Raw genomic sequence first — 72,089 nt, 5'->3', positions numbered from 1 at the left:
GCGCGTCTGGCGTATAAAATTATAATCCTGGTACTTTTGATAACTATTTTATTCATTATTATTATTATTACAAATAAAAAATCAATATAAAGAATGAATAATACACCAAACTGAGTGTATTGTTATTTGTATTTGTTGCAAAATGGAAGTTTTATTTCACAGAAGACATTGTCTATATAGTGTAAGATACATTAAGGCGTTCTACTTTTAAAGTTCACCTCACCAGAGGTTTCAAAGATTGCATAAAGTAGGCGAGACACTCTCGTGTATAACAATATGCTCGACATAGGTATGCTTTTCCGGCAGCGGCAAATGTTCAATGGTGATCAAACTATTCATGTACTTATTATTTAAACACAAATGATATGGTAAATTTAAAGCATTTCTTTTACATAATTTATATGTTATGTACACTCTTTAGTCTTAATATTTGTTAATTTAAGAGACATATATTGTTTCATATACAATTTTTATTTGTTTAATGAAGACAATTAAAAATTAATGATTAATGTATATATTTGTGTTTGACATTATTTAACGGGAGATAAATTGAAAATTTAGCGGTTTCCTATCGAAGTTTATGATCGTTTTATCAGAATACCGATTATAACAAAATTCATTTAAAAGTACAGGTTGTTTTTTTTTCGCTATTGTTTTTTATTACTGGTTCTACTTAGAAAATGGCGCAACAATGTCCGTTAACGAGGAAGTAGAAATCTCTAAATAATTGTCAATGTATACTAGCTTTTGATTTTTTAAATTTAGATCGTTCAGTGCTGTTTATTTGGTATTTTTAGTGACGTTATCGTTCTTGTACCATCATAACTGTTGTTACCGTTAAAGCTTTGGAAGTGGGCTAGTTCATATTGCACTTTACAAAATATTCTGCAACCAAATGCTGTTTTTTGAGGAATGAAAAGCAGTTATTTATAAGGGGAAATTTTAAAGATCTATAGATATAAGAAGATGGTGCATGAGTTCGAATGCAACAACTTTCCATCAAAGTAATAATTTGTTTCAAGTAAACCATTATAGATCAAAGTAGTTATAGGGCCTTAAATTAAACACGAAGCCTTGGCTCACAACGAACACCACGCTATATAGTAACCAAAAAATTACTAGTGTTAAACCATTCAAACAGGAAAACTAACGGTTTAATTTGTATAAAAAAGAAAATTCAAAAGTACAGGTCAGATTTTGTCGAATCAATCTGAACGAGGACAGTACGATTCATCTTTGTCACAAGTTAGTTTCATTATTATCAATAAAGAGTCTTCCATGTGTGCGTTGCGAGCATATCAGATATATATTATTTCGGTGCGTTCATTATAAAATTTGTTAAATGTTATATATGTGAACAATAATTTTGATACTTAGCTATTTGATTACGACATTGTTTATTAAACCCCATCGGTACAGATATTTTCAAATTTTGAAAATGGTGGATTGAACTGGTTTTATAAATTTCGAAGCGCTATATTATACGCATGAACAAAAATACATTTGATAGTTTTCGGTGGAAAGACCACTTAAAAGAACAGTGTTAATTTTGATAGTGGGTTACTCAGCCGAATATTTTTGTGTCAAATGCAAGCAATCAAAAGATGGTATACATTGACCATTATTTTGAGATTTCTGCTACCTCGTTAACGGATATTGTTGCGCCATTTTCAAACTAGAACCAGTAAAAAAAAAATAGCGAAAGAACCAACCTGTACTTAAATGAATTTTGTTATAATCGGTATTCTTATAAAGCGATCATAAACTGCGATAGGAAACCGCTAAATTTTCAATTTATCTCCCGTTAAATAATGCCAAACACAAATATATAAATTAATCATTAATTTTTAGTTGTCTTCATTAAACAAATACAAATTGTATATGAAACAATATATGTCTCTTAAATTAACAAATATTAAGACTAAAAAGTGTACATAACATATAAATTATGTAAAAGAAATGCTTTAAATTTACCATATCATTTGTGTTTAAATAATAAGTACATGAATAGTTTGATCACCATTGAACATTTGCCGCTGCCGGAAAAGCATACCTATGTCGAGCATATTGTTATACACGAGAGTGTCTCGCCTACTTTATGCAATCTTTGAAACCTCTGGTGAGGTGAACTAAACTTGAAAAGTAGAACGCCTTTATGCATCTTCACTATATAAACAATGTCTTCTGTGAAATATGACTAACTTCCATTTTGCAACAAATAGAAATAACAATACACGCAGTTTGATGTATTTATTTATTCTTTATATTGATTCTGTATTTGTAATAATAATAATAATAATAATAATAATAATAATAATAATAATAATAATAATAATAATAATAATAAGTCTTTTTTTGTATAGATGCTACCACTACATCGAGTGTGATACGCCTTTTACGATATTATCCACTCGAGACAGTGAAATTTTCAAAAATAAAACGCAAGGCTCGCCGAGCGTTTTAAATAGTTAAAATGTTACTGTCAAGAGTGGATAAATATCGAATTCGCGAGTGTGGTGGTGGAATCTGTTTCTCTAATGATTTTAAAACAATACGCAGGCAAACGTATTGCTTCCTTGCGACTGCTCTGCAAAAAGATGTGTTTTTTCTACGTGACGTCATCAGGCATGGTCGCCTTTTTTCATGCCGTCACAATAGGAACTGTTGAGGAAAACAAGAATATTCGACCTCAAAATCGGACTTTAACCAACGAAGAACTGAGATCAAACACGTTGATTATTTTTTTATACAATGGGTGCAGAAAAGGATAAATTGAAGAATTAGAGAAAGAGTGTTACACAAATATTCCGGCATAATTTTATGAAATGCATTGAAATATAACAAACAAATGCAAAGAGAAGAAAAATCAAATTAAAAACTTTTGAAATATACAATTTTTCAAAAGTGGTAGAAATTATGAATTGATATAATATTGACAGCATTCAAATTACTTCAAAATTATTCAAAATTTAACTCAGTGTGTGAACAATTATTATGCAATGTTTGCAAGACGTATTACCATCAAACAATATTGTAAATTTGATTAGACAGATGATAAAACCATGATATATTACAGAATGCATTTTGCTTTAATTAATTGCATATTTATTAAGAAATAAATAAATTCGGTGTTTTTACTGTCTTCTGATTGGTTAAAATTATTAGTTTTATTTTCAATGTTGTCAATTTTGATGGTGACACGCCCACTCTGACGTTGTGTATTCATACGCCAACATGTGTGTGCGTTGTTATTATTAATATAAATAATATAAAAAGTTCTCTGAGCCTTATTTTTGATAGATATTTATTTATAATGAATGGCAATAATTTATTTTGATTTTATTGAACCATAAAACTATTTTTTGACTCTTCACATTTTACATAATCCGCTTCGCGGATTATTCAATGTGAAAATCAAAAATTAGTTTTATGGTTCAATAAATTCAAAATAGATAATAGCCATTCATTAAATAAAAGCACAATACAAAGTGTTCGTGTGTATTGTCTAAAAGTTAGATATAGATTCCACAACTGCAACAAGTGTAATTACGATATTTCTCCACTCGAGACAGTCAAATTTTAATATCCAAAGCGCGAGGCTGACCGAGCTTTTTAAATAATTAAAATTCAGCCGTTGAGAGTGGAAAATTATCGTAATACACGAGTTATAATCGTGAAATCTGTGTCTCTAATGCTTTTATCCTTCCTTTCCAAAGATTTGAAGAAAGTTGTGTACTTTTTTTGTGACGTCATCAGGCATGATCGCCTTTTTCCAGGACGTCACAATAGCAAAATTCAAAAGAAACCAAGAAAATTTAACGTCACAATTAACTTCGAACAATCACTTACCGAGAACAGATTTTTCACTAATGAGGTGAAATATTTTTCTAACACTGATCAAGAAATGTGAAAATTGCACAAAAATTAGAGAAATGACGTTACAGGTGTTTTACAATATAGTCAGGAAATATAGCAGTCAGCACTTCTGTGTTGAAATGAATTATTATTGATATGGTCATAATCATAAAATTATCTGTGTAAAAAAACTTTGAAAAATTATAATACTACCTCATTAATAGATTACCTTAGCTGTAATTGTCAAAACTTTTAGGATTTTTTGGATCTCAATGCTCTTCAACTTCGTACTTTATTAGACCTTTTTGTCGTTTTTTATTCAAGCATCACTGATTATTCTTTGATAGACGAAACTTGTTTCTGATGTCAATATAATTTTTCTTCAATAGTGGCATCTGCAATGTGTCTTTTGTAACAAATGCCAAAAAAAATAAATTAAGGGACTGTTCATAATTCATTTCCAAAAGAACCGGCATAAAAATCTGTCTCAAATTTAAGCCGTTTTTTTCTGCCAATGAAACAAGATGTCTATAAGAAAAATATAAGGATAAAATACAATAAGTATTGTCATATATTGTTCGTATATTGATTTGACTGTTCTTATGTTTTGCACCTTCGATAACGTAGCTTCTATAGAGTTTTCATGTGTCTTTGTATTCAAAGGTTTTGGTTTTTAATGCTCTTTAACTTGGTATTTGATTAGCATTCGAACAGTTTTGCTTCAATGTCACTGGTCAGGATTATGTAGACACACGTCTGGTGTACAAAATAATATACGTCTGATATCTTTGATAAATGTTTTATAAATATTCACCTTGACAGTTCCTGATGGAAGAACGCCAGTTTGACGGAAACAGTCTATAATGTGCTATTTTCATTTTTGAAAATGAATTTTTATATTAATATTTCTTCAAATACAATTGAGAATTGAAATAAGGAATGTTTCAAAGAGACAACAACCCGATCAATGAACAGAAAAGAGCTGAAGGCAAATAATGTGTCCGTTCTATGAACAAAAAATTAGTGAGTAAACCCAAATTTCTAATTCGCCTTTTCTGTATGCTGTGACTAAACTATGCTATGTCCTAAAAAATGGACAATCGCACAGCACAATTGTGTTGGAAAAGATTGAAAAGCATAAAAAGTAAACAGACATGGGAAAATGATATAAGAAGACGAAGAACATTTTATTTTAGACTGTAAACTATATAGGGAGCTTAGAAACATTTTCTTTTGACAATTTGAAGTTTTTATACTGAATCCATCAACACCATCACAGGTAAAAAAAATCGGGTCCTACATCAAAAATCATTAGAACTGAGGACAGGGGACACTGAAATGGTTGTGCTGGTGGTTTGTACCACATGGTTGTGTATGTTTCTTTATCATCGCTGGCTAGCCTGCATTGGAAGGTAAAGAAATAGCCGAGTGTGTAAGTCTTTTTGCCAGTACTTAGCCTCTGCACTTTTCACGACTTCTACTGTGCCTCCTCAAGACGGCATATGGTAACTAGGGTCTAGCATCCTAGGCAAAATTGTAGCAGCAAGGGCTCTGGAGATGCAGTGTGTAGGACTATCGAAGTGTGGGCATGCCTTTGCACCCTACAACCTAGCCCAAGCTATGGTTAAATAGTTGGTCAGATGAAGATCATAGTTCTGTTAAAACAGTTCATCTATGACATATTTTTAACAATGAGCGTATTGGGTTCTTAATACGAACCTCTTGTTTTTCATAAAGTCAGTCTCATATGTATATATAAAGTTGAAATTGAAGACAACATTGTATAATCACAAAAGACATGGTATACTGCAATCCTTCTCCTATAATGAGCGAATACCATATTTTCATTGAATTCAATTTAATGTTCTCTTCTCTGTCATTCACTAAATAAGAACAAATTAATTATAAAAAAATGATCAAACAAAACAGCTTTGCCATTTGCTTGTTTCTGAAACTCTCATACTTGTATTTAACATTTTCCAGCAATGAGCATTGAGGACCCAAACTTCAAAAAAGTTGTGCCAAATATGGCTTATGTAATAAATGCCTGGGATAAGAAAATCCTTAGTACTTCCAAATTCATACTTTTGGAAACAGTTAATTTATAAAAATTACCATATGATTGATATTCATTTCAACACCGACGTGCTGATTACTGGGCTGGTGATGTCATGATATACATAATGTATACTGACCTATAATGGTTTACTGTCATAAATTGTGACTTGGATAGATAGTTGTCTCATTGGCACTCATACCACATCTACCTATATATACATAATATTAACCATGGGCGATGAAACATGGTTTAAACAGGGTTATCTCTCGTTTATCAAGAAAGTTTTATTTAAAACTATTACATACTAGTATATCGTTCATTACGTATATTTCTGATATTTATCATACAAACCTAATGTCTACGTTTACACCACTGGGTCGATGCCACTGCTGGTGGACGTTTCGTCCCCGAGGGTATCACCAGCCCAGTAGTGAACACTTCGGTGTTGACATGAGTATCAATAATGTGGTCATTTTTTTTTTTTATAAATTTCCTGTTAGGGAGCTACCATTTGATTTTTATGGGGGGGGGGGGGGGGGGGGGCTAGGATGAAATTTGAAAAAAATAGGCAGGATGAGACACTTGCAAAAAAAAAAAGTCAGGATGACAATTTAGGTAAAAAACAAGTCAGGATAAACTAAAAAAAAAAAAAAAAAAAAAAAGGCAGGACAGAATAGAGTGAAAAAGAAAAAGGCAGGACAGAGATTGCAACTAAAAAAAAATGCAGGACAAAATTTTTCATCCTAGCCCCCCATAAAAATCAAATGGTAGCTCCCTTAACAAAAGTTTAATTTTTTCGAAAAACTAAGGATTTTCTTATTCCAGGCATAGATTTTCTTAGCCGTATTTGGCACAACTTTTTGGAATTTTGGATCCTCAATGCTCTTCAACTTTGTTATTGTTTGGCTTTATAAATATTTTGATATGAGCGTCACTGATGATCGAGTCTTATGTAGACGAAACGCGCGTCTGGCGTACTAAATTATAATCCTGGTACCTTTGATAACTATTATCGATTGTCTGTAAGTTTCTATGACCCCCTTCTATGAAGGAAAAGGTCTTTTACAACATTATATACTAACATTGTTTGCATAAATGATAATAGCTCCAGACGCAAAAATATCAGATAATGCCTTTATTCAAAACATTAACAAAATTGTGTTTACTTAAAATAGAATATAATAAAATAAAAATATTTGGTACGATTGCCAATCAAACAACCATCCACTACTTAAAAGTCGCAATGTCAACAACTTATTGATTTACGGATTGTCGTCGAGTCCTTCTAATATTGTGACCTACATCAGGTGGTTTTTGGTATAGAGTAGGTATTTGAAATTAAACCCTTAGGCTATCTTCTTATTTTTATATCGGAACAGTACTAAGCAAAAATCAGCTAACATGGAAGATACAAAAGTGCCATTCAAACTCATATTAAGTGAAAAATAAACCGAATAAACGCCATGAGAAGGTAAACAGTATATACACAAAACACAACATAAAAAACTAAGGCCTGAGCAACACAAATCCCACGAGAATGATCGCAGGTACTCCAGAAGGGTAGCAGATCTTGTTTTACATGTGGCACCCGTATAATACTCAGATAAAAGTATCTCCAAGATGCAGGACCAATAGTTCGATAATTCAATGTCTGCAGTTTAATTGGCCAATATTTGATTATTCAACTTTAGTGAAAGAGATATTGCGGTTCTTCCTTTGCCACTGCAGAAGGAGCTAACAATTTTATTTGATTTCAAGAAAATATGTTTGCAATCAAATTTGTAGCAAAATCATTTTATCAGACACGAAAAATTTCTCTGTTTGATATGATTTTGCAGTAGCAAATTGTACATGTGTCAAATCATTACTGTTTACAGAATTAAAATGAGATTAAAACTACGAATGTTACTTCAAAAAATGTACAAATGTTTCTTCAATGATGCTCGAGACAACAACATTTGAAATTAGAAATTAAATGCTAGTTCTTTAAAATATAATTCATTTTGTTATTTTTTTATGCTTAGTTAGAAGTCAACAAGTAAAAGGGATAACACAACTGCATTTGAAGAAAACACCTGCTGGAAGTCGACATGAAAAGAACGACTTCAAGTATAGACAAAACAAAGTATGACTCTAATAATTCTGTTAAGGCCTGAAGCTAATGATAGCAGGTGATTTTTTAATTCTTCATAAAGCGTTCAGACTTCAATATAAAACAAAATGTTCCTGCATCTGAGTTTTTGTGTTTTATATACGTCTTACCTCTACCACACTGTAGGCTGCTTTCTTGGTAATTCAGCATTCGTCTCAACTCGGCCGATTCCGTAAAGAAGGAGAGTTGCGGATTCTACCGAGGATTGCCAAATGGGTAATTCAGGGTATGACGTTAAATACTAATCATAGGATTATTGGCGACCTTTTGCTAATGTTAAACCTATGGGAGAGGATACCAATGAGGATACCCAGTGAAGATACCCTCTGACGTCATTATTAAGTATTATGACATTAATTAATTAATTTCTTTAGATAAGGTCGTTATAAAGTGTTACTAATTCCGTTTTGTTTTTATTGGATAATTTACAGATGTGTATGTGTGTGTATTCGTATGTGAGTTTTAAAGTTACACCGGATCAATTAAATCCAAATCATGCACTGCTGGTGAACTTTGATAAAAAATGTCAATTTCCTACAATGACAAAAGAAATACATTGTGTACATTCCGTCTCTATACATGTTGTCTGTTCAACGTCGCCACCTAAAAAGGAATAAAAATGTGTATGTGTATGTGTGTGTGTGCATATGTGTGTGTGTGTTTGTATGTATAGATTCAAAGTTTTGCTTATGTAAATATGAGCAGGGAATTATCTTATTTCATTCTCCTTTTGTGTGATTGTATTCCTTTTTTTTTAACTTTGGTGTTTTGGTACCACACTTGTAATAATGATAACAATAATATGTACAATATTTAATATCCCCGTGAATTCAGACAAACATGGGTCAAAGAGCCATCCACATGGTGCCTTTACAAATTAACAAAGTTATATATAACTATTTTATACATCGAGATAAAAGGATTAAAGAATCGTCTACCACCCAACAGTATCTCTAACCTCACAAAAGGACCAACAGTACGCCATCTATCGTGCAGGGGTATAAACTGTCGAGACTTGAAGTTAGTCTTTCCGGGATAGTTAACTCTCTCAAATATGAGATAAATCGCGAGCTTTAATCCAAGAGTTGAATTTCTTTGGCCAGTGTAACCATTTCACATAATATTGTTTGTTGGGTCCTTTGTCTTTCGTTTCGAGGATGTTTTCAACTTTCCACATATCGTCTTCCCGAACATCCACTTTCTGCACTTCTGATTGATAGAATGTACTGAATTTTCTTCGTCGTGAAAATCAAGAAGTCGATAAATTGGAAGCCCACCACGTAAAATTCTTTGAGATATTTTAAATATCTCTCCGCTCCATTTCTCATCGTATTCCCTGGTAAAAGGATTTCTTATGTATGTAATCCGAAATTTATCACCGATTTTGAAACGGAAAGGTTTTCGTGCGTTCTCTGTTTTAGGTTGTAATCTTTTCGGCCAATACATTTTCCACCACAAGTTGGTCTCTTTAGATATGTTGACTTTATCTGGTGCCACGCCAATCGTTCTATGGTAGGGTTATTGTAGCTGTTAGCAAAATTCTGTAAGTTATCCACATAGTAATATGACTGCTTACTGGTGCTAAATCTCATGATTTTTGATTAAATAGTTTTGATAACTCTTTCAACGTAATTAGCTTTGATTTTTGTGCAAATAAATGTTGGATATTTTTCTGTTTTAAAAGAGATTCTACTAATCTTGATCTGAACTTTTGTCCTTTATCTGTTCTTATTCTGTTTGGTGATCTTCCTTCTGATAAAACGTGTTCCAAAGCATTCGCCACAGATTCGCCTTTCTAATTCTTTAGAGGTCTTAGCCATACATATTTGAAGAATATGTCAGGCACCACCAATATGAAATTATATCCACTGTTCAATTTCGAAAATTTAGACATGTCCATCAAATCGACATCCCATTGGTCGTCTATTAAAATAACGACAACTCTGTTCCGCTTAAACAACCTTTTTAATTGTCTTTGTAAACTGTATGGTTCCTGTCGTTGTAGCCAGTTCCGTATTTTATATTTACTGAGAACGAATTTTCCATCTGTTCGAACAAATCTGTAAAGTTTATCAGGCCCTGCATAACTCGCTGGATTAGCTGGATTGTGATACATATTTCTCAAGTAGTTTTCCCAAAGGCAATCTTTACACATGGAATGATGAATATAGAATGATATAAAGAGTACAAAGTTCTCATATTCATATAGTCGAGCTTTCATCCTCTTCCTCCTCCTCCTCCTCCTCCTCCTCCTCCTCCTCCTCCTCCTCATCGTCATCAATGCTATTTTCACTTTCAGAACCATCAATATTTTTTTCGTTATCAATAGCTTCATCTAGAAAACTTTCCAACATAGGTTTATATTTCCTGATGGCTGCTTTAATGGCTTTCAATTATTTTTTTTGCCATCTCTTTCGCCAAAACAATATATTTTTCGCCACTTTATTATTTTTTTCGCCAAGTAACAAAAATATATATTTTCCTTTAAAATTTACCCTTTTTTCTACCCCCCCCCCCCTTTTCCCTTAAATAAGACGATTTTGCCCCATTGTGTCTATGATTATTCTCTCAAACTTATTTTAAAGTCTACATTGTACTAAGAAGTGGTTTTTACAACTAAACAAAAGCTTTTATCACATGAAATTGATCCCTCATGTCATGTGTAGTCATTACATTGAAGGGCTACTCTCATTCGAGGGGCTGTTCCCAAATTTTTTTATATATTTCTGTTCAACGACAGTTTTCTTTTCTTGACCATCGTAAATGAAAAAGTTGAGATGTTAAAAGAGGGACGAAAGATACCAAAGGGACAGTCAAACTCATAAATCTAAAACAAACTGACAACGCCATGGCTAAAAATAAAAAAGACAAACAGAAAAACAATAGTACACACGACACAACATAGAAAACTAAAGAATAAACAACACGAACCCCACCAAAAACTAGGGGTGATCTCAGGTGCTCCGGAAGGGTAAGCAGATCCTGCTCCACATGTGGCACCCGTCGTGTTGCTTGAAACACGTTTGTCACTCAAATGACTTAAAAGTAGTCTCCCTAATCAATTACCTGTATTAAAGTCAAAGGATGATTAAAGTTTTAAATCGGAGATTTTTCGTGCGTTTGAACATTTGTCGTCACATCAACAACTTTCTTTTCTAAATTATCTTTAAAGGGAGAAGAGACGTCAAAAGTTTGCTTCAAACATGGGCGTCGCAAAGTGGTAAATAAATTCTTTATGTGACATTTAGCGGAAGCCATTTAACCATATCATTTTGTCAAACAATTCAATCAACACCTTTATTAATTAGTCCTTTGTTGTCGATAGCTATAAAATGCTATCAGCTGAATATGGATTTTCTGTCCAAATCTTAATGAGGTCAAGGTGAATTCCGAGTATTGTCCGAAAAGTTAAATACATTTCTTTCGCCAAATTCTTTCGCAAATGACGAATTTTTTATCGCCACAATTATTTTTTTTTCGCAAATTGCGAAAATGGTGACCGCCAGCGGAAACCCTGCTCGTGGTCCATGCAATCGTTAACTAATTCCGTAATCATTTTCATTACTTTGCCATGCAGTTTACCATTTTGTAACTGTAGTAAATACTCAATTAAACTACTATATCTGGACATCAACTGATCCATATCCTCGTCTTTTAGTTTGCGATTAGCCTTACTCCTGGCGTGGTCTTTTTTCATGTCACCATCCATGTATTTATTGACTTTTTCTTTCCATATATCTGCATTTGCCTCTCTGGCAAGTTCAGCTAAATTTATAAAAGCCATATCTTCTCCACCTTCTATGTCAATTTTGTTTACACGAGGTTTCTTTGAGGGTATGTCTTCATCCTCAAATTCCCTTTTTCTTTTTAAATCATTATTTTCCGGGCACCACTTATTCATATGTCTAGCTAAATCAGGAACGATTTCAAAGACTACACCGTAATCATCACATGAAGGCATGATTTCTTTTTCGTCCGGTAAATGCGTCTGTTCAATTTGAAATGATTCTTCAAACTGAGGTGGTTCTAGTTTTTTTCTACTAATATACTCTTCAGAAACACCTCCACCAATCATATTCTTGTTTTCAAATATGTTAATTTTTAGTCTGTCGTCTTCCAGTGTATTTTGTTTTAAATCTATGAATAAACTCCCGTAAGGTCTTGTGGTAGCCTCTGTATACTTGAGCATGAACCTATTTAGGTTACTGGGACACATCTGTCTAGCAAATATGGCTGGTCCAACTTGATCACGTGGGTTTTTGAATAGGACTATATAGTGGATATTAATGCTCATGGTTCTACTCTCCTTTCCCTTCGAGAATGCATTTTGCAAGATGCATGCAATGCTGATGTGTTTGGGATGGCTACCCTCCAAACAAAGAGTTCAAAAACATCCTTACTATTGGTTACATCTCTCATTAAATCGTCTAGGATGATTAATCTTGGATATCTAGAGTCAATGAATGAGTCATCATTCAAATTTTCAGGTAAACCTTGAACAAATAAAATGTTTTTAATGATGTGTTGCAGTTCATTAAATAATGACTGCCGCCGTTTATAACACCAGATAATCCTCTCAGGTGATGGTTTTATCATAGTCCGTGCTCGCTTCAATAATGTTTTCATCCAAAACGTCTTACCTGAACCAGTAGGTCCAGTCAACATCATAGTGAATGGATGATGTAATACCACATTCTTTGGCGGCGGCGGAGGGGGTGGTGGCGGAGGCGGTGGCGGAGGCGTAGGCGGCGGCGGATATGCATCATTGGTCTTCGGATATGGTTGACTGATTCTGTGTTTGTTTCTTTGGTGTCGCAACATGACGTCTTGCTACAACATCAACAATGATGATATATATCAAGTTATGATGGAGGACAAACACTTAAATAAATAAGTGTTAGGAAAGATGAAGGACGAAACTCATGGTATTCCCATACAAGAAATTAAACATAAAATTTGACACATCTAGTACATTTGTACTTTTAAATTGTTAAAACTAAGATTAATATACAGCAAACTTCTTGGTTGATATGCTAATGATCCAGGATCGATGTGGCTTATTTTATTTTTTGATAAATCAACATGTCGCAGAAATGGTAAAGTAGAAAACGAACTATTAGTTATCATTTCCATACTATTTCCTTTCAATATCAAAGTATCAAGTAAGAATAAACAATGAATACCTATTAGTAAGTCGATTTCCTTTTCAGATAAATCATCTTTGACAATGTCTTGAAACTCACAGATATTGTCGGGAAATTTTGTGAGATATCCTTTTTTTATGGATAACACCATAAAGCGTTCCTCTTGTTCCAAGAAGAAGATCTGATTTTCCAAATCCAGACGTATATTCTATGTGCAAGTTCATTATCAACTCTGATTGTGAATCCCCTAGGCTGTTGTTCTCCAAATGCAACAAGGATTACAAAGAAGAAAATGATTTGCAATTGACTTGTCTGTAAAATTGAATCATCTAGCACAGTCTCCTCTGTTTAAAGCTATGAACAGAAACATATAGTTGGCAAACATCTCTAAACACCTACTAAGATAGAAAACATTGCTTAGAATAGTAAATAGCTAGATATACGTGTGTTTTGTGGTTTATAGGCGAATTCGTATTTTTAATGTTCAATGAATAAGATATTATAAATTGGCTTGAATGCATTTTTTTAAAACCACTTATTATAATTAAATATCCACGTTAAACAACTTTTCCTGAATCCATAAAAAATGCTTGTAAAGAAGAATTTACAGTATATATATGATTTGACAAATTTTGATTTATGATAATTTCTCTTGTTGAATTTCATTTTGTGTATATCACATTTTCCAATAGAAAGTAGAAACAATCATGGTTATATAATGCCTGTACCAAGTCAGGAATATGACAGTTCTTGTCCATTCGTTTTTGATGTGTTTTGTCATTTGATTTTGCCATGTGATTATGGACTTTCCGATTAGATTTTCCTCTGAGTACAGTATTTTTGTACTTTTACTTTTTATTGGATTATCTCATTCGATGTATAAAATTGATGTATTTCGATAGTTTCAAAATCCCATGGAATACTCGTCTTGACCTCAATAGAATATAGTAGGAAAATATACATTTTATCTATCATTGCTTACGTATATAATAATGTCAAACAATACTTTTGAAATTCATCTAGTTGGATGATTCCCTCGATCCGTTAAAGGTGAAGTCCCTCAATCTGTTAAGCTTTGGACTGTTCTGGATACAAGAATAAATGTTAGAAAAAGTAAACGGTGTATACTAAAGCACTACGATTGTGTACTCGTATATTTATTTGCAATGTTTGAGTATCCACATACGATATAAGAGTAAAAATATGAATATGTAAGGTAAACTCAAACTTACTACTCCCCGAGCTTTATTTTGATAAGAATTTCTGTGCTTATCTAGTAATCTTTGTTCATCAACTAACTGGAGCTGGTTGGTTTATTTTTTTTTCAGCACTCTCTTCATATAAACAAACTTTCACTTAAGCAATCTGCTAAAATATTTTACCAGTTAATCAGTTAGTTGGAGAAGAAATCTCACTGCAATTTGGTAAACTGTTTAGCCATTGTTGCTATGATACCACAAAGGTTTCTGTATAAGCACTGTAAAAAGATTTGGAAACTATCTTATTTCAATTTTGTTTCCAACAAAACGTATGTTCTCAATCTGTCAAACTGACATTCAGGTGACCAGAGCTCTGATTGAGGTTTATATTTAAACCACTTACCACATTTACTATAACGTATAAGGTGATTAAATTTAATGGTTGTTCAATATTTATTCAAAAAGTGATATAGTTTACACACTTATTTCCAGTATTATGAAGTGTTCGCCAAAGTGCACTTTTAAAATAACAAACACAATCAGGTAACAACAATGTATTTTTGGACCATATTTATATTTAAAGTGTAAATTGAAGAAATTTATTATTTCATGCAGGTTATCAAAATAGTTCAAGTTCGATTGAGAAGTTTTATTTCCTTTTTACAATCTAAAAATCTTGTATCTTCTATACGCAGTTTTATTTGAATTAACGAAAAGATAAACGATCCGAAATGTGTATGTTGTCAAGAAAGGCATGACAGGTGCTGCATTTTGATACGCCCGTTAACGGGACGTATTAGGGTATACCGTTGTCCGTCTATCCGTCCGTCGTCAACACATCGGACATTTACTCAAAAATGCTTTATCCCATTTGCATGAAACTCTAGTTTTAATGTCTATTGACGTGAGCTCCCTTTCGTTTTTTATTATAAATTTCACATTTTACGTTTCCGATTTAGGGGTTTTATTCTTTAAAAAAGTTTTTTCTAGTTTTCAGATAAGTACTCAAAAACTCTTTCAGCAGTTCTTATTTTGGCGATTGTTTATATTTTTTGACATAAGCCCCCTTTCGACTTTTATAAATTTTAGATTTTACATTGTCAAGTTATGAATTTGTATTCATAAAAAAGGGGTGATTTTCCAGTTTTCAGACAATACCTTTTAAGTGCTTTGAGTAATTTTCATTATATTTGGATTACTAGTTTATAACTATCAAAATAACCTCCCTTTGTTTTTTAACAAATTTAAGGGAAATAATAATTCTTATATATGTTTCTATCCCTTTTGTTTCTACAGATATATGTATAAAACACGATGTAGGTTTATGTTCATTAAATAGCAATAGAACTACACACAAATCAGACGCAAGAAAAGCGCTTCAAATGCATTAAATTAAGAAGACCGCCATTTGAAATTGTGGTGGGGACCAGGATGATTTGTTTTGGATCGGTTATTTGTGTTTGTGATAATCTAAATTTTGCACTGTTGAAGAATGATTTTTTTCATTTTCATTAAAACAAGGAACTGATTATTTATTTTTCACATTATACTTGATAATATTTGAAAACTCACAATTAATTTGAAACTATTTTTTTTTTATTCCAAAATAGATATAACGTGTATAGTCTTCTAAATTCCAAATTACATTTATTGCATACGTACAAGGTATAAATAAAGTGGGGCTATAACTAGTATATTATATATGTAGTTATTTTCAAACAACCACAGAACAAATCATTTTTGTTATTATCAACGCTGAGTTATTCATTTTCAAAATCTTCCTGCCACCACCACCCCTCCAGAACATCAAATGGTCGTCCCGTTATGCGTTGTTTCATTTTTTCTTTATATAATTGATTTTATATGTGACGTTTATAAAAATATATATTTGAAAATGATATGTGTCTGGTGGAAAGTAGACTTTCGCAAGCTGTAACCTTTTTTTGTCAAAGTGGTTGGTGTGAAGCATATTATAGTCTTCAGCATAAATAAGATGTTGTCTTCCAATAACACAACTCTCTTCTAAAGACTCAATGGTTTAGTACGTTTACATTTAATATCTTTCAATAACACCTTTATAAACAACTAACATGTACAAAGAGAGATAACTGAAATGCTATACATGTTCAACACGGCTTTTTGTTATTGGTAACATTGAAATAAAATGCTTAGAGTAAGGTAGCACACAGTACAGTATGTTGCTCGCTTTTCAATTGATTATTGTGAAAGCATGTTAAATATTTTCATTGCTTCTATTTAATTTATATACAGGTGAACTTTGTGGACTAGAAAGGCGCACATTTTTGAGCCAAAAACAAGAAAAGAGACAGGTCTGTACAACAAGGTACATAACAGAAGGTACACATGATTGAAACAAACGCAAAATAAAGTTCAAGGGTGTAGGTCTCTTTTCAGTTCCAAGCAAAAAGTCTTTTTGAGTAGAAACATGCAAGTATTGAAACATCCTATCATTATAAAAAGTACCCTCACATCTTCCTTAATGAGTTTTTATGCCCCGCATACAATAGTAGAGGGGCATTATGTTTACTGGTCTGTGCGTCCGTCTGTTCGTTCGTCCGTCCGTCCGTCTGTCCCGCTTCAGGTTAAAGTTTTTGGTCAAGGTAGTTTTTGATAGAGTTGAAGTCCAATCAACTTGAAACTTAGTACACATGTTCCCAATGATATGATCTTTATAATTATAATGCCAAATTAAAGTTATGACCCTAATTTCACGGTCCACTGAACATAGAAAATGATAGTGTGAAGTTCAGGTTAAAGTTTTGGTAAAAGTTTTTGGTCAAGGTAGTTTTTGATGAAGTTGAAGTCACATCAACTTGAAACTTAGTACACATGTTCCCAATGATATGATCTTTCTAATTTTAATTCCAAATTAAAGTTTTGACCCCATTTTCTTGGTCCACTGAACATGGAAAATGATAGTATGAGTGGGGCATCTGTGTACTATGGACACATTCTTGTTATTTTTCTAAGGACCTTCAGTATTTATATTTATGATTATTTGAGCTTTTGTATGCATTTTGTTTCATTTAAATGGTAAATTGATGTTATAAAATCGCAAGTCGTATGTACTCATTCCCTGTATGAAAAAAGTTATAAATGTTAGTAAAATAAGCGATTGTTGATTATCTCAGAAAATAAAAACAAATGAAATCTCTGTTTTAAATGTACAATGTATGTGTATAGCCATTATTGCAGTTTCCAGTTACATGTTGAAGTTTTTTTTATATTGCTTGAACTATGACCTCCTGATAATTCAGGCGGGAGTGGTAAAAGAATAATGCATATATAGATCACGCTTAATGCTAGTGTAGATTACTGTTAATGTATTATTGGTATATTTTGTGGGCATTGACCCCTGATAAAGTTTCATAGTAACAATATGAATCAAACTTATGACATGTCTTGACCAATATTTTGAACTCATTATTTTTTCGATATAAATAATTTTTTCTGAGAAGTAGCAATAACATTAAAAGTAAATTAATTGATGGAATCAGCTTGACCGGCAAACTTGACATTATTTTCTTTTAAAGGACCATTAACCATTACCATATGTCCTTTAATGAGCTATATCAACATACCAATTAGATGTCGAGCACAGAAAAGGAAATATTATCAGATTATTACATGGCTTTTTTCATATCGCATGTATTATCAGCCCTAGGTTCAATATCAGCCCAAGAGCCGCATGGCTCGAGGGCTGATATTGACCGAGGGCTGATAATACATGCGATATGAAACAAGACATGTTATGATCTTTTTATCATATGCTTCAACAGAGGAGAAAAAAAACCAGATTCATATATTGATCCTTTAACGTGGTTCCCAAATAGGAGTTCAAAGAGTGAAATTTCACGGACGTCGGACCCCAAATTTAGTACATTCAATATGGAATCTTTCTATCATATGAATAAACAGAGAAGAAAAATATTTTAATATGGACGAATCGACAAAAATATACATAATAAACATGTTTGGAAAATCAACTTTTTAAAAGTAATTTTCTAAATATTGTTTGAAACTTTAAAAATGCATTAATTAATAATTTGTTTGTTTGTTTGTTTTTTATTTATTTGTTTGTTTTTATTATTATTTTACACAATTAACTTTCTGATATCCAAATAATTGTTTTGTACACTACTTTGTAATGTTTTTCATTGAAAAAATAGCATTGAGGTGTATTTTCCGGAATTTGCCGAGTATCACCGGAATGCCATGCGATAACGTTACGGAAAGGCATGTGATAACAATCGAAACATGTGATAAACTTTTCATATCAGCCCGCTAAGCACCAATTCGAAAAATATGGAATTTACGTTCATTTAATGCTATTATCATACAGTAAAAATCATATGTTATTTGGTCTAAGTATATGATAAATTTTATTACATGTAACCGAATCACTTCGATCCAGACAATACACAACATTCTCAGGAAGTTACGAACATAGTGTAAAAAATCTTTAAGCGGCATATATCTTTTATAATTTTGGAGTTGCGGTGACAGGAAAACCAGATTACGTGGAGAAAACTCGAAAGTATTCAATTAAAAATAAAATAACTTTTTGATATCATGTACCAAATATATTATCGAAATAAAGGAAACAAAAAGCGACATTTCAGAATTTAAAACCTGTAAAATAGGCGAAGGAACAAAACAATAATGAGAAAATCAATCAAAATGTATTTTCATGGAAAAACAACATTAACAAAGTGAAATGAAAGCGCCTTAAAATTCCATTTTTTTTTACCTAACATGATATTGCTCATGCCCATTTGCCGTTATTCCAGCTGTAATACGGTGTTCCCATAAAACGTGTCTGTGCCATTTAAACAGGTAAACAGAAAGGAATTGTAAACCTCTCATCATTTTGAAAACTTAAACTTTATACAAATATCATAAAGCTCCTATTTTTTTATTATTATTTGCCCCTTTGATAATTTTACTGATATAACTAAGAGATTACCATTATACTGACATCTGAAGAGGGCAATCACTATTTTGACAGTTTTCAGTAAAAATTTAAATAAGGAAGAAAGAAAAAAAAAAGTAAAGGAATCGCAGCAAGTCTATTTTACGGTCGATGTGCTCATTTTTGGAATCTAAGTTTTGCGTGACTGGGGTTTGGCCATAGGACGAGATTTCGAATATATTAAAAATAATTATGTAATAATTTGTTAACTCGAAATTGTTTATATTGATAAACTCGATTTTAATAAATTTTGATAAATAAAAGTAGTTCAAACGATAATGATCGTACAATCAATCGGAATTTTTAAAGCTTATCAAGATTATTGAATCAAATGAGATGTGTACAATTGCAAACGCTTTCGATGTATAAAATACTGCATTTATTGAACATATATCTTTTGTTGGTACCAGCATCTAATCATTTGTGACAATGTATGAACAAATGATTATTGTTCGATTGATATATATACAAATACATATATGTTGAATAGATTTGTATATTTTAACACATATTTTGTTCTCATATGCACATACATTTGTTTATTATTAACATCAATAAATCGTTTTATCTCATGTATTTTGCTTTTGAATAAAAAAATATTTTTATGACAATGCAGCTCTTTTCATACGTATATATATTACTGTAATGAACATATATCTCATAATACCAGACACATTCATTTTCTTTAAATAAACATCTACTCAATTAAATGAAAAACATATTTATAAATATACATTGAAGAAAAACATTTTATGTTTGAGAATATTGTTAATCAACACTGTTACGATATATATTACAGGTAACATACATGTATGCTCTATAGAGCTACATGTATATGACGATTAGACCAAAAATAAGATACTTCATAGATAATTTACAAAAAGTTCTTATCATTGATGGCCTTTAAGGCGTATTATAAATCTATGGAATCAGCGGGGACATCTTAATCTTACAAACCATTCTGATAAGAGGGATCTTTATTTCAACATGTCTACAACCAATCATAAAGTGATAATTAGAAATCTTACGAAAAGTAAAAGCATCAGTGATTCGAACTTAAAGGATTCATTATTTGAATTACTAAACATGTGCATAAAGATATCTACTTTGAGAAACTGTATAAAAATAAAAAAGGAAAAGAAGCAGAGGTATGCCGTAATTCTTCTCAGAAATCCAAACGAAGTTTTTGAAGTATTAGATCGCTTAAAGAACCGGCGAAGCAGGAACACCTTTGGATTCGATTTTCAGAGCCTAGCTGATAAGGATGTAGACATTGACGTTGAGATGGAATTGCCTGAAAGATACTATAGAAAAGGTCAATATATAGACAGAGAAACTAGACAAATGGAATTCAAACTTGGCGGAGGAGACTATGTCCGAAAATATTTGAAGGAAGATGTGCTTAAATATGTATGTGGGTATTTAAACGGAAGAAGCACAGGGACTCTGTTCATTGGTGTAAATGGTAGGTTTTACACGTGCTGCTTCAAATCATTGAAAGTTATGGTGTATAGAGTTTTGATATGACCGTTCATCGTGTTGAGTAATACGTTTTTTAAAGATCGGTTAACAAAGATATTTTTGTCAGTATTTTATTTAAAACTTACCTTTATGCCTCTTTATTTAATTGTCGATTTTCCTTATAAATTTATTAAAACGTAAGGAATAATGACAAAATAAAAGTTTGAATGTTCATCTGTCAAAACGGAAATGAAAGAGAAAGCAAAGCATTTGATTTGAATGTGATTTACGAAAACAACTTCAATGTATATTGGTGCTGCTGGTGGACGTTTTTTCCCCGAGGGTATCACCATCCCAGTAGTCAACACTTCGGTGTTGTCATGAATATCAATAATGTGGTCATTTTCATAAATTTCCTGTTTACAAAACCTTGATTTTTTTCGAAAAACTAAGGGTTTTCTTATCCCAGGCATAGATTACCTTAGCCGTATTTGGCACAACTTTTTGGAATTTTGGATCCTCAATGCTCTTTAACTTTGTACTTGTTTGGCTTTATAAATATTTTGATATGAGCGTCACCGATGAGTCTTCAGGGTTAAAATCTGAAATGATGTTTTTTTTTTCAATGTGTGTTACTTTTCAGATGATGGTCATGTTGTTGGTGTCAATTGTGAAGAAGAAGATAAAATTCGTCGAGAGTATATCGACCAAAGCATCAGAGCAATAAAACCACCTGTCGATAATATAGAATATAATGTAGAGTTTATTCCCGTTGAAGTGAATGGAAAACTAAGAGGTCATTTTACAAAAGTTTTTTTCTGTGTATATAAGAAAGGAGATGGGGTATGATTGTTAATGAAACAACTCTCATTAAGAGACCAAATTACACAGAAATTAACAAGTAAAGGTCACCGTAGTGTATTTTGTTTTATATGCTGAATTTTGTTTGTCAATCCTGATTTTGCGTGTCTTATATTACATTGCTGTTGACCGCTTGCAAATATGTTGTATAAAAAAGAAGGAGTATTGCTATGAGTCCATGGTTTTAATGTATGATGATTTAAGCAATCATAAGTGACGGTACGGACTATAAATGATTTTAATATGACATGTGAAACAATTAAAACGAAAAATCAACAACCGTCATTTATGGCAAAACAGATATACAAATGTAGCCAAAATAAATCTTGATCAACTTATTTAAGATACTTGTGTCAGGATTTAAACTTAAGAAATAATATGCGTTAGACTTTAATGAGATATAGATATAGGACGATGTGGTATGAGTGCCAATGAGACAACTCTCCATCCAAATAATATGCCTATTCAGAATGTGGCGTGGTTAAGAAATTTAATGAGCACCAAATTTCCAAAAAAACATTGACAATAGCACAACATACGAAAAACTAAAACAGTTAGTTGTTAAAAACTTTACTCATCGACACGAAGCAGTAATATATCTAAATTTATGACCATATGCTCAGTAAAGAAGATTTATGTATGAATCTAATATGATATTTGATAAATTAGATAAAGGAATTCGATTTGAATTTTCCCTCAAGTTTGATATATTTATTATTTTACTTTTGTGTATAACAAACAAATAGCTTATTTGATGTAGTAGAATTCAACCTGTCAGACATTGTATGCTTATATTGCAGCCAATTGTAAAGTAATTGAAATAATAGTCTTCAAGAAAAAACAACTCAATAGACTTTTTGACAGTAAAGGTCACGTGTACATGAGACGTGAAGGCAGTGTATCGGATTTTACCGCGGCTGAAGTACAGGATTGGATTTTTCAGGTATGGCATTTTGGAATAACACATAAACATTATTAAATTTATTGAATTTACTAAAATATACATATCACACAACTATGTAACTTCAATTTTGATAGTACTTAAATGAATGTGGTCAAAATATTGGCTTCTTAATTATACCGAAGTAACGAGGCTCTCGTCAAATTATAAACACTGAACAAAAATAACACATCAAGGTTGCAAATGACGTTCACCTACATTTGAAAAATACGCAGCTAAATACCACAAGTGCTTAACGTTTACAAAACAAATTATTTTGAAAACATATTGATACATTGCTATTGTTTCGGTTTATCAACGAAGCCTCGAAAAGAGTACACATTTCTCAGATACAGAAAACCAGTCCTTTTCTGAAAAGCTTTAATGCAACAAAGATGTCGTTATTCTGTATACATAAACTAGATCTTTGTTAATGTAATTTCAAATTCTAGTTGCTTAATTTTTATATTCCATTAACGTAAGTGTTTGCATTTTTGTTTCATCTGTCAAATTAAGATCTACATTCTAGATTAACATGTAGCTATGCACAAATTTAGCCGTGTATTTTATCACATCAATCATTGTAGTTTGTTCACCTCAGCTGCAAAGCTTAATGGTGCGTTTAAAACATAATCTAACTAGTCTAAGAACGGTGTGTCATAGATTTGTAACATTCTTGACACTGTGTAGACTTGTTATAATTGTTATGACGTATACGTATATGTTCCGATTTCAAATTTTTCTACGGAAAGGTTTATAAAATCGTTATTATAATTATCAATTCTGAATAATTAATATTCGCAATACAAATGCGCCTGTCCCAAGTCAGGAGCCTCTGGTCTTTGTTAGTCTTGTATCATTTTTAATTTTAGTTTCTTGTGTAGAATTTGGAGTTTAATATGGCGTTCATTATCACTGACCTGGTATATATATTTGTTAGTGGGCCAGCTAAAGGACGCCTTCGGTTGTGGGAATTTCTCGCTGCACTGAATACCTATTGGTGACCTTCTGTTGTTGTTTGTTCTATGGTCGGGTTGTTGTCTCTTTGACACATTTCCCATTTCCATTCTCAATTTTATCTATATAGTTACCTTACAATTTAGACAAATAAAAAAGAAACAAAATACATTTAATAATATCCTTTTCATAGAAACAACATACTATATGGATTTAAGAAGATGTGGTATGAGTGCAAATGTGACAAATCTCCATCCAAATCACAAATTTGTAAAAATAACCGATTATAGGTCACTGTAAGGCTTTCATCACGGAGCCTTGGCTAACATCGAATAGCAAACTATAAAGGGCCCTAAATTACTAGTGTAAAACCATTCAACCAAGAAATGTAACTGTTTAATCTATAAAAAACAAGAAAAGAGAACATTTAATGAACCACATCATCAAACGACAACCACTTAACATCAGGTGTCAGACTTATGACATTATAAAACTCGAAATTTGTACGCTCCTGTGACTCTTCAGTACCTTTAAATATTTTATTTTTGTTTTTTTTCCTAAATTCTACTCTAAAAATAGGTCACGTAAAGAACGTAAAGAAAGCATTTGAATAATTCAATAATCAAAATGTTCGATTATAACAAGTATGAATTATTGAATAATGACGGTACATGCATACGAACAAACAATATTACAAGCATTCGTTGGATAACTACACATGTATATGGAAATATTTCTTATACAGAATTATACTTTGATTTCATTTTGTTTTTGCGCATCAAGAGTAGTCATTGATATTTTATAATTTGGTTTATTGTGTCTTTTAAACAGAATCGTCCATCGAAAAAGTGCACTTTGTTATGATATTGGGATATCAAAAGAACAGTACCTACATGTAGTTGGATACCAGTTATTGTTCTCCAATACACACCAGTATCTCAATCAGTTGCAAGAAACAATATTGAAATGATTCATTGTTTCAGGGTAATAAAACCATCTGTATATGGCACAAGCATAATTATATGAATGCACATTCGTTTAAGTTGATTATTTTAAAACCTACAAATAATGTGCATTGTAAATTGATAAGATTACCAAGCTCTCAGTGCATGGTAAATAAAAAAAGATTTAAAGTCCATACATATGACGGAACAAAAAGTAAATTTACAAAAATACTGCACTCCGAGGAAAATTCAAAACGGAAAGTCCTTGATAAAAAGTACAAAATGATAAAACACATCAAACGAATGGACAACAACGGTCATATTCCTTACTTGGTAAAGGCATTTTCAAATGAAGAAAATGGTGACCTGAACTTGGTTTTTTAGCGTTAAACCGTTCACTTGTATGACAGTCGCATTAAACAAACGCTCGTCCAAACTAAATAAAGGACCAACTGGATAAAAACTGTCATATTATTGTACGATTAACGGTCGTCAATAAACTCTTCAACAACGTCACAAACTGCTGAACATGTTGACTATACAGAGTAACTCATCCCTTCCTTTTAGCAATGCTTCAGCTTACTTTAAAGCTTCAACTGCGGCACCAACCGAACCGTGCTCTAGAAAATCATTCCCCTTTTAAGTTCATTTAATTGAGTAGTATTGAACCCAAACTTATTTCCATAATACTTGAACTAATACTTGTTAATGAATGATTGTAAATGCAAATCTTTTTCGTCGAACTACCAAGGAAAGAAATCTGTTAATGCCTAATCAAAGAAGAATCTTGTTGCCGAAATAACAAAGAAAGGCATCTTGAGAGAACATCCTACATTGTTAACTGGGTCATCAAGTTTGATGCTAAATAAGCTCTTTTAATTACATTAATTGTGTTGGTCGTCCTCGTCACACATCTTGAACGTTAAAGTTATCGATTAAGTTTGTTACATGAAAACTCTTTGAAATTAAAAGGGTCCGTAAAATAGTATAACATGTGTGAAAACCGTCATACTCAGTTTTGCCCAATAGAAAACGTAAGATATACCAAAAAATGAAAAGAAATTGAATATTGGAATGCGTTTCAAAGCAAACATTCCTATTCTAATTAATATGAAACATTATTTTCATACCTGGTAATAAGACAATCAATAATGCTTAGGAATATTTCCCAAACATTTATTATTATTAATAAATTAGGAAACAGTCGGGATGCGATATTTAGTCGGGCTGTTGTCCATTTGACACATCCCGCATTTCAATTCTTATCTTTATTTCATCAATCAGATAGGAAGTTACGTACTTCTTCACCTCCGTTACTTGTACCATAGGAACCTTACATACTCTCTGATTAATTAAAGCCCATACAAATAAAAGGAGATGCATTTCCAATCAACATACGCAACAAAACAATGGACCCATAGACGATTCTTATATTTTGTAGCATTTAAAACAATGTATCTTCCTTTGGCATAGGAGAACGGCTACTTTAATTTGCAAAGAAGTATAATAAAAAAAAATATGAACGTAAAGTAGAAACAATTATCTTTTATTAGGGAGAGATTAATCAAACTTTGCGAAAAACACTCCTATTCAAACAAAACTTCTCTGAAACTGACATTATCGTGGTTGACATATGTTTTACGTTTTAAGGGTATGGTTTTAAACGAAGAATTGCCATTCCAATATGGACCAAGAGTGCTCCTCTTTCTTCCGACTTATCCTCTAACTAAATACTTTGATGTTTAGCGTCTGTTCAGAACGCATATAAGCTATCGAAGTTGAAATAATGGATACATGTTTTTGACACACATCTAGAAATTATCATGGGGGTTGATTGAGAATAAATTTTCCTGAGATGATTTCAACTTCCAATTATAAACTTTTATTTCTATGACTGTACTAGCATTCAAAAAGCGCCTGCAGTTGATTAATATATCTTCTTGTTGATACGATATTTCTGAGCTTGCATTTTCTGGCATGATATCCTTAGCGAATGGTAGCTGCTTGCAGAGAAGCTATTGAATCAAGAGTTCCATATGATTGAGTTGGGATAATCCCTTCGAACATTTTATGAACTCCATCATGATTTAACTGTTTAGGAATTGATGGATATATCATTGTGAGCACAATCCCAATCTCCTATTCTCAAATGAGACATACCGAATTAGACTTATACACAGGCTTTGTACTTTAAGGAGTAACATGATGAGTGCTACATGTGGAGTAGGATCTCTTTCTTTTCAACTCTCCCAACTGGAGCAGTTGTGTAACACCATAGCAAATGTATTAACTATGAAAATCAGTTGAAAGAGGTGAGTTTCAATATTCATTTGGTATATTCCGCTTCTGATTTTTACGCTATTATATAGCATATATCTTATATATATATATATATATATATATATATATATATATATATATATATATATATATATATATATATATTTATGAATTTTGAACATTTGGTGTTTGTTCCATATCAAACTCGCAGTTATGTTGCGTTGCTGTTTGTTACACCGGTAGGTGGTTTGAAATATAAAAGTAATCATAATAAAGGCATTCGCACCCGTCTTGAAATATACTAATATTTTGCAAATAGAGGTTAAGTGATCAGTCAGTAAGACAAAAAATTCAATAACAAACCTACAGGTTGTCGTTTGTTGATGTAGTTTATACGTGTTTATCGTTTTTCGTTTTTTATGTGTTGTAGATCGTTGGTTTTCCTGTTTGAATGGTTTTACACTAGTCATTTTTGTGGGCCCTTTATAGTTTGCTGTTTAGTGTGAGCAAAGGCATCGTCTTGAAGGCCGTACTTTGACCTATATATTATGGTGTACTTTTACAAATTATGACTTGGATTGAAAGTTGTCTCATATCCCATATGAATATATGAGATCAACCGATTGGTTATTTTTCATATCATTTATTTGTAATTTACAAAGTTATTAAGAGAGATGAAATATGAAATAAAAAATTTAAAAAAGCTATCAGGATTTCCAAAAAAGTTAGTAAGACCATACCACGAGTACCTGCATCTTTCTGAATGACCACATGTGGATAATAAGTGATAAAAAGATCAATCTTATTTTTCAAAACGCGTTGTCAGCTAAAGAGATTATTCTATCATAAAAAATTAACAAAGGTAACGAACTGTTCCTAAATTTTTGATATACGGCTCAGTTGAAATAAAATGATCCTGACAATATTCCGATATAAATGTGATATAAGAAATCGGAGACACGGTTTTGGAGGCTGTGATATATTTTGTTGGAATATGAGAATTGTAACAAATTAGCGCTGTGTGACTTAAAGCATTTACAACAGCTGTATGTATACACGACATAAAACTTTCGACCTCCATAGATTATATATTAAAATATAAACATTATAACCTAATATAAGTTAATCAAAAACGAAACTAAAATTGAAAATTGAATTGGGTCAAACGTTATTTTAAATATAGTATTTATACTATAAAGACGGTGATCACATTTAACAAGACATTTTGATAAAAAGGATACTCATCTAGAAATGTCTAACAAAAATCATATTGTGATAATAAGAAATCTTTCTAAAAGTAGCAGTACCATTGATTCTAACTTGACAGATGCCATATATGATTTACTAAATACATGCATGAACATTTCGACTCTATGAAACTGTCTAAAGAAAAACAGCGGTCAGCCGTGATTTGTCATAGATCTCCTACCGAAGTGACCGATGTATTAGATCGCTTAAGGAACAGGAGCAGCAGAAACTCGCTTGGATTTAGCTTTCAGAGAATAGCAGATATGTATGTACACATTGAAACAGAATTACCTGCGATCTACTATCGAAAAGGTCAACACATATGAAAGGAAACTAGACAAATGGAATTCAAACTTGGTGGAGAAGATTATGTTAGGAACAATTTGAGGAAAAATGTTTCAAAATATTCATGTGGATATTTAAACGGTCGAACCGAGGGAACTCTGTTCAGTGGTGTGGATGGTAGGTTTATAAAACAAAACCATTGACACGCACCGCTTCTAAGTATTTAAACTTTCACTTTTTTACAATATTTATTGATTAAGTTGTAGTATGCAGTATCATTAGATCTAAAAAAAAAAGTTAAAAAACTTATCCAATATACGACACCAAATATCGTAAGGTCTGCAGAACAACTTGACCTCGTCTGTGTTAGCCTTATAATAAATTATGTTATTTGCACTTTGTACTACAATATTAGATTTATTATCTTAATCGATCCTTTTTAATATGTTTTTGTATGCTTTATACGTGTCACAAACCACGGATATTTATCACTCTTAACATTGTGACATAACAGGATCAGATTTAACGCCGAAATTTTATTTTCGGAACACGTAGATTCCCCATCAGTTTTGTAATAGGGTGTGTGTTGCTTAACATCTTAAATTCATATGAAATGATTTGTGTTAGTCGACTTTTCTACCCCTACATATGTGAAGTATGCCTCAGACTAAACTTTAAGACGGGGCAAACGAGTTCAGCTTTCATTCGAAAAAGAGAAATGTATAAAGGCACGAATAATACTTTGTAAAATTTATTTAGATTAAGGATGTTCTCTTCTGAAGAGTCAAAAATTTCCCGAATTAAACTTTTTAAATGAATATGATATTCCTGTAGACCAATAAATTCTGAAGTGTTTAAAAAAAAAAAATTGTAGGTAGGTGCGCATTTAAGAAAACTACGGCCAATTGAAAATTGACTATTTATGGAATTCGGAAAAAGTGAAAAATCCAATAAAAACAGACAAAACATGATTTTTTTTTCAAGTAATCAAGTAAACAACTTAGTTCCTGTGCTGTATCTCTTTAATACTATGCATTACATAAAAATAATATAAATAATACCTCATCTGAATACACTTTAATTTTTTTTTGTCATTATAGTGAAAAAAAATATTCATAATTTATCACAAAAAATAGCCCAAATTCCAACTAATACCAAAAAAATACTAAACTTCCCGAATTAAACTTTTTTTTAAACTTAGCAAACATGTGGACCCACATAACCTTAACATTTTAAGCAAAAAAAAATTGGGGGTAGGTGCGCATATAAGAAAGTTTTATGCCATTCAACGATCCCTCACCCACAAGTCGCATATTATGAAAAAAACACAAAATCCCATTAAAAACAGCAGATTTCTTGATTTTTTTCTTCAGTAATCAAGTTAAAACATCAATTTGTGTGTTTGATCTGCTAAATACATTGTTCTTTGGCATAAATAAAATATTAAAGAACACATGCCTTGCTATTTTTAAAGTTTTTGGGGAAATTTATCATAAAAATAACCCTTAATTCCAACATTTTCTTTACAAATAGCTTACTTCTAGCATTAAAATTTTTTCTGTGGTAATATACAATAGAACCAATATAAAATGAACATTGCAAGTCCTTGGAAATAGGTGCTTGGTGTGCATACAAGACAGTTTCATGTCGATTATCTCATAAAAAAATGAAATTATGATATATGTTTTGCTAGCTAATGCTTATTTCTTTCGCAGTTTTTAAATATCCCTAGAATTTTAATGATTATAACGTAAGACCAGATATATAAATGATGAAGAAATGGCAAATAAAAACAGTCTGAGGAATAAGAATGGAAAAATGACAAAAATTAGAAAGCATGTGTTGATGACTTGGTAACAATATCCCATTCATATTTCAAAGTATTAAAAAACAGATTTCAGAAATTATCTCATTTCACAACTCATCCCTGTTGACCTGCTGTCCAACATTGAAAATTAGACATAAATACAATGTAGATTAACTTAAGGTGGTACCTAACACTTCAGGGAGATAACTCTGTAAAGTTAGCTTAACATTTTAATGACGTTGTGTTGTAAAAGGAATATAAAGCTTCTCAATGATCAAAATTGGTGTTTGTCAAACTGCTATATAACCAGTGTAATTTTTCTGACAAAACAGTTGGTTCAAAATTTTTGAACTTTTAATAGTTTCGTTAAAGGGTCAAAGAATACTTTGACAAAATTTTATGAAAATTAAACGAACCAAATTAATTTTAGTGAAAGTGTTGGGTACCACCTTAAAGTCAATAATTAATTAACTTTCAGTCAAGTGTTGTTTGATAAAGTTTGAAACAGCAGTTATAATTTTTGACGACTTTGTCACTCTTGGTCCCTGGTTACAACATTCCTCTGAAAATAGTTGTCTAATTCCTTCTTCCTGGCCTCTGGAAAATGCTAGCAGAAGTGAAGATTTGTTTAAATTTGAAGATGCAATTTTATGAGCAATTCCAATGCTTATTACTTTCTGGTCAATAAATTCCCTTAGTGATGGAAGGTTTAACTTAGTCAAAATAATTTGGTCATGAGAAAAATTTGCTGTCTGTACAGTGAAAGTTGCAGTGGAAAATTTAGGATCAGCTATTCTAATATTTGTGAAGTCCAATAGTTTTTGAAGGTAAATCACATCTTCTAGTGCATCATGTGCATCATAACTGCAATTCATAAGAGTTTTTATCAAGTTAACTTGGCTAAAAGACTTGAGATCTGGATTGTTAATTTATAAAAGTAGCCTGGTATCTACAAATCCTTCTACACATTTTTTCAATTCTTCAGTCTTTCCAACAGATTTAAGGGTATTAATTAAAATGTGACAATCAAAGGTCTTGATGTTATGGCCTGTGAGGTAGATGTTATGACCTGCAGCTTTAAGAAATTCTAGAAAGCCATCTAATGCTGTAGAAATTGTTGAAGATTCCACAACTTTTCCTTGGTGGAACATCCGTCCATTTCTCATAGTAAGACCTGTTACCTCACTGGCTTGACTGGAAATGGGTAATTTTGGTATTACGTAAGAAGTCCAGTGAGATTCTCCATTGAATGCTGCAATCTGTGTAATATGTGAGTCCCTTGCTATAAAAAAAACAATATTTTAATTTTAGTACATTACCAAGTGCAAGTGTTCAGAAAGAAAAGTGGTCCATGCAACTGTCCATCAGTCATTGTTTTCTTTTTAAATAGATATAGTTTTATGGCAAATATAATGGAAAATCTGCTCAAGTTGATCTATTTTAGAAATATATATCAAACATGCAGTTTTATACTAATTTGATAATTCTACCCATCTAAACTATGTTGAAAAAGCAACAATTCATTCATAAAGTACATACCAGTCTTATATAACTAAAGCATCAGTTTATCTAGCTTATTGTTAAAGGTCACATGTTTGCCTTTTATTGATTACATTAACTTCATTTGAACCATGGTGGATAAATAAACCTTATTGTCAATTATACCAAACCTCCTCATTTTTAATATTCCAATGAATGTTGATGTTGCTAAGTCTTTATAATAATTTTCTATGTTGTTTCTTGTATACTATTATTTGTCTGTTTGTCTTTTTCATTTTTAGCCATGTCATTGTCAGCTTCTTTTCAATTTATGAGTTTGACTGTCCCTCTTGTATATCTTTTATCCTTATATTATTGCAAACAGAGCTTCTATCTTACATGTAAACAACGTAATCAGTGACAAAAATATATATTTTTTAAAAAGTTTGTGATTCTTTGCTATCATAGGTCAAAGTGTTATATTGCAAGAATATTTATATTGTTCTTGGAATTGTAATTATTATTTGAGCTTGTGTAATATGAAATTAAACTCTATATTCACCAGTATTCCTGCAATAACCTTGACCTATGTCATTAAAACAAATTATATACCTAAACTAGTGGTTTCCAAGTCAAAGCAAATAACTTTTGCAGTATTTGGAATATTGCAGTGAACTTCTGGTGGAACAGGTGCTGAAGGAATTTCAACAATGTCTTGGTGGTCCTGCAAATCAATTTGACAGCTGTAACTTGTGCCCTCACACATCTCTTTAACTGCATTTCTCTTCACCCTTCAAAAATAACATTTTCATTTAAAGTCATTCTAGCCTTTGTTAAAACAATAAATAATGTCAAATGATTTAGGTTTATTTTGACACTAATGTCACTGTAGTTGCAAAATTCATTTCTAAAACATTTGTTGCATTTGAAAGGTTGATAGAATTTGTAATTCTTTTTTTATTCTTTCCATGATCCTCAAATTTCTATATTCAGGTAATGAGAAACAATCTAGTACCATTTCCTCTTATATTTATGACATGACCACCCGTACAAAATTATAAGGAGTATAACGCCTGGAAATAAAGCGTAAACCAGACCTACATGTAGGAGCAGGAAAATTAAATTTGTAGTCCTTACAGGCGTAGTAATAAGTGGTCAATTTACCAGTCATTGTGAATCCACTGACATACATATAAATCTCCCTCTTTTTTTTTTAAATGCAGTTGAAATAATTATTTACCTTCTGTTTCGTAGCTGGATCCTTCTGATTTTTTCTTTCCTAGTAATGCTTATTGCTCTCCTTTTCCTTGCTTGAAGGTCTCTAAGTATTGCAAGTCTTTTTGTATGAACACCTGGAGATAAGCCGATGTTGTTGTTGACCTGAAAAATATATTTATTCTATATATTTATACTCAAAAATTTGGCAATACACATGTGTAAGTGAAGTACTGTGAGCATCACTATCAAAGATGTAAAAAAAAATTATTGCAGATATCTTTTTATTCAATTGATTTTATTGTTAAGTATTTACTTGTTTATCCACACATTTTAGACCACTTAATGTCAATAACATGATGTTTGCAGTGGACATTGCTTAAAATTGTATGCTTATTATATGCATACAATATTTAATTTTTAGTGACGACCTCTCCAACCTGTCTTTGTTTCCTATGTAAAAAGCAAAGCATGAAACAACTTAATATGCTGACTATGCGGTATGGGATTGCTCATTGTTGAAGGCCGTACGGTGACCTATAGTTGTTAATGTTTGTGTCATTTTGGTCTTTGTGGATAGTAATGTCTCATTGGCAATCATACCACTTCTTCTTTTTTATAATAACCTTTTTTCTTTAACAAATATTAACTTGCTATTAAGTATCAGACATACCTTTATCAAATAGCACTGTCCATCATTTTTCTGTGCAACTGATGCAGCAACCCTCACATTCAGACTTGATGTGCCGCTATAAAAATGAGATTTTGGCGCTTTTGATGCAACACTCTTATTGAAACTCTCGTTTCCCTGGGTACTACCTAGCTTTGACAACTTTTGGCTCTGTTTCTTATATACTTTCATTAGGTCCGTCAAATCAGTCTGAAGAGGTATATCCTTTAAAGGCTTTCCAAAAGGCAAAGAAGAATATTTTTTTGAAGCATTTTCTTTGTGGGAACACCATGATTTGTCACAAAATGAGTGGTCACCAAAAGGATGTCTTCCTACCGCCTCCAATCCATTCTCTACTCCTTTAGGGTTATCTTGGTTTTGGCACAACATGTAGTTAAGGCAGTTAATCAAGTATTTGATTACCTTTGGTGTAAGTTTCTTATGTTTTGCTTTAAGCTGGTAAAGTGCGTTTGCTATATTTTTTTTTACATGATTCTTGTCAGACATTTTTTTGATGTTGGGATCAACAGATTTTCTTAATCTTGCTATTGTAGTAGTATCATCATCAGCTATGATTGTACCAACATTACTCCCTTTGCTTTTGATACTTTGGACCATTTCTACCACCATGTCCTGCTCCATTGCCTTTGCACTTCCATCCCAGTTCATTCTGCAGTCATGGGTCTTTGCCTGTACTCCTTTTCTGGTTGCTTCATCACACATTTTACAATACTTGCTGCGGACACTGAAGCCTAAAACTTTTCCTGTTTCTGTACCAATCATGGAACAGTGACCTGTAATTCAAAATATCAAATTGATTGTACAGCAATAAAATAATTCAGGTTTGATTTGAATTGTGTGCAGTGAAATTAAACTTTTTGTAAAAACGGGAGGGGGAGGGGGTGCTGACTTACATAAGGGGGAGGGGCCACTCTAGTCATGCTTCAGTGATTCCCTGTATACTTAACCAAATTTTTCTTAAGAAAGGGGGGCCTTGGCCCTCAGCCCCCCCCCCCCTTTTGGATCTGCCTATAAACACAACTCTCATAAGACACTTAATAGAGGGATAAGATGTAATATATGTAATATATTGAACTAGGAAGAAGTCTGAGTGTCAATATAATCTTTAAAGTCCATACATAATGTATTGAATGAGTGAAAGCCCTGAATTTTCATATTACATATGTAAATAATGTATCAGGGAAAAAGTGTTCAATGCGCGCCATATGTTCGTTCTGTGTGGTTTTTTTTTAAAAATTGCAAGAATTATAACATATAAAAAATAGATGTGGTATGATTGCCAATGAGACAACTCTCTACAAGAGACCAAAATGACACAGAAATATCCAGTGAATAACATGTAATTTTCTTTTTGTATGCTGGAGTGCTTCCTCTGTGGTTGTTACATGTGTGACGTCATGATATGTTAGAAAAAAGAAGATGTGGTATGATTGCCAATGAGACAACAATACACAAAAGACCAAAATAACACAGACATTAACAACTATAGGTCACCGTACAGCCTTCAACAATGACCAAAGCCCATACCGCATAGAATTTTTTTTTTTTTTATTGACCACCTCTATACATATAAATTGATACATAGCGTCAATAAACATAAAGTTGAAACAAAGCTTAGGATATATGTATATAAAATAACCTCTGAAAATTGTAATCGTAATACCCAATGAAAACAATAGAATGCTATACCATATATGTATTATTGGATATTGTGAACATATTAATTTTGTTGGTTTTCCATTTCCAAAGGAGTAGGTCCGGTAAGGACCGATTTTGGCCTCAAATTTCAGTTTCATCTGACGAAAGATTTTGACCACTTTTTAAACACTTAAGTGTCTATTTCATTTGATTCAATTATTTTTTTGTGAAAGATTTTAACTCATTTAGTCATAAAAAACGATCCGATTCAGGCTAAAATATGAAAATTCTACAAAATATGCGAAAAAATGCCACTTTTCAGATGGTTTTTGTCAAAGATGAAAGTGGCCGCATCCGTGTTCATCCTCAATCTTTATATATGTTATGTATTATCATCAAATACAACTTCCATTTTAATATTTTGGATGAACAAGAATGCGGCCACTTTCGTTTTACACGAAAACCGTCTAAAATTTAACTAAAATGCTTGATTTTTTATGATTTCAGTAATTTAGCATGATTTTATGGTGCTAGTACTCAATATATGTGCATTATATTGCCAAAAACAGCCAATATTTATGTAGCAGAACCATTCTACTATCCAATAATTAACTAAAAGTTTACATTTTAACAATTTTGTAAAACTGCTATATTTTGGGGCCAAAAAAGGCTCTTACCGGACCTACTCCTTTTCGTCTGTAGCTTATTTTCTTTGAAAAAAAGAAAACCTTAGTAACTTCAGAATTTTCACATTATACATACCTGAAAGACTGTCATATGACCTGCCACTTCCTCTTTTTTGCCATGCACCATCAACACTCACAGTCAACTCATTACTATCAAATTTCCTGGAAAAAATATCTGTATACTGTAATAATGACATTTTCAGATTTTTTTAGCTGAAAATATAGAAGAAAAGGTTCTTTTTCAGTTAGTCTCAATAACAAGCTTAAATAGTTTGATATAGACTGATTGGGGCATGAAAATAACATAATTAAATTCTTTAAACTTATCATTCCAGATGGCATAAATATTTACAACAGTAATAATGGAACACAGATATCATTAAATGCTGAACTACTTTGAATAAGAGTTGTTCCCCTTAGTCCAATATCTAGTGTGGTCTAACCAATTTGCTTCACCAAACATCAGCATTGCAAGACTATTTCTAAAACGCTACAATTTCAAATTATGTTTACTTTTGGAACCTTTTTATATTATTTATATAAAATGTGGTAAATGTGGAACTTACTGTTTAGTGATATCTATTTCTTGAGATAAACATTCAGCTATAGTAGTCTCTGCTACTGTTTCAATGGCACTTCCAGATTCCTTTTGTCTTGCACTAAGTAAGGTATTACTCACAGGTGGGATATTTAGAGCAGTTAAAAAGGAATTAACTTGTCTACCACCAATTCCAGTATGCACCATTGCTGAAAGTACACATAAAATGTTCAATAATTACAAACTATTCAATATGAATGAAAACTGAGATGAACAATATATAAAATTAGTCATAAACTAAAATCAAACCAAAAAGACCAAAATTACATATATATTTTATCTATACAAGAAACTTATTCATATTTTTATCTAATAAAGAAGACAATGAATTTATCTTATATATAGATAGTTGGCTTTAGAAAAAATACAACATAATTTCCAAAAAAAACTGTTGATCATCACAACTTTGCAAAAGTCAGCACAGATCTAAACCTTTGATAATGTTGTTATTTATAAAAATCTGGCAAGAATTGTACATGTGATAGCACATACCTGTAGCTAATTTTGTGTTGGCATCCCATATTTTGTCATGTCTTTTTCCAGTGTGAACATTGTTCATGTGCTGACATCTTATATTATTACATGGTATCTAAAAAAGAATAGAATAAAATTATCAGTTAAAACATTTTGACATATTGTTTGCAATTGATCAGTGCATAATGATTTGGTACAGTCTATAAACTGTAGTAATAACATTTTTTAAAGAAAATGAAGAAATTCAGTGGATTTATGTGTACAATTCAACTTATTTTTTTACAGGGATAATCTAGTACGTGAAAGCTGTAGTCCTCATGCAGATTTGGTGTTCTCAAAATAAAACCTTGCTAAATTTATAATAAGTGCATTGTAGATTTTTTGTATGTTGGTAAAAAAAAATGTGTCAAAGTTGTGTGTACTGGGTAAAAATAGGTGTACAATTAACAGTTCTCCAAAGTTGAAGATAGTTCCTTGACCTACAATGGTTTACTTTTATATACTGTAAATTCAGAATTATTGTGTGCATTTATTATTGTGATTTTATCCTTTACAGCTTATTCCCTACTGCTTGTAGAGTAAAAGTTTGGTTGGATTCCTTTCTTTTTTTTTATAATTGTTTATTTCAAGCCTTGTATATTAAGATTGACATCTTCATATAGGTATGTAAACCTGCATATATGATATTTAAATTCAATTGAACTTTATCCCGTTATAACTATACAAACAAAGCAAGAAAACTCCAAAGTGTTGCTCTACATGCATTAGGAAATTAGCTGTAAGACTTTAATGCGTTTTTAATATTTGCGACACGAAAAAGAAAACCTGTTTAATTCATATAAAATATTTCAAAATGTGAGTTTAAATTATTGAGATTAAAACCCAGTTGTATTTTTTTCAATAACCAAAACATCGCAATAATTTCTGAATTAATGGTATTATTATACTTGAATGGAGAGTTTTCTAATTGGCATAAAAACCACATCTTCCTATATCTTATTATTAAAATAAACAACAACTAAAATAAATTTTAAATTCTGGTTGTAACATTTCTACCTGGATGAATCTATTTTTACTATGGTTGGTGGATGCTCAGTAAGGAGCTTTTAATTTTGTATTGTTAAACATGATATAAACTTATTATAAAAATATGGTAATTGTCATTTGAGGGGGATAGCAACTTTATCCAGATTACATGTTTTAAGCCCAAGATTTCAGGATCAGCCTATTCAGGACCCCTTCTAACCCCTTTTCTCAATTGATACTCCTGAAAATATTTTTTTATACTGTAAACAGTATGTCTCGTAAAAGCAGACATACAGACTTCTTAACTAGTATATATTTGTTTAGGGGCCAGCTGAAGGACGCCTCCGGGTGCGGGAATTTCTTGCCTCATTGAAGACCTGTTGGTTGTTGTTTTTTTGTTTTTTTCTTTGGTCGGGTTGTTGTCTCTTTGACACCTTCCCGATTTCCATTCTCAATTTTATTCTATAAACCTGACGGTGTTGTACAATCAAACTGCCAAAATCAATTAAAATTCTATTACAAGTATGATAACATTCCAGTCTGTGCTGCTCAATAATAGAGGGGGGAATGGCCGAAATGAATTAAGTCCCAGAGGCGGATTAAGAGGGGGGGGGGGCCAGGGCCCCCCCCCCTTTTTGGGAAAAAAAGGTTGATTATATAGGGAATCACTGAAGCGTGACTGGAGCGGGCCCCCTCTTAGCGCAGTCAGTGGGCCCCCACTTATGAAAATTTCTAGATCCGCCAGCGAGTCCATAGATGAAAAAAAATTGGGCAGCACTTCCCCTAAGAAATGTGCGCTTCAACCTTAACTATATTAATTGCAGACCAACAGATTGGAATCAAGAAAGAAAACGATTGGTGTGGGACAGGTTCATTTATAAAACATGAAACCATACACCATTTCGTGCCTATGATAGAATAAGTAAAAAAAAATACTAACCTCATCTTTGTCCTCATACCATTTTCAATTTCAAAATAAACAAAGCCCATAAACCTTTTACAATGTGTCTTCTTAAGCATGTTATAGGTTAGGAGATTGGGGTATGAAATACTCAAATAGATAACAGTCTGAATGAGGGCTGAAGATTATTTGAAATAAATACGAACTTTTGGTGTACGTTTTGTAGTGTTTACCTTTATAATAGCTGACAATCCATATGTGAGAATGTCAGATGCGTAGGCCAATTGCAGAGGTAGTCCACATTTCTTACAGCCCGACAGACCCTCTGCGAGTACACCAAGCTCTACAATACGCCTTCCTGAATTCCATGACTTGACGTTTGAAGGGACATTCTGTTCACTGTCAAGAGACGAATAACAATCCCTGTCAATGGTCGTGCAACTGCAAGACAGAGGGGTCTAGGTCGACATTATTTCTCCTTTCTAACAATCCCGCAGATACTTTCTTTAACCTTTCTTTCTGTTGTCTTGTTTTGAATCCTCCTTTTAATTTGCGTCCCATCGTATGTTATCGTCTGCTGCCTCATGAGTTATGTCCCGTTGAATGTTGTTTACATTGGCGACCCGTGCATCCGGGAAAGTGATAGCCTGGGGTCCTGGCTAATCTTGTCAGTATAGCCAGGCGTGTATCAATATACTGCCTGTCAGTGATTGGTTAGTCGTAATTTTGTCGCGCAATGCACTCTGGGAAAGCTCAATATGTAAACAACAACAATGGCGACCTCCATAGTCGACAGATTCGATACAACAATACTAAGTAACTTTGAGAACAGTTTAAGTTTGAAGTATGCTTTATCATGCATAACATGAAAAGACAAACTGAATATAACTTTCACAAGCCTAAACAAGCAGATTGTATAAATTTGCTAAAGGAAAGAGACATAATTGCGTGTCTTCGCACTGGATATGGGAAATCCTTAATTTTTGAGACTTTGTCATATCAAAATTACAAGCAGATACCGACAGTTTTGATAGTAAGTCCATTGAATTCAATCATAACTGAACAATTACAAAGGTATGGAAAAGACGCTGTTTGTATAACAACGGGATTTATAGAGAAATTGAAGGAGAACCAATGTGTTCATGATACATGTATAAACCGTGAAGAACATTGTGTGTGTACATGTGATCTCTGCAGATTTAGACAGTCATTTTATCGCTTTGTAATAGGACATCCTGAGCACATACTTAACAAGACAGTTTTTGACATTTTCAAGAACTCATGTTGGCAAGAGAAGGTGACTTACATCATAGTGGATGAAGCACATTGTATTGAAAAATGGGGAAACGACTTCAGAAAAGACTACAAAAAGATTTCACAGCTCAGATCAGCCTTTCCTTTTTCCCGAGTATTAGCATTGACTGGAACTGCAACACAAAAGACATGTGAAACAATTGAAAAATCCCTATGTTTGAAAAAAGTTCATGTTGTTAAATCATCAATTGTTAGAGACAATATTAAATTGCTGTGTGAAAAAAGACCATCACAGAATACTCTGGACTCATTCAGGACAGTTATCAGCCCACTCATCAGTGATCTCAGGAAAAACAAAGACAAATTTCCAAAGACTGTAGTCTATTCAAAGTTAAAGTGGTGTGCAGAAGGCTACCAATTGACCCTGATGCCAGAGGAAGATGGGACTTCGGTTTGTGAAGAAGTTAAGACAATTGTTTCCCAGTACCATGCACCATGTACGGAAAAGGTAATTTTTAAATCTAAAAAGTATTTAGGGGACAATTGTTTGATATTAAAAAAAGGGGAGGGGAAGAATTTGAAAACATTATCTCCAACAGTTGAGAACCGATCATGAAAACAAATAATCTTTTGAATTTCAAAGACAGGGTGAAAAAAATCTTCAAAGGAATTACAATGTAATATGCATGATATGTAGAAAATAAACAAGAACACATATAAATATTAAATTTTTGTCAACCAAAAAAAAAAAAAATGAACTAAAATGTAGCTCCTGATAAAAATGCATATTCAGCGAAGCAAAATTTCCTGCCCCCTCTTTAATCTTTGCAATTATTTCATCAAATGTGAACAGATGTACACAAACATGTACATGTATTATTTGAATGATTATAAATATGGATTATTTTGATCTTTTTTTAATATTTTTATGAGTATGTGCATGATATGCAAACTAGCCTGGAAGCTCATTTTTTATAATTAAGTTTGTTTAATTGATGTCTGATTATATCATATGTTTTATTATTCAACAAATGTTCAATTAATTATTGTATAATTATTTATTTCACAGTTTAAAGAAGAAGTTGTTGAGCAGATGAATTGTGGTAGTCTGCGTCTCCTGTTTGCAACAGAAGCCTATAGCATGGGTACTGATGCTCCTGATATAAGACAAGTGGTACACTATGGGGTTCCTAGCTCTTTGGAAAGTAAGTTAATGTACTAGAATGTAAAATAAGAAAATATAGTATAATTGCCAATGAGACAACTCTCCACCCGAGGCTAAGTGACAAACAATAACAAGTCAGGTTGGGATCTTCAACAATGAGCAAAATCCATATCACATAGTCAGTTATAAAAGGTCCAGAAATAACAAATATAAAACAATTTAAACAAACCTATTCAGTTTATTTCCTTTGAATAATAAATTCATAAAAGTCCTGCATGTATATGTATGCAATATTCCTAAAGAAGAGGACACAATATTAAAAATTGATTCACATGAATGATAATACATGTACCCACCTCATTAAGGAATCACTTTCATTGTATCTCTTAAGACCCCCCATTAAAATAATTTATTGTAGTGTTTTTGTGTAAATGGATGCATGTACATGTACACATGTATTATAGTACTATATTTGAATGTTACTTAATATCTTTTGCTTTCTTTTTAGCATATCTTCAGGAAGTTGGACGAGCAGGCAGAGATGGGAAATATTCAAAAGCAACACTTTACTATAACAAGTATGATATAGGAAAAAATATGCCTGTTGATCAGGAAGTTAGAGACTTTGTTACAACATCAGATTGTAGGTGGGAAAACTTATGCACTTATTTTGGAAGTGAGTTCGCCAGAAAGGTTGTTGGTCATGACTGTTGTGATAACTGCGAGTTTTATAGTTTTATAAATTGACCATAAACCCACTTATTCATGGTATGGTATCAATATTTCTGACCTGACACTACGTACTTTTTATTGCTTAATTCATTAGAATTTAAGTTTTATAAATAGACCATAAACCCACTTATTCATGGTATGGTATCAATATTTCTGACCTATAGTTTTATAAATAGTTTTATAAATTGACCATAAACTCACTTATTCATGGTATGGTATCAATATTTCTGACCTGACACTACGTACTTTTTATTGCTTAATTCATTAGAATTTAATATGCAATGTTTCGGGTTCTTTCGGGAATAATCCCAGGTAAACCCTCATCAGAGGTCGACCTTTATATATTTATTTCGTATCTAGTATCATAGATAGATGTGTGTCTGTTTCATAACAGTTTTTTTCAAATTTACTACACGTGCATATAGGTCTACGTTGTAGCTAGTCTTTTTACAGACTAAAGAAACTGACCAAGTAGATCAGCACCTTTGGTTAATTATTCATATATATAATGAAAAGACTTATTGTCTTTATTCACGTGATCTAATCTATCATAAATCTACACGAGATCTAATAGAGATAGTAGTTATCAGTGCTATACTGTGGAATTCAACAGCAGACTGTCGTGTATGTTTTAACACCTATTTGATAATATACAAATGTCTCCATGTTTAACAATTGAAGTGGTTTGTGTAGATACCATGTCGGGTCTATACATGAATATAACAGGAACCATTCGGTTTTCCTTGTATGTGATCGCTTGAAAATAAACGGCATCACGTCTTTTTACATCTGTTTCACAGATTGTATACTAAAGCCTCCCGTGGTGGGGTATTGTGAATCAATGTCTTTGGCTTAATGATTAATTATCATGTTGCCAATATTCTTATTGTTTTTTAAACCACTATCTGGTTTGGATTTAGATAGTTTTTTTGTTTTTTTTTTTATCTATCTTTTGGCAATCGGATCTTTCCGGTTTATATACCAAAATTTTTGTTAATACCGTGTTAAGATATTCAAAAATATTTCAGTCATTTGTTTTCTAATCTTTGGTTTCTTTGAAAGTTTCTATATGCATCTATGCTAACTTAGTCTAACTGTTTCGTTAGGGTGAAATGTGCAAGACATGTATACTTTAGAACGTATGTACTAATGAGAAAAGTGTATATATACGTTCTAAAGTATACATGTCTTGCACATTTCACCCTAACGAAACAGTTAGACTAAGTTAGCATAGATGCATATAGAAACTTTCAAAGAAACCAAAGATTAGAAAACAAATGACTGAAATATTTTTGAATATCTTAACACGGTATTAACAAAAATTTTGGTATATAAACCGGAAAGATCCGATTGCCAAAAGATAGATAAAAAAAAAAAACAAAAAAACTATCTAAATCCAAACCAGATAGTGGTTTAAAAAACAATAAGAATATTGGCAACATGATAATTAATCATTAAGCCAAAGACATTGATTCACAATACCCCACCACGGGAGGCTTTAGTATACAATCTGTGAAACAGATGTAAAAAGACGTGATGCCGTTTATTTTCAAGCGATCACATACAAGGAAAACCGAATGGTTCCTGTTATATTCATGTATAGACCCGACATGGTATCTACACAAACCACTTCAATTGTTAAACATGGAGACATTTGTATATTATCAAATAGGTGTTAAAACATACACGACAGTCTGCTGTTGAATTCCACAGTATAGCACTGATAACTACTATCTCTATTAGATCTCGTGTAGATTTATGATAGATTAGATCACGTGAATAAAGACAATAAGTCTTTTCATTATATATATGAATAATTAACCAAAGGTGCTGATCTACTTGGTCAGTTTCTTTAGTCTGTAAAAAGACTAGCTACAACGTAGACCTATATGCACGTGTAGTAAATTTGAAAAAAACTGTTATGAAACAGACACACATCTATCTATGATACTAGATACGAAATAAATATATAAAGGTCGACCTCTGATGAGGGTTTACCTGGGATTATTCCCGAAAGAACCCGAAACATTGCATATTAAATTCTAATGAATTAAGCAATAAAAAGTACGTAGTGTCAGGTCAGAAATATTGATACCATACCATGAATAAGTGGGTTTATGGTCAATTTATAAAACAAATTTCCAACTACTGAAGCACTTACATACTATACTATTAAATATATGTAAAGAAAAGAGTATACACAGAAAATAGTTATACATATATACACACAACCACCCAATACTTACATGACTTACATGACTTACATCTAGTTATCACATAGGCTATAAAATGAATTTGAGCATGTTGAGAAAAAGGTTGAAATATACAATGTACATGATATTTTGTTTTGCTATCTTTTTTATTTCTATTAAGATCTGCACTCGCTGTTTATCATCTTTATAAGAGATTTTTTTAACATCATCGTAATATTTATAATTCAGAGATAGAAAAAATCTGTCTAGTAAATTCAAATAGAAAACTTTTAAATATATTTTTTAACATGTGAAAAACTCAAGCTCTTTTATGATCAACATTCGTAAAGTAATAAGAACATTTTCATCTTTTTTCTTAATTAATATATGACAAAATTTAAACTGACACATATTGCTGTATTGTCCAATTTACAATCCAAAAATATAATTTCATATAACATGTATAATACCTTTTGATCTGCTATGTTGTCTAACAGGCATAAAGTCATCATCCTCTGCACTAAGCTTAGCTTGTGGTGTCTTGTCTGTGCGCAAACTGCATAAACCATTCCCATTCTTGGCAATATCTTGTCTCTATTCTTCTCCCCGGAAGACATTACACCTTCCACTATGCTTGCAAGTACGGGAAACTGACTTTTGAATTCTTCACAAATTTGGCCCCAGGAAAATCCATACATGTTATCACATGTTTTCTTCATCAGAACACTAACAAATCCATGTTTTTCTTTATTCAAAATTTTCATTTTCTCCTCACTTTCAGTTTTGAAGTTATTTGTCACATGTTTCAAAAAATCTTTATTCTTCAACAACAGATCTCCAATATGTGAGATGTATCCACCAGCATGTAGTAATGAAGCAAGATGTGCCTTTTCAGTTTTGCTTAAAGATGGTACTCTAACTGTTATATTTTCATCTGCACCCTCATTGGTTACAGGAGCATTAACAGTAGAACTCTGCAAAGCCTGAAATATTGTTTAGCTCACATGAATACTAGTTTAACTAACAGATATCTAAGTTGGCAATGTTGTTTTATTCTACATGTATATAATATTGTTATATGCATGTATATGTAGAATTAAATCTTTGGGTGAACACATTTATGATGTAACATTTCAAATGATGTGTGCAGGTGCAAAAATACATGTACACAACATGTACAAGTACATTGTACATCTATTTTAATTGATAAAATTTACATTAAACATTTACAATATTTATTGTAAGTTTGAACTATTAATATTTCTTATTCATCACGGCTAGCATGCTAGGAGTTTTGTTTTTTTACTCTTTACCCATAACCCTTCCTGATAAAAGATATATGTTGTATATGAACATGTAAATACATGTACAACATTTTTCAAGGTACAAAATGTATATCATGTATATAAAAAATGTATTAAGACAAACTTGCTTTTGATTATACGTACTATTCGTTATTTATACTCTTTTTAATACTGACAATGGCTAACCAGGACTGTTCAACTTGAAAGCAAAATTTATTGAATCAGAAGCAATGTTTCTCAAATATATCTTACCACTGGTGTTGATTTTGGCTTTGGAGTACTTGTAACATTCTTGCTGTAGCAATGATCAGTTTGCTTGACCAATGGTGATGGCATTATGGAAACTGCTATTGGGCTGGGACATGTAGGAGAAGACATATAGCCACTATCATCTAACAACGATCTTTTGACTGGTTTTGGATTGATTGTCTGAAGCGCAGGAGTCACTGGACTTTCAATGTTACTCTTTACAACAGGAGTTTGAAATAAAGAAACTGCTACTTGAGACCGTGAATTGCCTGAGTTTGGAGTTTGAAATAAGGATACTGCCACTGATAATGGAGAACTTGCACAACTTATATGTGAACCATTTACTTCTCTTATGTTGGTCATGGAGGTTATGTCATTCAAACACCTTTTAACACCTGGTTTTGACGATTGGCACTTTTTTCTAAAGTCTACAACAGTTTGGTCTATTTTCAACAGTTTCTCATAACAGCTGCGGCACAAACACCCTTCTGAAACTGTAATCTGTCCATATCTTGCCAATAACTCCGATATATTTTTGCCAGCTTTATTTTCCCCATTTACACTACGCTTTTCTTTCGGTGTTATCCCGCATACACAACACACTTTTGACGATTTTTTTGGTGTATTGAATTGTTTCGGTGAATCCATCGTGACCAATAGCACTACCACATACATAAATAAATTTCATCACCGATGGTTTTTCATTACATCTAAAGGGAGACACATTTTTTCCATATAAACATTAGAATGTGACAGATCGTTGACGCCATGTTTGTTGTTTACGAGATTATGCATATATTTATTCAGCCTCACTTTAGATTCAGAGTCAACTGGCACTGAATCGATCACGTGGTATTTGTTCCCCACCTGGCCCTTACGACGCGCAGCTAGATTGGGCCGGGATGCCAGGCTAGGAAAGTGAGTGTTTCGTTCAACATTTTAAAATAATTTCTATTTAAGTTTTGAACATGTATTTCCCCAAAAAACATAAAAAGACAACATTTAAGTGTATTTAACAGTTTTTATTTATTTTCGGCGAACTATGAATTTTGTCATCAATTTTGCGACATTGTGATAAGATAAGAGTTATCTCCCGTAGACCGATTCCAAATTACGTTAAAATCGTCAGAAGAATACATCCTTAAACAAAAAGATATTACATTGCACAAGACGCCTATGTTTGTCCATATACTTGCTTGAGGTGAAAGTTTTAACATACAATCGGGACTTCTTTGGGATTTGACTTTGCTCATTTTTTTGTCGAATGGAGCATTGAGAATAGTGACCAAGACTTATTACACTTTCAAGTATTATAAAAAAAACAATGACGTCTATCCCTAAATAATTCATAAAATAATTCACAGATATACATAAAGCTGTTTTGTGCCTTTTAAAAGTTGATAATGAGGGTCGATAAAGAAGTACTTCGAACAATTAAAGAAATTATTCAAATGTTCTTGTTTCGGTGTGGCAAAATTTTGACATTTGATTAGGAATTTTCCTCGGAGTTCAGTATTTTTGTGATTTTATTTTTTTTCCAGCAGCAACTGCTAGTAGATATAGGGTTTATATCTCACAGATAACACGATATTTCATAGCTTGCATTTGCTATAACTATTTCTCTGATTGAAAAAAAAACTATTGAACAAAAGATAACAATTGGTAAAATAAAAACACTATTATGATTTGGTTCGACGCTATTGGATGTCTCTGTCATTGATGGCCTAGTATAAAACTTACAATTTCTGAATGCATTGTTTAAAATTTTCAAAGATTAAATAAACGATAAAACGGTTTATAAATTTTGGAATTATAAAGAAACTAAGGTTTTAAATCTCCCAGACAAAATTGACCTTGGATGAATTTGTTTGTTTTTGTTTTTTTCCTTCTTGTTCATATGGCACATCAACTGTGTCGGTTGCTATATATCATAGACTTTTCAGGAAAGCTCTGCGAAACATAAAACACATCATTTGTCATATTCCTTTTTACAGCACTGTGTTATATTTAGCTGAGTAGTCATAACTTGGGTACTGAAATTATGTGTAAAAAACTTATCTAAAGTTGCCTGTTTATAAATTGATGAATTTAAAGAAACTATCTTTTTAACTCACCCATGCACAATTGACTCGGATTTGGATATGTTTTTGTCATTTGCTCTTCTATTGTCTATAGTTCCTATAAATCCTTGGATTTCAAATATTTGATCTGTGTGTGTTCATATTGAAATGTAATCCAGGCAAGCGCTTCGGAAGCATGATAATCATAACGTGTTGTTTTCATTTTTTTATTTTTTAAAAAGAAAATTAACAAAACTCTGAGGACAATTCAAAAACATTAAATCCGTATTCAAAAAGCAAATTCAACAGCCTGAACGAATGGGTAACAACTATCATTTTCCTTACTTGGCACAGACATTTTGCTATGAAGAAAGTACATATCGTTTTCAATGATACATGTAACGAAAATTAACGCATTTTGGGAATTTGTACGGACATATTGTTTGATATATGCATTTTCCTTTTTATTAACTATTGTGTGCTTTTGATCAGATAAAGGACATGTTGTTGGTGTCAATTGCGAGAATGAAGATCAAATTCGCCGAATTTACATTGACGAAAGCATCAGAGATATCAAACCACCTGTAGATAATAAAGATTATCAAGTAGAATTTGTTCCAGTGGAAGAAGATGGACAAAATAATAAAAGGTAACTTATAAAAGAATAGTAATAATAGAATTTTATAACGTTCTTATTTTTATAAGTCCCTTTCCAATAGTGCTTGATGTGTTGCGGATTCAATAAGGAAACACAGGGATGGGTTACTGTTTTTAACAGTCAAGTGGCAGATATCTTCTGCAAATCGAAGAATAAAAAAAAATGAAGCAATAAATGATTTAGATAGCTTCTGCAAATTAGGTTAAGTAAGAATGATTTAAAAGGGAAGCCGTGTGTTCTGTCACTGGAAAAAGACATGTTCTATACATGTTTATATCAATTTTAATGTTGAGTAAATAAGAACAGCATTTGTGAGAAAGCTATTCTGGGTCGATGCCACTGCTGGTGGACGTTTCGTCCCCGAGGGTATCACCAGCCCAGTAGTCAGCACTTCGGTGTTGACATGAATATCAATTATATGGTCATTTTTATAAATTTTCTGTTTACAAAACTTTGAATTTTTCGAAAAACTGAGGATTTTCTTACCCCAGGAGTAGATTACCTTAGCCGTATTTGGCACAACTTTTTGGAATTTTTGATCCTCAATGCTCTTCAACTTTGTATTTATTTGGCTTTTTAACTATTTTGATCTGAGCGTCACTGATGAGTCTTATGTAGACGAAACGCACGTCTGGCGTATAAAATTATAATCCTGGTACTTTTGATTACTATTTACACCACTGGGTCGATGCCACTGCTGGTGGACGTTTCGTCTCCGAGGGTATCACCAGCCCAGTAGTCAGCACTTCGGTGTTGACATGAATATCAATTATATGGTCATTTTTATAAATTTTCTGTTTACAAAACTTTGAATTTTTCGAAAAACTGAGGATTTTCGTACCCCAGGAGTAGATTACCTTAGCCGTATTTGGCACAACTTTTTGCAATTTTGGATCCTCAATGCTCTTCAACTTTGTATTTATTTGGCTTTTTAACTATTTTGATCTGAGCGTCACTGATGAGTCTTATGTAGACGAAATGCATACTATTGTATATATTGAAATAATCCTTGATTTGCAGCAGTTGTGATATCGATTTCTACCAAATACTTCTGCTTGTCTTGAGGACCTCATCGTCTACAGCAAGGTGTAAGCTTCAATTTGTGCTATAAATCTTAAAATCCATCATAGAGTTTGAACAAAAACATTTCAGATTTCCATAAATTTACACACTGATCAACCTGACATTGCTAAAAAAATGATTTTGTTTTACAAATTGTTTGGACTGAAAAATAACTAAATAAAAAAAACAATAAGGTCTTTCCTAACGTACATGTAGAGGAAAGACCTTAAAAATTGCATTTAGAACGTCTTACTTGTACGTAATTGATCAAGGTCGGTTTTACCTGTTCCTTGAACAAATCCACATGCAATGCAGGATCTATCTACCCTTCCAAAGCATGCAAGATAACTCCGGGTATTTGATAGGTTCATGTGGCTCAGACTTTTTATGAAGCTTCTAGTTTGCTTATAGTCGTTTTTTGGTTTTTGATTCACCAACGCTTTTTCGGTTTTATTTCATCATCCAATTTGTATCGCATGCCTTTATAAAAAAAAATTGCATAGGACAAGGTACGATAAGTTTTTACACCTGGCCCCCTATAAATAAGAATTAATAGAATCCAAGAAAAATAATAAATTTTCAAAAGTATAGTGTCTCATCTGACGATAAAAACAATGGAACTTTCTGCTATTTGTGTGTGAAAATGATTAAATACCACTCTCTTTCTCTTGAAAAACGTAAATTTTATGACAATAAGAAGTCTGCGTTTGTTTGAGCAATTTTTAACTATGAGCGGACGCGATTACCACGAAGATATTTCAATGTGTTGTTTGTTGGAGGCAAATAATCTACTGCTTTCAATATATTCGTGGTACTCGTGTCTGCTCATGTTAAAAATTAATAATTCTGCACTAAAAAATCCTTGTTTTAGTGATAAGTTGATAATATGTGAACCAAGGACCGGAACGAACTTGCATTTCCGAATCTGCATAAGTATTGTATTTTAACTCAGGTGTTATGATTGAGTTACAAAACAAGAATTTTGTTTGTTCTTGATCTTATTATTTTAGTTGGTGTAAGTTAAGACACATTTGATTTTGCTTCATTTTTCTCGTAAAACATATTATCTCTTCAAAGATAAAACAATTTATTGAGGTATATCGTTCGAGTTATAATATTGCCAACTTAGAAAATTTACATTAAACAGATATATCTCGTTAAGGAGGGGTATATTTGAGGGGTAAATACCAGTCTTGAGAATGAATTTCCCTCGCCTTACGGCTCGCGAAATTTAACATTCTCTCGACTGGTATTTTTGGCAAATACCCCTCAAGAAAATGATATATTTGTTTAATTACACCGAATGTTAATGTTCAAAACCGCATTGATGATCGTGACGTTACAAGCGTCCAGTCGGATAGAGTATTTTTTGGCAAATACCACACCATAGAGGGTACAAAAGGCATATCCTTTTGGCTAATACCCCGGCGGCGTTAAAAAATGAACGATATTCATTTGAAAACAGTAAATTGGTAAAAAATACGCTGGCTATCAACCAATCAAAATCCAGGATTCTTACATAAGGTGTAATTATTATTTTAATTGACTTTATATTGCCATTTAGTAAATTATTGAAAACCTTATTTTATTTTCAGCAAATTGTAAAGTAATCAAAATCAAAAGACTGTTTGACAGTAATGGTCACGTTTACATGAGACGTTATGGTTGTGTTCGTGATTTTTCTGCAGCTTAAGCACAAGATTGGATCTTACAGGTTCATAGTAATTGTAGATATGATTAAAAGACGATGTTGGGTATACTTCCTTGACAGCAACCAAAGACAAAAACATCACACATACGTACATTAAGAAGCCATCATGTGAAATTTAAAACGGTCAAGGTTATATACAATATGACAAGATCAAACACGCCCGGAGTTGCAATCAAGGTATTATCAGTAGTTCAAATCTCATAAATCGAGTAAGAAAGACAATTGTAAATACAAGTTTTTTTATCAATCTTCATTGAGTAACCAATGAATAATGTGTTCGCGTGGGTTAATACATATTCGTACATGTACACATCAATTATCTATCATTTCGTTTATTTCATAAACTTAGCTTTACCAAATACGCTATATTGCTGTATTTGTATTAAACAAGGATTCCCATACCTAACTTCCACTAACAGTTTGTAAGTTCTTCTAAACAAAATGCTTTAACTGTTATTGAATAACTAGAGTGTTTGTTTCTACTTACAGAATCATACCTCAAAAGTTTGCATTCTGCAATGATATTCGAATATCAGTGGAACCGATTACTCACGTGGCGACCAGTGCATGTTCCCGTCATTTTCATGAACTACCCACTAGGATCACTAAATATTCAGCTGTTATACCTTAGACGTTAATTAGTTTAGTCTGTTTATATCAATGACTGTTATCTCAGGTGTATAATATGTATGTCTTTTATTTTTTATATTGTATGGACAATCCTGTATGACACTGTTTGTATTATTTGTAACAATCCTATCCGTCCATTCGATAATTAATATTGTTGTTCACTTTATTATTAAGACTTACTTGACCAAGCGCGTGTTATGACAATGAATATGCATATGAGGCTTGTAACATCAAACTAGAGTAAAGGAATGTGGTGACTAACATTACTTATGAATTCGACAATCGTCGTTCCCGCGTTTATGTTACGGGCCATCATCAATGTTTTTTAAAGGCTGGGGAGATTTAGCCTCCAAAAAAACAAGCAATGTGTGTCCATTTGATTGACAAACATTCTGTCCGCAGTGAAAGAGAGTCTACAAAAAATACTGTGAACTGTTTATTTTTTTTAATAGTGAGCAAAAATGAAAAAAACCTTCTACACAGAAAAACAATTGATCAGTATGCTGGAGTTTCTTATTGACATCATATTTGTTGCATTTGATAGATCTTTTCAACAAATTGTCGGTACGATATGGGAATGAACTATGCGTCTCTCCTTACCGACCTCTTCTTATTTTCATATGAGTCTGACACTTGTCAAAAATAGGAGGCTAAAATAAGTCAGATCGTTTAATTTCATATTCAAATATTATATATAGATAATATGACAGTTGTTGTCCATTCGTTTGTTGTGTTTTGTTATTTGCTGTTTGATTTTGCCGTTTGATTTGGGACTTTCCGTTTTGAATTTAAACTCGGAGTTCAGTCCTTTTTTTTTCCATTAACAATCCATTTCTTTTCTGATTCGGGGCGCCATTAACTAGAATTAAAAGAAACAACTGACATGGCGTCCTCTATATCTGCCTCAAATGTAGACTTTGACCTCAAATTTGACATAGGCACTTATCCCAGTACCAGAAAGATGGACGAAAGATACCAGAGGGACAGTCAAACTCATAGATCGAGAATAAACTGACAACGCCATGGTTAAAATGAAAAAGACAAAAAAAAGTACACATGACACAACATATTAAACTAAAGACTAAGCAACACGAACCAAACCAAAAACAGGGGGTTATCGCAGATGCTCCGGAAGGGAAAGCAGATCCTGCTCCACATGTGGCACCCGTCGTGTTGCTCATGTTATTACAAACCCAGTAAAAAGTCTAATTATGTAGGTAACATTCGGGCAAAGGGAAGGGGATAAGTGTTCATGCATTCAGATGGTTAGTCATATAGGGTGGTTTTCAGTATTTGGTTCCTCAACTTTGATATACACTGATAACACTGATCGCAGTAGATATAAAATCTGATATATGTTTTGAATTCATTGATGTATATGTGAACAATTTCTATTTGAATTAAAATGAAACTGTTAATACAATTATTTCGCTTAGTACAGTGTCCAATACTTAACAGCTGCATCAATGGCTATGTTTGGCTTTTTTTTTATTTTCCTGGTTGTATTTTTATTCTGTAATTGTTTAAATTCTTTATACCAAATTTAATTAAGAATATAAATATGAATTTATCAAACAATTACAAAATACATTATGTTATTTAGATAATTATTTCGAGTAATAAAAAAATACCATATTTAAATTTTCAAACAACTAAAACACAAAGTAGATATTTTATTTCTGTTTAATTAGAAATATAAATTGGGGATACCCATAATTTTCTGATGGATTTTTCTACTTGGAACTAGTACCGTTGCTAATATTAAGACTCTACAGAAGTGGTTATATCTTTTCTTTATGTTTAAAAGAACCATTTTATTAACAGGATGTCAGACATCAATCATATTGTAATAATAAGAAAGCTTACGAAAAGTAACAGTATCAGGGATTCTAACTTGACTGATTCTATATATGATATACTTAATACATACATGAAAATTGCTACCATTAGAAACTGTATACAAATAAAGACTGTAGACAATAATCAGAGATCTACTTTAATTCGTCTTAAATCTCTAACTGAAGTTCTCAATGCATTAAAAGATACACAAAGTAGAAACTCACTTGGATTCAAGTTTCAGAGAATAGCAGATACTGGGGAAACCATTGAAGTAAAAATGGAGTTACCCGAGAGATACTATCAAACAGGTCAAAACTTAGGGACGAAAACAAGGAAATAAATTCAAACTCGGGGGAGGAGAATATTTAAAAACCGTTTTGAAAGAACATGTTTCAAGGTATATCCGTGGGTTTATTAACGGACGAACCAAAGGAACTATGTTCATTGGTGTGGATGGTAGGTTTGTCTAATAACTTCGATACGCTCCGCCTAAAATCGTTTTACATTACCTTGTTATATTTTATTGATTGAGTTTAATAATGAGATGACAAACGTTTTACGTAATGTTTTTTATCAACTATTTGTACCAAACAAACATAATAGTCACTATTTACCATAGCTTTTGTCCTCCGTCTATTATTGTCGATTTTTCAACATGAATGGTTTTTAACACACTTATTAAATTTTTAACATAAAATTGTCTTTATAAGCGATCTGGTTCATTGTTTCGTTTAAGACTTAGTATTTACGACTTGTACTTAGTTTTGAATAATATTTGACTTGTTCGAACATGTTAACTTTTCTCTATTTATGAGAAAAGTCTGAACACAAACCTGTATATTATGCCTTTATTCAAGTTGACACAAAATTACTTTTTTCGTATTTAGTTTCTATAATCAGAATGGTTTGTTAATAATATAATTCTTCAACTTCAACTTAATATGACATACTACATTCAAAGGTTCATGTCTGGGATATGTAATTCAATGTACCTTTAAATGAATGCAGAACAATGATTAAAGTGTTACTAAATTGTAGGAAGAATCGTGTGATGTGAAGATATGGTATTTTTAAAATCTTTTACTATTTTGGGACACTGATCGCTACTATAAAATCTGTAGTAAGATCAAGAAATAACAAACCGACCGTGCAAGGGCTGTATAGCCAGTCAAGGTAGTTAAAAACTTCCATTTTTTGAAATAATATTCAAAGTTACATGTAAAATCTCTTTCGATTTCAATTTAAGGAAACTGACGTTTAACTTACATATTAAGTATAAAAAGACACATCGATGTAACATCGAATAACAGTGCGAATCTCAAGAAATTTCAATGGGGCGGGACCGAGGAGTCGACAATGTAAGGGACTCTTCCTATGCATGCATCACCGGAATGCAAATCCATACTTATTCAATCTGTCAAAATCGGCAATAGGTCACACTCGGTTATATGACAGATGACTGTTCTAGTATCTCAAGTTTTAACTCTGCGAAAACATGTCTCTAGCGAATTGAGATACAGACATATCGTATCAGTCAATTTTAAATCTTATGTAGTGTCATTTTCATTTGTTCCTTATTTTAATCACAACTTTTGTTGGGTTAGTTTTTATGAAAGAATTATATCCATCCAAATTAAGTCCGTATATTATGAATATGAACAAAATTTTTAAGGAACTTTGCAAGATGTTTATTTCGTCTGGTCTTCGAAAAAGCTTTTCAATGCGTTCAAAAACAATCAACCAATAGTGGTGTACAATTATTACCCACTAGAATATCGAATGTGTATCGTGCAGAAAGTTCAGCTATCGTCCTGGGTGTATTTGTTTTTGGAATCAGTGTCGTCTTTTCGTTAGTTAAAATAAGATTTTTCTATGTTATATGTATCTTTTGAATGAAACGATGTTATCTATCAATTGAACATGGTGAACGTTTGTCTGAAGCTATTGTTATAAACCAGCAATTCTCATTTTCAATATGCTCTAGAAAAAAAAACAGCCAGTATCTTCAATAAAATTGAGAAAGAAACAAACAATTGTTTTTTTTTCTGAAAAAGAAACCAGCAAATATCTTTTAATCTCCAGCCCAGTAGTCTGCACTTCTGTGTTGACTTGAATTAGCATTGATATGGACATATTTATAAATTAACTTTTACAAAAAGGATTTTCTACCTCGGGAAAAGATTACATTAGCTGTATTTGTTAAAACTTTTAGGAATTTGCAGTTATCATTGCTCTTCAATTTCGGTCTTTATTTTGCCTTTTTATCCTTTTCTGATTGATCGTCACTTATGAGGAGTCTATTGTAACCAAAACGCGCGTCACAATTTCAATCTTGGCATTTTTGATGAGTTTACATTCAGTACAAATAAGAAAGAAATTGACATAGTAGTCAAACAATGCACACTTCAGACATTAAGTACTATCTGCAATTCTAATTGTAATTTCTGATTTTTTGTAGCGCAGTTCAATAGAATAATTAGGATTTAATTGTAGCAAAAATATCTAAATCTCAATCGAAATGAAAATCTCATTAGAAGGCCCTTCTTACAAGGAAACAATGTTGATTAAACGCATTTTTCTTTCAATAAATTTGTTTGTGTGCTTTTTTTCAGATCATAGTGATGTTGTTGGTTCCAATTGTGAGGATGAGGGTAAGATTCGTCTTGATTATATCGACGAGGGAATCAAAGCAATAAAACCACCTGTTGACAATAAAGATCTTCAAGTAGAGTTTGTTCCTGTAGTGGAAAATGATCAAATGATTAAAGAGATATAGGAAGATGTGGTGTGAGTGCCAATGAGACAACTCTCCATCCAAATAACAATTTATAAAAGTAAACCATTATAGGTCAATATACTTCAATACGGAGCCTTGGCTCACACCGAACAATAAGCTATAAAGGACCCCACAATTACTAGTGTAAAACCATTCAAACGGGAAAACCAACGGTCTAATCTATATAAAAAAGTCCATTTCATTTTTGTTTTTGTTTTTTTGAATTTGGATTTTCTTTTTACATTTCGTATAGATTGCATAATTCTTAAGAAACTATTCGTAAAAGCATTCAAGGCGAGACCAAACAATGCAATATATTAGTAACTAGGTAATTTCTACAAAGAAGGTAGAAAACAAATATTGTATTTTAAATGATGGTGCTGGGCAATATCTATAAATACATGCATTTTAGTTGTTCAAAAGATATTTATGTAATTTTACTTTTATCACAAATTTTAACTACCACTTTACAGATACTATATTTTGCAATAATACAATATTAAAATCAGAATATCGCACACAGCAAATCGAATATATGTTTTCAGCATATCCTCTTGTAATTTTCCTCACAGCTAATTTTAACGTAATCGAAATCACAGTCTTTAAGAAGAAAAAACTCAAGAAACTTTTTGATAGTAAAGGTCATGTTTATCTACGACGAGAAGGTAGTGTACGGGATTTTTCTGCTGCTGAAACACAGGAATGGATATTACAGGTATACTAAAATAGAAGCTATAAATAAAACACGATAGGGCGAATGTCAAGGAGACAAAAACTCTAGTTAAAAAAATGGCATCAACAATTCAACATAAAGTTATAGTATTAAACAAACAAAAAAATAGATTTATTTTATACAATATGGCTAGCTCTGAATCGGCCCAGATCCTTGAATGTATTTTACAAGATAAACAATCTTAGATTTGCCATCGACATCCAATTTCCAAACGACAAAAGCATTGATGTTATGATCTTTCATGATGTCTCTGATTTGAAACGGGTTCATGTAAATCCAGACACAGCATTGCAAACGTTTGAAGTCAGAGAGATTGATACATAAGCTGACTATCTCGTCAAATGTATAGAAATTAAAGTCTTATTGCAATTCACATGGTGTCATTGCATAATTTTTATTCTATTTTACTACAGTTGACCTTCATCTCTTATTGATCTAAAGAGGATTTCTCCCTACGTTCAAATTATGGCTACGAATGATTTAAAAACACATACAACATATTCTTTAGCTAAATGTTTCTAGCTTTAAAAATCAGGGTTTGAGAAAATGTTTGTTTAACAGTATATAGCAAAAAATCATTCAATCATTTAGTCATATATTCGTAAAGTCCATAGTCTAAATAAACAGAATAACGGATGTATGCTGTCACTGTACATTTCGTGTAAGATAAATCGAACTTACAAAAACAGTAGTGATAGCACTACTACATGAACTTGCAATAACACAAACGTTCGGACAAGAGATATTAGTTAAAAACTTTAAAAAAAAAAACATACAGGAGGAATTATCTGTTATTGATTTGTCTGTTTCTATATACAGAACCACTCAAAGACTTGCGTTTTGCAATAATGTTCGAATAACTGTGAAATCGAACTTCGAATACTCATGTTACCACCAGTACATGTTGCTGTCATGACCATCAAGTATCCAATCTGACATAAATCAGCAGATTTACCTTAGACGTTGGTTCGCACTAATTAGATTATTTAAGTACGTTGAGACAATGACTGTTTTGTAACAAATACATGTAGTCTATATGTCTTTTATGTCTGTAATTGTTTTGAAATCTTGTACGACATTAAATGTAATTTTTATACTATACTTATCCGTCCATTAAAACATATAACTTGTTGTTCACTTTATTATAGAGGTTCAGATGAACAAGTACGTGATTTCACCAAAACAATTTGGTATGTCTTGTAAAATTAAGATTAGAAATAAACGTTACTTTTTTACACTGTTTAGAATATAGTGATTACAATAACTTTTGAATTCGACAATGGTGCGTTTATGTTTCGGATCAGCATTGATGTAACTTTTTAAGACTGGAGTGATTTTGAGATTGCGACATATTGTTAAGACACCTGTCTAATTGAGAATACTGTATGATGACCCTAGATCTCTTTCGATTAGGTATGTGAATGGTTGTGTTGCGGTCTATTTTACTTCAGTTCAACCTTTCTTTTTTCTTTTAAGAGTCAATTGTAAAATAAAATTTCAACGACTAGTCTTTTGATATGTTCGAGTATTTTTTGTGGATTTTCTTTTAAAGGAGTAGTAATTAAGGCTCATAATAAGAAAATCTAATTAAAATATTGATCTCTGATTACGTTATACTACATATGAGATCTAACAACTATCAATATGTAGTTTCACTTCTTACGATTTCACACGTGACTTTTTAAACCAATTAGAATTCCCCTTAACAAACTATCCATACGAACCCCGAAAAAATCAACATGGTTCCTTACTACAAAGGAAAGGCAGGGATTGAGTTTGGAGTAAATTACTCCAAGGGGGGTCGGATGGCGTTTTTTTTCTCCAATTTCTTTAAGGGGTTTATATTTGTTTTTTCTCAAAAAATTTCAAATTTCAAATATTTTGAAAAGATTCAAAAAGAAATCTTAAATGTACAGTTTTGTACAATAGATTTTTAAGAACTGTGACAACATTTATTTGAATCCAAATTCAGACAGTATCAACTGCTCAGGGTTTGCTCAGTGAGGCATTTTATTATAGTATAGAATTAAGATGGGCAAAAAACATTTCATGATGTATATGTTTTGTGTTGGAGATTGGAGTTGCATAAGGGCAAATTATTGTCGAAGGAAAAATGGGACACCAATATCGCCAACTTGGGTGAAGATTAATTCACCATAAACCACAAAGACTTTAGGCGTGGTAATAAGTGTGGGCCATCTTCTGCATTAACTGAGTGGTCCAATTTTAAGATACTCTATTATATTAATCTGCAAGTATACAAATTGTAAACTAAGTTTACAAGTGTGTTCCAATAAATATGAACAATATATTTGACTGAAATATTTGCATGCAAAGGAGCTTTATTCTGAAATTAACTTGCATACCAAAATGCGGCTTTCAATCCATACTGAATTCTTTATATTTGAAATACTAAAGTAACTTTACTTTAATTGAAACATTTTAAACATGGCTAAAAGAATAAATAAAGATACAAGTACCTGCAGCGGGGACTTTCGTCTTTTGCCCTCCGGAGTGTAATATTGACCAGTGACTAACTCGAAAAGTGCTTATATTAGTATACATGTATATATTTGGTTAATATTGCCGCGCTTTGAGTTCATGCATAACTCATTCCATTTGAATATAAATATATATCGTTTAAATAATAATAAAGAATCGCTTTAACTTTCTATTGTACTAATTTAAATATTCAGTATGTAAAGCCAAACATAGCGTACAAAGCTACCATTTGTAAAATTGTTTCAAAATACGCAGCGGAAAACCATTTTTCGTCAATCGTCAAGAAACATGAATATGATATGAATTTGAAACATATAACACTGAAAACACAAATAACACAATATGTTTAATAATGAAACAAAATAGATACATATATCCCGTGACACACACCCCCTCCTGCAAAACTTTTCGTCTCGAAACTATCTTGAAACCAATATATCAAACCTATGACACTTTTAAAATTTGGGCAACCTAGATGTGCATGCGGCAAACGCCTCTTTACCATATAGCAATGACCAAAATTCAGGACACTTCAATAGGATGCACAAACAAATAACAACAACAAACTAGAGGCTCTAAAGAGCCGGTGTCGCTCACCTTGGTCTATGTGAATATTAAACAAAGGACACAGATGGATTCATGACAAAATTGTGTTTTGGTAATGGTGATGTGTTTGTAGATCTTACTTTACTTAACATTCTTGCTGCTTACAATTATCTCTATCTATATTGAACTTGGCCCAGTAGTTTCAGCGGAAAATGTTAGTGAAAATCTACAAATTTTATGAAAATTGTTAAAAATTGACTATGAAGGGCAATAACTCCTTAAGGGGTCAACTGACCATTTTGGTCATATTGACTTATGAAGGGCAATACCTCCTTAAGGGGTCAACTGACCATTTTGGTCATGTTGACTTTTTAGGTCTTACTTCATGTACTTTGCTGTACATTATTGCTGATTATAGTTTATCTCTATCTATAATAATATTAAGATAATAACAAAAAACAGGAAAATTTCCTTAAAATTACCAATTCAGGGACAGCAACCTAACAACCGGTTATCCGATTCATCTGAAAATTCCAGGGCAGATAGATCTTGACCTGATCAACAATTTTACAACCTGTCAGATTTGCTCTAAATGCTTTGGTTATTGAGTTATAAGCCAAGAACTGCATTTTACCCCTATGTTCTATTTTTAGCCATGGCGGCCATCTTGGTTCGTTGGGAGAGTTACCGGACACATTTTTTAAATAAGATACCCCAATGATGATTGTGGCCAAGTTTGGTTTAATTTGGCCCAGTAGTTTCAGAGGAGAAGATTTTTCTAAAAGATTACTAAGATTTACGAAAAATGGTTAAAAATTGACTATAAAGGGCAATAACTCCTAAAGGGGTCAACTGACCCTTTTGGTCATGATGACGTATTTGTGAATCTTACTTTGTTGAACATTATTGGTTTTTACAGTTTATCTCTATCTATAAAAATATTCAAGATAATAACCAAAAACAGCAAAATTTCCTTAAAATTACCAATTCAGGGGCAGCAACCTAACAACAGGTTGACAGATTCATCTGAAAATTTCAGGGCAGATAGATCTTGAGCTGATAAACAATTTTACCCCTGTCAGATTTGCTCTAAATGCTTTGGTTTTTGAGTTATAAGCCAAAAACTGCATTTTACCCCTATGTTCTATTTTTAGCCATGGAGGCTATCTTGTTTGGTTGGCCGGGTCACCGGACACATATTTAAACTAGATACTACAATGATGATTGTGGCCAAGTTTGGTTAAATTTGGCCCAGTAGTTTCCGAGGAGAAGATTTTTGTAAAAGTTAACGACGACGGACGACGACGGACGCCAAGTGATGAGAAAAGCTCACTTGGCCCTTCGGGCCAGGTGAGCTAAGAATATCAAAAAGTCAAATAAAATTAACAAAAATTTCCCTCATTACTATGAATTGTCGTTCACAAACGATCCATCCAAATTCTTGCTAAATCAAACGTAGGATGTACCTCATCCACTAATCTGTTTTTCAAATGTCTAAATTTCACACTCTTACATATAAATATATATCATTAAAAGTTGGAGAATTGGTGACGTCAAAAAATGTCCCAAATGATAATGTTCTGCTGTTGCACGATGTTTCATTGTTTTATATCCAGGGCAAAGCAGCAGAAGTTCAGGTTTGCTTCCGAAGATTTAAGCATAATGTTAGAGGAATGCCAAAGACCAATTCGTTTTCACAAGGTACCGCAATGGAATCAGCCGTCGTTGCCATGGTCGAGTACCTTAAAGTGAGACCCTTTTCCGTTCCCACAGCACCATTGTTTTGTTCTGTTGATGCCACTCCATTACATCGTCCAGTCTTTGACAGAATATTACATAAATGCTTAGCATCTTGTGGTCTGGATAGTTCGCGATACAAAGGACACAATTTCCGCATAGGAGCAGCAACTGATGCTGCCGAGAGAGGCTTATCCGATTCACAAATACGATCTATGGGACGTTGGAAGTTTAACGCATTTCAAAAATACATAAGATCTCATTTAAATTGATAGGCAATTTTGGTACCTGCTTGGGCCGGTACAATCATTTTATAGGAATATATACATATTTTTCAGCATCTTTACATTACTTGCTTGGGCTGGTAATTGGCAATCAATACGAATTTTATTTTTGATAAATCTCCAGTTAGTGTGTCATCATATAATAAAACATATCATTTTAATGCAATAGCAATTATAAAGTCAAAAGGTTTCAACGCATGAAGCTATGTATTCTAACAAAACTTAACTGGTTGGGCCGTTAAGTTTTTTAATGCTTATGCATGATATATTTATGCATACTTAATTATAATGCAAACTTTATCATTGATATATAGATGTTTGTGTGTGGCTCTTATATCTATTTAATTCTTACAATGACTTTGTCTGTTAGCATTACGGTACTTGCTTGGGCCGGTATTGTATTTATAGTTGTATGGTTAAATTAGAACTAATTATGATCAGGCATTAAGATCAAAGCTTTATTTTCTGCCAAGTGCTTGGCCTTTGTGCGGTAGGAAAGACTTATTTTATTGCATCTTTCCTGATGGCTTAGTTGACCCCTTTTCTAGGCCAAGCTACTGTATTATGTAATATGTTATGTACATGTAATATGTTATTATTGTTTTTATGTATTTTCATTCATTATTATCGTTTTGTACAGATGTATATATATTGTGTATTTTGATATGAAAGAATTTTTTACGAATAAGTAAAAATTTTGCAATTTACTCTCTAGTTTCTCCATTCATTTATACATTGCCATTACGATACCAAATAGAACTTTTCGTCGGTTTCTGACCCTTACATCTTATCAGATGATTTGTTACAGTTGTAGGAAGATAGCATAAAGGCAAGTTATTTTAATAACTTATTTTATGCAGATGACGGAAATCTTTAGTTTTATTCTAAGTTGATTTGCCTTTCCTTTTGGAGAGCCCCTGCACTAGATAATGTGTGTCAGTATTTACACTACACGTCACAATTTACACATCCTTGATAAGCAACACGATCGATATTTATGTAAACAAGATTTTATTTGGGATTTTATCAATTTCCCTCCCTCCATCCCCCTTTTCAACTCCTTTTCTTTACTTAGAATTTTGATTGTTTTTGTTTTTGCTTCTTTTTTATACTAGGTGATTTGTTTTGGCTAGCTATGACATTTTTGGCTTGGCTTAGTTGACCCCTTTTCTAGGCCAAGCTACTGTATTATGTAATATGTTATTATTGTTTTTATGTATTTTCATTCATTATTATCGTTTTGTACAGATGTATATATATTGTGTATTTTGATATGAAAGAATTTTTTACGAATAAGTAAAAATTTTGCAATTTACTCTCTAGTTTCTCCATTTATTTATACATTGCCATTACGATACCAAATAGAACTTTTCGTCGGTTTCTGACCCTTACATCTTATCAGATGATTTGTTACAGTTGTAGGAAGATAGCATAAAGGCAAGTTATTTTAATAACTTATTTTATGCAGATGACGGAAATCTTTAGTTTTATTCTAAGTTGATTTGCCTTTCCCTTTGGAGAGCCCCTGCACTAGATAATGTGTGTCAGTATTTACACTACACGTCACAATTTACACATCCTTGATAAGCAACACGATCGATATTTATGTAAACAAGATTTTATTTGGGATTTTATCAATTTCCCTCCCTCCATCCCCCTTTTCAACTCCTTTTCTTTACTTAGAATTTTGATTGTTTTTGTTTTTGCTTCTTTTTTATACTAGGTGATTTGTTTTGGCTAGTTATGACATTTTTGGCTTGGCTTAGTTGACCCCTTTTCTAGGCCAAGCTACTGTATTATGTAATATGTTATGTAATATGTTATTATTGTTTTTATGTATTTTCATTCATTATTATCGTTTTGTACAGATGTATATATATTGTGTATTTTGATATGAAAGAATTTTTTACGAATAAGTAAACATTTTGCAATTTACTCTCTAGTTTCTCCATTTATTTATACATTGCCATTACGATACCAAATAGAACTTTTCGTCGGTTTCTGACCCTTACATCTTATCAGATGATTTGTTACAGTTGTAGGAAGATAGCATAAAAATATATATCATTAAAATAATAATAAAGAATTAGGTCTGGTCCATATGCATACATTTTTGTACTTTTTCGAAAATATGCATATGGTCTGAATGTACACTTACGGTCTGCCAGATTATAAGACGTTGGTCAATATAAAAAAGAAGATGTGGTATGATTGCCTATGAGACAACTTTCCACAAAAGACCAAAATGACACAGACATTAACAACTATAGGTCACCGTACGGCCTTTAACAATGAGCAAAGCCCATACCGCATTGTCAGCTATAATATTTATAGCAAGTTTTTTTGATACCTTGACATGTATAACACAGTTCAACATAACTGAAATCTTAAATTAATATAAAAAGTTCAATTGTAATTGAAATAAGAAACTGGACATAATTATATAAAAATCCTGTTCCAAAAACGAAGAAAAAAATATTAAATTAAAAAAGTGTTGAAAAATAAGCAAAGAATGAGAAAGGTAGCTTTGTTACTGTGAGAAAAGCAACTCTGGATGTAGAGTTGCTGATATTATTGGTAAGGATGCAAATTTATTTGGCATATTGGTATGTTATGAGTGCAATGGAACTTTTGACATACAAAATTGACAATGCACTTTGTAAAACAAAAGGAATTGCATTGCATGCTGCCGCAAAACAAGCATGGGATGCAAATGCAAAGGAACAGGCATGAACAAAACATGTAAATGTAAGAAATCTGATGTTCCTTGCGCCAGCAAGTGTCACCAGGGGCGAGAATGCTAAAATAAGATTGAAACAGACAATTAAATACAGAATTATTCAATTTCAATTGATGTAATGTTTTCCACTTAATTCCTTTAATTGTATAATATTTTAAAATTTGTAATACTCAATAAAAGTTTTTTGATAAATTTTTGTCTAAAATAAACCCATATGTTCCAAATACATGTATGGTCAAGCTTGTACTAGACGGTATGAGTATACTCGTACTGGACCGTACACGTACAATCCAAATACTTATATGGTCTGGAATATATAAACATAGGTACTTTCTCCTTGTAATGATGTATGAATTTATAACAATGATTATTTTTCAGATCATTTCATTGGATGGACCTATTCCTCAGTGTAGTAAATACTCATGTATGATTGGAAAATTTGCTGTGTATGGCCATGTAACATCGTGTAATTACAAATGACTTAAAAAAATAATAATTACATGTTTGTGAACTTTCTTTCGATAATATTGGAAAGTATTTTATATATATACCATGTACACTTGGGCTTTGCACATTGTTGAAGGCAGTACTGTGACCTATAGTTGTTAATTTCTGTGTTATTTTGGTCTCTTGTGGAGAGTTGTCTCATTGGCAATCATACCACATCTTCTTTTTTATATAACATACCTTGATCCTATTGAAGACTAAAACAGACCAGCAGCAATATAACATTTTTATTGCATTCCATACCTCAGGACTGTGAGATCCAGCATCTTTCAGCAGCAGTACATGATGTAAATTAACTCATTCAAAATAATTAATTATAATTGCAAACTGATTATTTAGAAGCAGTTTGACAACTGAATAACTATCTTGAAAATGATTTATGGTCCAGTTTTTTGTCCACGTTTTCAGACCATCAATGATCAAACTAATCATAATTTATGACAGAATTCTGTAAAACAAAAAAAAAAGACAGAAAATTTAATTCATTCAATAAATCATTAATGAAAATGACAGTTCATATTGTGATGCATTATTTTTGGTATATCTAAAATGTATTTGAGAGCAAACTTTAAATTTAAATTAAATAAATATAGAAAATAAAGTAAAAATCTATCCAGATATTTTTTTGTCTTTATCATCATGATCATAAATTTAAAGTATTATACAGAAATTATATCATACATTATACATGCAATATAATAATTACATGTATTACCAATATCATTTCGACTGATCGGGTGGAGCTTACGTGTTAATTACCATAAGGACAGTCTATTTGACGATGTGTGTAATAAGGATGATTGCCGTTAATTATTATTGAATTCTAATCATCTATCAGTGTCACCAAACACATATACAAAAGAACTGAGTGTATGATATGGGACGAATAACTGGATACTTAATTGATGAGTTCATCCCAAAACTCCTGTATATAGATGGACTAGTCTTAAATAGACGAATTTCTTAAATCCCGCCCAGTCAAGTGAAATAAATCTAGTAATACCATAGGCTAATATCTGCATGTTGAAACTCTGGACCTAGTTCACAACCTAGATCTGCAGTGCCATTCTCAGCTTCATCTTCAGATGCTTGTAGTGGCTTTTTCTGTGTCACTGTCTGGGTGTTTGAAGAGTTCCCTCTGCAGTGTTATTTGTTTGGCCCAGTCAAAAATTGAAAGAAACATTGTCAGAATCTAGGGTTTTTCAGACTGGAGTCCTAACTACTGTTTGATCAGACACTAACCTGAAATTAAACAACTTTATGATTGGTCTTCATTTATCCCATATAATTGTGTTACATTTATATATGTAAATGTCCATAAATAATTTGTTGAAAAGCTGATTATCATCACAAAATTTGGAATTTATATTGTTGACTTTGTATGACAGACAAAAATTTCTGACCACAACATAACAAGTTGTACAATAAGCTGTTTATGGTATTAGGTTTTTACCTATGATATTGTTTTCTCAAATGAATATATATAGATTTGAAAAGTTCATGAGGAATCATGGCAAATACATGTATCCTCATTATAGATTAAAAAGTGTTTCATAATTTCCTTAGGCTTTCAAATGAATTTTGTAATTATAGATTATAACTTCTATGTAATTTTAGCTCTTGTGGAGAGTTGTCTCATTGGCAATCATATTTTTCTAGTAAAGCCTAAATGTGACCAATTGCAACTTTGAAGTTAATTTTACGTTATAACATGTATAAAAGGTAAATAGATGATAGTATATACAACACAATCTTTTAGCATGACTGAAACTACATGTACTTTTATTACATGGCAGAGGTGGTACATGGTGGAAACGACCAAGGTCCGACTGGCTCCATGGCTGAAACATCTTGTTTCCTTCCTAAAGTTTTAAAATGTGAACAACCTTACTCTACTTTTAAATTAGAGAATTTACCTTTGAATGGCAACTTGATCATACATGTACATGTAGGTACAGACTGGACTTCAACCAAAGATACTAATGGACCACAAACTACAAATGTAGCATTTGTCTTTTTTTTGTCTTTTTTTTTTCTATAGCACTGAGATTGTTGTTGACTTTATAGAAAAATTAACGATCATATTTAAAACAATTGTACACAATTTAACAAAACAAAATATAAAAAGTAGGAGGTTATAAAAGATTTGAGTTTAAGTTTAGTTGTGAATACACATGCTAAGAAGGAAGTCAAAAGATAGAGTCAAAAATAGATTACAAAACTTAAAGGTAGTAAAATTCATATATCAAAAACACATTTCACACATCATGTCAATCACCTATATTAGGGTCGATACTGATGTTTTTTTTTGGTCAACTTTCCCATCATTGTGCTTTTTTATTCAAATTTTATTTTAACAAAAAAAGAAACTACTGTACAATATTATTCAAATGTTTGTATGAAAGTTCATCTTTGTAGTATTTTAACATTAGTCTTTCTAATAAGTGTTCTTCTATTGGCATATATCTGCAAGTCCAAATACTGTGTATATATCCATAAATATATGGAAACAAGTCTATATCAATATTAAATAGTATACATGTATTTGTATTCATAGTAAAATTTTGATATTTTTTTTCATTTTGTATAATATTACATACTAAGGTTCTGAAATATGTCAAATTTACACATTTTGTAAAAAGGTGTTCTAACGTCTCAACATGATTATTACAATATAATTAAAATTGAGAATGGAAATGGGGAATGTGTCAAAGAGACAACAACCCGACCAAATAAAAAACAACAGCAGAGGGTCACCAACAGGTCTTCAATGTAGCGAGAAATTCCCGCACCCGGAGGTGTCCTTCAGCTGGCCCCTAAACAAATATATACTAGTCCAGTGATAATGAACGCCATACTAATTTCCAAATTGTACACAAGAAACTAAAATTAAAATAATACAAGACTAACAAAGGCCAGAGGCTCCTGACTTGGGACAGGCGCAAAAATGCGGCGGGGTTAAACATGTTTGTGAGATCTCAACCCTCCCCCTATACCTCTAACCAATGTAGTAAAGTAAACGCATAACAATACGCACATTAAAATTCAGTTCAAGAGAAATCTGAGTCTGATGTCAGAAGATGTAACCAAAGAAAATAAACAAAATGACAATAATACATAAATAACAACAGACTACTAGCAGTTAACTGACATGCCAGCTCCAGACTTCAATTAAACTGACTGAAGATTATGATTTCATCATATGAACATCAGGCACAATCCTTCCCGTTAGGGGTTTAGTATCATACCATCATAACATATATGAGAAGAACATAACCCGTGTCATGCCAACAACTGTTTTTAGAATAAATGTGTTTAGTTCCGATGCAAAGACCTTATCAGTGACTCAATATTAACCCCAAAATATGCAATCTTTAATGACTTGACAACAGTATCGTAATTATATCCCTTCTTAATAAGTCTATTCAAAGGTTTTGTAAGTTTCTGAGGTGAATACTGACACCTTTGTGCTTTATAAAAAATATTACCATAAAAAATTGGATGTGAAATACCTGAACGTATTAGAAGTCTGCATGTTGAGCTATATTTACGAATGATGTCTTTATACCGATGATAAAATTTAGTAAATGTTTTGACTAGTTTGTGATATCGAAAACCCTGGTGTAATAGTTTTTCAGTAATACATAAATTTCTCTCATTAAAATCTAAAACATTGTTACATACACGAGCGAATCGTACAAGTTGAGATATATAAACACCGTAAGATGGTGACAAGGGAACGTCACCATCTAAAAACGGATAATTAACGATAGGAAATGAAAAATCATCCCTTTTATCATAAATTTTAGTATTCAGCTTTCCATTAGTGATATAGATATCAAGATCGAGAAAAGGGCTGTGGTCATTGTTAGTATTAGCTTTATTTAAAGTAAGTTCAACAGGATAAATTTCATTAATATACAAACTGAAGTTGTCATTATTGAGAGCCAAAATATCATCCAAATATCTAAAAGTATTATTAAATTTGTTTATCAGATGTTGTTTCGATGGGTCTTTGCTTATTTTTGTCATAAATTGTAATTCATAACAATACAAAAACAGGTCCGCAATAAGTGGTGCACAGTTAGTCCCCATTGGAATTCCGATAATCTGACGATATACGGAATCCCCAAAGCGAACAAAAATGTTATCTAGTAAAAATTCAAGGGCATATATAGTATCAAAGCATGTCCAATTAACATAGTTTTTTTTGTTTATTGCTACTAAAAAATGACCTAAAAGAGTTTGAACATATATATTCACATTCTGATTTTTTGAATGCCCATTTAATTAGGTGTGTGATTTTTTTCTTAATGAGAATGTGAGGCAATGTGGTATACAGGGTAGAAAAATCAAAACTTTGAACAGATTCAAAATCACCAATATAAGCATGCAATTTATCAAGTACTTCCAACGAGTTCTTGACACTCCAAAAGTAATTTATTCCACTATTTTCGAAGGCCTTATTTGAACAATTTATTATCAGGTTTTTAATTGTACCAAGTGTGCTGGTAAGAAGAATAGACAATTTAGTAGTTGAACAATGGCTTGAAGACGAAATAAATCTATATTTGTAAGGGGTTTTGTGTAGCTTCGGAAGCCAATACATAGTTGGGACTTTCATTGTATTTGGCTCTGCTTGTAAAGCGGTGGCTAAAAGTTTATGTTTGTTACAGATTTCGTTTTCTGAACATGGAGTCAGTTGGAATGTTGGTGAATTGGTGATTTCCTTTTTCAGAACCTCAATGTAAAATTTACGTCAAACAATAATAATATTATTAGCAGCTTTATCTGCCGGGACAAAAACAACAACAGCTACATTTATATGTTTGCCTGTAAAATGTTCTCCTTGAGAGCCACGCCCCTGTTGGCAGTATCATATGTACAACTTTATAAATAAAATCTCTTATATACATATTGTTCACCCTTTGCAAGTTAATCCATATATGTTGGAAATTTACATTTGGGTATAATATTTCAATCTTGCTTATAACATTGTTCAATTCTAGCAACTGTAAATAAACGTCTTTAAAGCTTTTCTTATAAAGTATAATATTACTTTGATATTTAAGATATATACATTTTAATCTCTTATATTGCCCTATAGTGACCACAGAATGTCTATACATATTTTCTGCTAATTTTGGAATTATGGCTCTGGTGGTGATTCCTATGAAATAAATAAATAATGGTGTCCAAACAGGCGAATTTCCATTTAAAACTTGAGTTATTCTATATAAAAGTAATGCTTCACATTTCATTTTAATGTCAGGTACTTGTTGTCCACCATCTTTACATTGTTTGGTAATTGTTGTTCTGTTTAACAGCTCAATGTTGTCCCAGAAAAAAACATTAATCGCTTTATTCATTTTCTTTATATAAAATTCACTAGGTGGATATATTCTTGCAGTATACAAGAATTTACTAATTATATAAGTGTTTAAAATTAAAACTTTATGTTTATATCGGAATTTTCTTTTTTTTTTCCATTTGTCTATCTGTTGTATTAGTCCATAAAATTTCATTTTCCAATTAATTTCAACTGCATTTTTCCCAAACCATATTCCAAGGACTTTAATTTCGTCTTTGATTAGTTTGTTTATACTGCCAAAGTGTTTTGTATTAGGATTTCCAATTTTCAAAATTTCGGTTTTGTTTTCATTAATTTTCGAGCCAGATACCATACCAAATTGTTTAAATTCTTCTAGCAATTTTTCATAGTCTGTTAGATTCGTCGATATAATAGAACAATCATCTGCGTGTTGAAAAAGTTTTACATTTGTGTTATGATTAGGAATTTGTATTCCCTGTATATTATTGTTTCTGCGAACTTTACATGCTAATGCTTCTATTATGACAGCATAGATACTCATACTTATTGGGCATCCTTGTCTTATGGATCTTGTAATTTCAATTTTGTCACTAAGTGCTCCATTTATAATAACCTTACTTGATATTTTAGTGTAAATGATTTCAATCCATCTTATAAAGTTCGACGGAAAATTCATCGCTCTTAACACTTGTATGATAAATTCATGTTCCACCCGATCAAAAGCCTTCTCCTGGTCAAATGAGATTAATATACCACTTATGCCATTCAAATGCATATACTCCAATATACTTTCTATAGATAAAAGATTGTCTGATATTAATTTTTCTGGTCCTGCACCTGTTTGATTTTTATCTAACAATTTGTTTAATATTTTTGACAAGTTTTTACTTAAGAATTTAGAAGGAATTTTGTAATCAACACATAGTAGACTAATCGGTCGCCATTGTTTCATGTCTTTTCTATTACCCTTATTTTTATATATTAGTGAGATCAGTCCTGTCTTCATGGTTTCTGTGAGTTCTCCGTTTAAATACACATTGTTCAAAACTTCCACCAGGTCCTCCCCTATTATGTTTCAGAATTTTAAGTAAAAAGACTTTCCTAATCCATCAACTCCTGGAGATTTGTTATTTTTGAATTCCTTTAATAATTTAAGACATTCATCTTGTGTTATAAAGGTATC

The 72,089-nt window shown here is 32.1% G+C and overlaps 4 protein-coding genes across 5 annotated transcripts; 2 read left to right on the top strand and 2 right to left on the bottom strand.

Annotated features, from left to right (window-relative positions):
- Positions 1-20,312: 20,312 nt before the first annotated feature.
- On the top strand, positions 20,313-48,492 carry LOC143070577 (schlafen-like protein 1). 2 transcript variants are annotated; one of them, XM_076244820.1, is made up of 4 exons: positions 20,313-20,867; positions 21,507-21,659; positions 22,525-22,667; positions 48,342-48,492. In XM_076244820.1, exons 1-4 carry the CDS (start codon positions 20,390-20,392, stop codon positions 48,435-48,437), a joined length of 870 nt encoding a protein of 289 aa, XP_076100935.1. In that variant the 5' UTR covers positions 20,313-20,389; the 3' UTR covers positions 48,438-48,492. The 2 variants fall into 2 exon arrangements, with proteins under 2 accessions (XP_076100935.1, XP_076100936.1); XM_076244821.1 differs by lacking the exon at positions 48,342-48,492 and adding an exon at positions 24,453-24,632 and having other exon boundaries at positions 20,319-20,867.
- On the bottom strand, positions 29,383-39,517 carry LOC143072050 (uncharacterized). The gene is made up of 8 exons (XM_076246831.1): positions 39,405-39,517; positions 36,985-37,081; positions 36,461-36,641; positions 35,971-36,056; positions 33,553-34,343; positions 32,905-33,044; positions 32,277-32,455; positions 29,383-31,467 (listed from the first exon to the last, which is right to left on the bottom strand). The coding sequence occupies exons 1-8, from the start codon at positions 39,477-39,479 to the stop codon at positions 31,115-31,117; spliced, it is 1,902 nt and encodes a 633-aa protein (XP_076102946.1). The 5' UTR covers positions 39,480-39,517; the 3' UTR covers positions 29,383-31,114.
- On the top strand, positions 39,535-42,059 carry LOC143070919 (putative ATP-dependent DNA helicase RecS). The gene is made up of 3 exons (XM_076245017.1): positions 39,535-40,655; positions 41,217-41,352; positions 41,821-42,059. The coding sequence occupies exons 1-3, from the start codon at positions 39,750-39,752 to the stop codon at positions 42,057-42,059; spliced, it is 1,281 nt and encodes a 426-aa protein (XP_076101132.1). The 5' UTR covers positions 39,535-39,749.
- Positions 44,269-46,701, bottom strand: LOC143072048 (uncharacterized). The gene is made up of 3 exons (XM_076246830.1): positions 45,793-46,701; positions 44,707-45,219; positions 44,269-44,326 (listed from the first exon to the last, which is right to left on the bottom strand). The coding sequence occupies exons 1-3, from the start codon at positions 46,462-46,464 to the stop codon at positions 44,318-44,320; spliced, it is 1,194 nt and encodes a 397-aa protein (XP_076102945.1). The 5' UTR covers positions 46,465-46,701; the 3' UTR covers positions 44,269-44,317.
- Positions 48,493-72,089: the final 23,597 nt, after the last annotated feature.

This window comes from Mytilus galloprovincialis, chromosome 4 (genome assembly GCF_965363235.1).
Source record: "Mytilus galloprovincialis chromosome 4, xbMytGall1.hap1.1, whole genome shotgun sequence".
Taxonomy (NCBI): domain Eukaryota; kingdom Metazoa; phylum Mollusca; class Bivalvia; order Mytilida; family Mytilidae; genus Mytilus; species Mytilus galloprovincialis.
This window is presented reverse-complemented; position numbering and strand designations above follow the sequence as displayed.

Coding starts and splice junctions, on each gene's coding strand:
- LOC143070919 (XM_076245017.1), top strand. CDS start 39,750: ATGCATAACATGAAAAGACAAACTGAATATAACTTTCACAAGCCTAAA. Junction 40,656..41,216: donor ATGCACCATGTACGGAAAAG/GTAATTTTTAAA, acceptor TTTATTTCACAG/TTTAAAGAAGAAGTTGTTGA. Junction 41,353..41,820: donor GGTTCCTAGCTCTTTGGAAA/GTAAGTTAATGT, acceptor CTTTCTTTTTAG/CATATCTTCAGGAAGTTGGA.
- LOC143070577 (XM_076244820.1), top strand. CDS start 20,390: ATGTCTACAACCAATCATAAAGTGATAATTAGAAATCTTACGAAAAGT. Junction 21,660..22,524: donor AGTGAATGGAAAACTAAGAG/GTCATTTTACAA, acceptor CTTATATTGCAG/CCAATTGTAAAGTAATTGAA. Junction 22,668..48,341: donor TACAGGATTGGATTTTTCAG/GTATGGCATTTT, acceptor GCTTTTGATCAG/ATAAAGGACATGTTGTTGGT.
- LOC143072050 (XM_076246831.1), bottom strand. CDS start 39,479: ATGAGGCAGCAGACGATAACATACGATGGGACGCAAATTAAAAGGAGG. Junction 34,344..35,970: donor GTCATATGACAGTCTTTCAG/GTATGTATAATG, acceptor TTTGAATTACAG/GTCACTGTTCCATGATTGGT. Junction 31,468..32,276: donor CTTGGAAACCACTAGTTTAG/GTATATAATTTG, acceptor TTTTTTTTATAG/CAAGGGACTCACATATTACA.
- LOC143072048 (XM_076246830.1), bottom strand. CDS start 46,464: ATGTATGTGGTAGTGCTATTGGTCACGATGGATTCACCGAAACAATTC. Junction 45,220..45,792: donor AGCCAAAATCAACACCAGTG/GTAAGATATATT, acceptor ACAATATTTCAG/GCTTTGCAGAGTTCTACTGT.